The sequence below is a fragment of the Corylus avellana genome, chromosome 6 (assembly GCF_965113065.1).
Source record: "Corylus avellana chromosome 6, dhCorAvel1.hap1.2, whole genome shotgun sequence".
Lineage (NCBI taxonomy): Eukaryota > Viridiplantae > Streptophyta > Magnoliopsida > Fagales > Betulaceae > Corylus > Corylus avellana.
This window is the reverse complement of record NC_142495.1, coordinates 21222362-21289941: the sequence shown is the minus strand read 5'-3', so window position 1 is coordinate 21289941 and position 67580 is coordinate 21222362. Positions and strand designations below refer to the sequence as shown.

Sequence of the window (67580 nt, the reverse complement as noted above, 5' to 3'; positions counted from 1 at the left end):
GGAGAGAGACAGATGATTCTTAAAGCTACGATGAGAGAGAGAGAGAGAGAGAGATCTGACCTAGGCGGCAATGGCGTGGCTGGCGGCGGTTAGTGGGTGGTGGTTGTGCTGGGAGGTTTTTTTTTTTTTTAAGAATGAAAGAAGGGTGAGATCCTGTGTTTTGCTAACATATGTTTTTTTTATTCCAAGTCGATGCGTCGACCTTTCAATGGTAGGCACAAAAGCCTTAGTTTGTGCCAATACCACATTGAAGTTATTCTCATTGTGGATAGTAACAATAACATCCGTAATATGAAGAGAAGCAAGAAAATCGATGTAGATGCTTGCATGATCTATGTAGATGGTTGGGGCTGGATGCTTGCATGGTCTATGTAGAAGGTGAATTAGATCGTTTTCATGATGAACATGTTAAGGAGCGCTAAGGAGTTTAGGGCTATGCATGAAGATCTAACGTATGAGAACTTTTCTAATAATGTTTGAGAACTTGTTTGTTAACAATGGGTTGATGAAATTTTTGTAGGAAAATATATGTATGATCTTTGTATGTAGGAAGTCTCTTGTTGTTTGGTGCCTTGAATTTCATCAAGTCATGTGGGGCTAGTTTTGTCTTATTCCAAATTGGTTTTGGAATTCTCTCACGTTTTGGACTTCTCTCTTTGAGCACCGGGCTTGAGTCCCTTCCAAATCAGATTTGGAAGTCCTTGGTTTACTTGGAACACAATTCGGTTCCTTTTGGTTTAGCACCTCTTGGCCACCAACTTCATAAGAGTATGATTCACAATTTGAGGAGGGGAGAAAAATTTAGAAGCAGCATCTCATTAGGGTTTTCTCACTTTGTTGTGCCTTATGGCACTTAGAGAACAAGAGAGTTTTCTTTGTCAATTTTTTCTCTTTTGTGTGAGAGTAAGATTTGGGTATATTGGGGCTTTGGGTTTTGAGTGATTTTTCCTCCTTTATCTTTATACTCCATCTTTTGTTAGTGAATTTTCTCCAGATCGTCTCCGCTAGTGGATGTAGGTTTGTTAAGCCGAACAATTTAAATTTTGGTGTTGTGTGTGATTGATCTATTTTTCTATTCTGTACTTTTCTTCTTCTTTGGGATCTTGTATTTTTAATTTTGTGCACAACATCTCCCATTAGGGTGGAAATCCTATGTAGGACAAAGTGATAGAAGTCAGAGAATGAAAGAATAGAATGATACTTCAACTCTATTTATAGAGTCATGATTAGCTCTTCACTAAGAGTTATATCTTATCACTTATCATAACCACCATGGAAGGGTATGATTGTCTATGAGGATAACCACACTAGTTATGGTGTGATCATCCCTAAATTATCATCTCTCACTTGATCACACTATAACATTATATATATAATCTAGTTGAACATTATCAATTTGGAACCAATAATAACTTTTATACATGTCAACTCTCATCTGTAGAGATTACAGATCGCCGTTAGATTATGACATTTTATAATGTATATACAATTTTGTCATCTTATCTAACCGCAGCTTTTACCATATACTTTCTCACCAATTGTATATTAGGGTGACTTCATTTCGCTTTTTAGCTAAACGAATGACATCAATTCTCTGTGGTTAGGAATATTAGTTCACACCTATTCTACAATTGACGATTCCAGGCATACACAAAACTATGTGCTGACTTGCACTGATTCTTGATCAAGTGTTTCCTCGATACACCTTATCAATGTCTTTTAAACTTTTAGAACATGAATATTACTTACTTTAATATAATTTCTCTCGATGAACCTTACATCTATGAGAGTTGTAATATCCGTATTTCTTTAGTGTCTTCTATCTATTATCTAATCAATTATTCCCCTTATATAAACATAATTGCATAGAATCGTTCATTCAAGCGTCCCCGAATCCTTTCGTCTTTGCTTTAACATATATATAGCTACCACCTACGTGTTTCTTAATCTAATTGTAGCTACATGCATTTTGAATTTATCTATTGTAACTACATGCTCTTTGGTCATAAGATCGGCCACAATCTTTGTTGAGGGAATGAATTCAACTTTTATTTTCTCTCTTGAATATAATAATAATTTACATCAATATGTTTGCCTTTGGAGCTATGTGCTCCAATTTTGATTAAAGAGATAGTAGACTTGTTGTCGCAAAACATATTGACTTGTTTGCTATTTAAACCTAATTTTAAACTTTCTGCAAAACGTTTAATCCACACTGCATTACTTACTGTTGTGTTGCATGATATATATTCAGCTTCCATAGTGGATTTTGCAGTGCAATTTTGTTTCTTGCTTAACCAAGAAACAGTTGTTCCACCAAACAAGAACACATACCCACTTATTGATTTTCTATCATCAGCATCTCCAACAAAATTTGCATCTGTGAATCATGCAATTTCTAGATCACTTATACTAAAACATAAGCCCGTGTTTTTAGTACTTCGTAAATATCTAAATATACGTTTTTCTGCTTGCCAATGTGTATTCCCTGGATTAGATTGAAATCTGCTTACTAATCCTATTGCATGACAAATATCAGGTCTTGTACTTGTCATTGTATGCATGAGACTGCCCACTGCTTAGGCATAGGGGACAGATTCCATTTCTTGAATCTCTGTCTCATTTTGAGAACACATTGTTTTGCTTAATTGCTAAACTTTTAAAACATGTGTACTTAAAGGTTTACATTTATTCATATTAAACCCCTTAAGTATCTTTTCCATATATTTTTCTTGATCCAAATATAATGACTTTAAATTTTCTATTTCTAGAAATTCTTATTCCCAAAGCATAGGTAGCAACACCCATATCTTTCATTTCAAATTTGGACGACAAGAAGCATTTTGTTTTATTTATCATATCTAGATAATTACCAGTTAGCAATATATCGTCTACATATAATGATAATATTGTTAATTTATCATTCTCATTACATATGTAAACACGGTGATCTAGTGGACTTACCTCGAAACCAATTTCTAGTATTGCTTGGTGAAACTTTAAATACCATTACCTCGAAGATTGTTTAAGCCCATACAGTGACCTTTTTAATTTGTAGACTTCCTCTTCGTGTCCTTTGATCTGGAATCCTTTAGGCTGTAGCATGTAAATCTCTTCTTGTAATTCTCCATTGAGAAAAGTTGTCTTAACATGCAACTGATGTAATTCCAAACTCATTTTAGCTACAATGGACATGATTATTCTCATTGAGGCGAATTTTGCCACAGATGAGTATGTGTCAACAAAGTCTACATTGGGTTGCTGAGTAAATCCTTTAGCCACTAGTCTAGCTTTGTACTTATCAAGACTTCTGCCAGCTTTAAATTTCTTCCTTAGAACCTACTTGCATCCAATTGCTTTCCTTTGACTTGGCAAATCCGTGAGCTCCCGCACATTATTTTTCTTGATCGATTCATAGCTTCAATCCATTTTTCAACATCATGACTAGTTACAGCTTCTTTGAAATTTGCTGGATCTTCTTGCAAATTTACATCATATGTACTTAGTACATAATCATTCTTGAGTGTAATTGATGGTCGCCTTTGTCTTTTACTCCCACTGTTCTAATTATTTATAACCAAATGAGGTGGATCATTGGATTTTCTTCTGCTCCCACTGTTCTGAAGATTTGTGTTATGTTAATTTTCTGTCAAAGTATCTTGTGCTGTTTGACACTTAAGATCTTCACCTTGTAAGAGTCTGATTTCATCCATGCGAGTAATCTAATTGGTATTTTCTAGAAATGCAGCATCCTTGCTTTCTATTAATCCCTTATTTGGATGGTAAAATCTATATCCATTACCATTTTCTATATACCCTATAAATCTGTATTTTCATGTTTTACTTCCCAACTTATCCCTTAAGGGTGTCGGAATAAGTACATGTGCCTTACATCCCCATACTTTGAGGTTGTAAAAATCTAGTTTTAGGCTTGTCCAACATTCATAGGGTGTAAGAGGTTTTGTTTTAGTTTTAATTCTGTTAAGAATATATGCTGCAGTGGATAAAGCCTCTCACCAAAAATGGTTGGGTAACTCAGCATATGCCATCATGGATCTTGTCATATTCATTAAAGTTTTATTTGTTCTTTCCGCAATCCCATTTTGTTGAGGCTTATAAGACATTGTTTATAATTGCCTTATTCCATTTTCTTTGCAGAAGAAATCCATGGCTTCATATTCACCTCTCCTATCATTATTCAAGTTTTTAATGGACCTTCTGATCAGGACGGCCTATCTTATCTTTCAGTCTTTTATTTGATTTAGTTTTCTTTGTTAGTCTTTTATTCTATCTTATCTTTCAGTTTTTTATTTGAATTAGGTTTCTTTGTTAGTATTTTATTTGGTTTAGTTGTCTTTCGTAGACTTTTAAACTGACTTTATTTCATTGTTATCTTAGGACTAGGAGTCTTGGAGACTTGGGGTTATAAATAGATGCTTAGAGCCCTGAGAATGGAGATTTGGTTTATATGTGATTTTGCTTAATAAGAATTACTCAAAGTTGAGTTTCTTCTTTATTTTCCTTCAAAACCTAGAGAGTATCTAGTTTGTCAAGAAGATTTTTTAGATCATTAATAGAATTAAGATCTAGAAGTATCTATCCGCTGCTTATTGATGTTCTTTGCTGCAGCTCACTAAGTCACGCTGCATTGGTTGGTATCAAAGCTCAAGTTACTTTCCATGAATGGGCAGGAGCAACCGTCTGGTAGACATGAACGAAGTGCATGTGCGCACAGAGGCAGCACATAAAGAGCAACTAGTGATTCATTTGCGGCACATGGAGGAGAGGTTTGGTGGTCTAATTGTGCGGAAGGAGCGTGCGCACCCAACATGGGGTCCCTACTGATCACTTGGTCTACATGGATGGTTCGAACTTTCGTCGTCGTCAACCAAGACCACGGCATGCAGTGGTGGGAGACAAATTTATCATTGAGAGTGAACCTGTCAATCCTTATGCGGGGCGTAGAGTACTGAAGGAATTTCCAACGGCACAAGCCCATGCTATATCACGGGACACAGGCGTCAAGCTCGACACCGAAAAAGGAAAGGTAAAAAATTCTGATAAAATGAAGGGGCCTAGAGAGGCAAAATAAAATAGGAGTCAAACGGAGATTCGTTGGTGGCAACATATGGACGATTGAATAGAGATCTTGTGGGAAAAGCTACAGACCCTCACAACTCGATTTGGCAATCCCTATCGACCATATCCACACTTTGTGGATGAATATAACGGGGTTGTCATTCATAGGGCGCAATTGCAACGACGGAGGGCACGGATTGAGGTGGAGATGCCGCCACAGTCCAACTCTACCATCATTCGCGAGCCTCAAACCCATCAACCAAATCCATATTTTGTTGAGGAGGGAAAGGAATCTGTGGATGAAGAGTTTCAAGAATCCGATTTCATTAATGAGGAGTTCATACATGAAAATATTGAAGATCCTTCGTAAGGATCTGTGGATTGGAATTCTCCACCAATCTATGACAGCTATCCCGACAAAGAGGTGAGTTCTATAGATCAAGTGTTCGATGAAATTCCTAAAAGAGAAGTCTTTGATTTGGAAGCTGATTTCCTTGGAGTAGATGCTATCTTATCAAAAACTTTTAATCAAAGTTGTGATGAGATCTACGGGACGGAGGCGACTTTTCTATCAAAGAGAATGGGTTTTTGTGAGTACTTTGGGAATTCTCATAGCATGTGGGAAGGCTAAGGCACGACAAGAGCATGGCAAGCCTACATGGCAAGGGAAGGTGCAGGGTCTTCAATATAATCGTGGTGGTGTGTTGATGAATAAGGCCATCACGTTTATTATGTGGTGTGGCCTTGTTGTAATTTTGAGAAGAGAAGATTGGAATGAGCTGACTGGACACCCGAAGGACCGTTGAAAAGACAGTTTGAATTCTGGGCAAATTCTCTCCAACCTAGGGAGGATGATGTAGATCAAGACGGCCTATCTTATCTTTCAGTCTTTTATTTGATTTAGTTTTCTTTGTTAGTCTTTTATTCTATCTTATTTTTCAGTCTTTTATTTGAATTAAGTTTCTTTGTTAGTCTTTTATTTGGTTTAGTTGTCTTTCGTAGACTTATAAACTAACTTTATTTCATTGTTATCTTAGGATTAGGAGTCTTGTGGCTATAAATAGATGCTTAGAGCCCTGAGAATGATGATTTGGTTTATATATGATTTTGTTTAATAAGAATTACTCAGAGTTGAGTTTCTTTTTTATTTTCCTTCAAAACCTAGAGAATATATAGTTTTGTCAAGAAGATTTTTTAGATCATTGATAAAATCAAGATCTAGAAAAATCTATTCGCTGCTTATTGATGTTCTTCGCTGCAGCCCACTAAGTCACGCTGCATCACCTTTGTAACATCCCCAGCCCGTTAAGGCTGAGTTTGCCACTTTTCTTCTTTTACAACAACAATTTTTGCAAAGATCTATAAGGTCTATCAGAGTACTTGATTTTAAAGGATACGAAAAATGTATAAAACATTATTCAAGAGATTTTATTACAAGCGAAATTAGAAAACATTAAACTTTAGTTGCGGAATATCATATCATTACAATAACTTATATGAAAAGACTTTGAAAATTAATAATTATTCCCACCCCATTCCGGCCTCCTATTCCAGCATCCTTTCTACCTGAAAACAAGAAATAAAACTGAATGAGCCCAAAGGGGGCCCAGCAAGTAAAATCCACAACCATAAATAGTTTTACTCCTTGTTCTCAGTTTTGAAAATCATTTTCGCAAATAAATATAATTCTAGCCATAATAATATCTGTATGTACGGTTGCATCTCCCGTAACATATACATACTATTACATCTAGTAATAGATCATCGTTGTAAATCATCTTTATAAATCATCATCATAATGCATCATTATAAATAATCTCTGTAAATCATCATAGCATATCATCGTTGAAAATATAGTATCATTTTCTCATAATAAGGCCCATGTACACTATTACCCCTGTGCACGAGGGTTGCGGGTCCTGTGACCATGGCACTGAACTGAGGCCTCAGCCATGCCCGACCGTCAATTAACTCTTTCTTGGTGCACTCAACGGTCTAGTTGATGGAATACCACCTTCTGGCATAGCCTCCTTCAGTGGTTTCGCCTCCATCCGAGTATCGGTACCGAACTCTCATCTTATCTTATCTTGGGGCCAAAAAATACTCTCCTCCATACATGTGCCCTCATTTCATAAACATTTATCTCATCTCTTGTACTTTTCTTTGTACTTCTTTTGATGCATCTTAGGGCAACATGTATGAGGGTTTATCATCTTTTTTCTTTCTTATAATCATCATCATTTCTCAACTTTCTTTTCTTAAAATGGAAACTTTTCCAAATATAAACTTGTTGTGCTTAAAAAGCATTTAAAGAAATATAAACTTTCTAAATAATTCTTTTAGAAATCCTTCATGCATGCAACATATCTCCATGACAGGTAAATAAAATAATCATTTACAGTTTGATACAAGAATATATAAATAGCATGACAAGAATATATAAATAGCATGACATGAAGTAATTTTAGAAGGGGTAGTGAATTTACTTACCTCTAGACTGAAGCTAAAAGTGGTATGAAGGAATCTAGTTGCTCCAATATGACTAACACCACTAGTATATCTTTTGAAACTAATTTCTAAAGTCCGCTATCTCTTGTGTTCTTTCTTTCTTGTAGCGCTTGGTCTCGCCCTTTCTCTCTCTGTTCTGAGTAAACACTCTTAGAAAGAAGAAAGACCGAGTAAAAAGCGGAAGAAGGAAGAATATATGCAAGAGATGGGAGAGGAGATGAGTGGTGAAAATTCTGAAGGAGAAGAGCTCTATTTATAGGAGAAAATCAAATACTATTCCACCAACCCTACACTATTCCACCAACCCTTTACTATTTCACCAACCCTATACTATTCCACCAACCCTACACTATTCCACCTTCAATTTACGATTATACCCTCATTCTTTCTTCAATTTACAATTATACCCTCATTTTACTATTTCACCAACCCTATACTATTTCACCAACCCTATACTATTTCACCAACCCTATACTATTCTACCTTCAATTTACGATTATACCCTCATTCTATCTTCAATTTACAATTATACCCTCATTTTACTATTTCACCAACCCTATACTATTTCACCAATTACCATTCTCTAATTACCACTCTCATAAATTTCCCAAGAATTAAAATCCTTAGCTACAATGGATATTAAAATAACATCATTATCAAAATAATCTATTTAAATAGCTTTGAAAATTCTGGGACACTACAACCTTCCCTATTGTTTTTCTAACTCTAATTTATAATTTTTCAATAGCTTCAGATTTATGTTTGATGAGATAGATATGTCCATATCTTGAATAATCATCTGTAAAAGTAATAAAGTATTCCATTTCTCTATGTGTTTTAGTTCTTAAAGGCTCACATATATCAGAATGAATTACTTCCAATAACTATGATGATTTCCAGTGTTTTGAAAAAAATTTACCAATCATTTTTTCCTTAATACATGATTCACATGCATTAAAATCTTCAGAATTAATTTTAGGTAGTAGTTCACTCTTACTCATTCTTATCATTTTATTTTTGTTGATGTGGCCTAATCTTAAATGTCATAAGAAAAAACTATCTTCAGACACATATGAATAATGTGAAATAGAAACTTTATTATCAATTTTGAGTAAGTATATATTATCTATTTTCACACCTTTAACAGATACATTTCATTTTCTAATATAGACCCTCACAGACTTAAACTTAATACCATATCATTTGCCATCTAATACGGGAATAGATATTAGATTTCTCTGGATATTAGGCACATACAGAATGTTATGTAAAACAACGACTGACCCTTTAACATAAATCTTACATTTTCTTTCGCCTAGCACATTATTGTAAGTGTTGTTACCCATGTATACTTTGTGTTCTCTGACTGCTTTGTCCTTAAAATCTACGAAGAATTCTCGGTCACTTGTGATATGCCTGGTTGCTGTTGGGTCGATCCACCAAGAATTTGTAGTCCGTTTTGCCATCATCACTTCAGTAATGATCATAACTATTTCTTTATGTTCCTTGTCATCATTGTTCTTTGGACAATTCACGTTGAAATGTCCAATTTTACTACATTTGAAACACACTCATTTGATTTTGTTTTTACCTTTCGACTTACCCTTCCACTTCTTGAACTTTTTAGGCTTGCCTTTAAATGATGGAGCACGTGAAGTCTGAGCTTTGAGTTGAGCCATCATGAAGTTGCTGGATTACCCTTCTCTCCTTCTTCTTTTCATCAGTTCTTCTTCTAACACGAGCAGCACTGGTAAGGAAATCATGGATATATCTTTTTCATTATGGGTCAACGAGGTTATCACATGTTTCCAAGACAAAGGAAGACCATTTAGTATTGTAGTTACTTGCATTTTGTTGGATATTGGATGACCAGAAGATGCAAGTTCTGTTGCAATAAGATCCATTTGATTCACAAAGTCGCCCACATAGTCTCCCTCACTCATACGTGCACTATTATATTTGTCTAATAATAGTTGTCTGTGAGTGTCCAACCTATGACCATACTTTTTTTCTAGTGCCTCCATCATGTCCTTAGCTGTCTCATGTCCTTCAAAGAGATAGATAATGTTATCTTTCATGCTATGGAGAAGAGTGGCCCTTGCCATTAGATCATCTTCCATCCATTTTTCTTTTTTCTTGATGAAATCATTATCTTTTTGGTCGGGTTTGTGTGTTGTGAGAGTGTACAAAGTTCTCTCATGCATCGGTCCATAAAAGATGTGACGTTTCCACATTCTAAAATTAATTCACTTAAGGCTTCGATCGCTTTTAATAGCCATTTTAAAATGTGGATTCGATAATTTAATATAAATATTTATTTACAATAACTGTAATATATTTGATATTCATTACAAAACACCAACAGAAAAATTAAAAATGTGTTTCTAACTTATTACAAACTAGCAAATAATAATAAATAAATAAGTTTATTATTGTTTTTATATTATGAGATCACTTGTCTCTGAGATAAGTTAATCTTGTCTGATAATTATTCATATAGGCCCTGTAGTACAAGAGGTTTGAATCTAACGGCATAAACTTGTCACCTTTAGGTGGAAGGGTGTATCGATTGTTGCTCATTGGCCATGAGTCCCTTGGATTTTGTACAATTGTCCTTGCAATCCTCAAAGGACGTGGAATCCTCAAGCTTCTATCACTTAAAATTTTTGATTGAGCCAAATCTAGTACAATGAATTCCACTTCCTTATGTTGCCTTGGTGACAACCAACATGGGTGAACAAACCTCCGATTTGTGTGCCTTTGACTTTGATAAGAAGATCGGCCCCTTTCTCAATGTGGTTTATAATATTTTCTTTGAGAATTGTAGTTTGAAAACCCTGCAATACTCTTCCCCCTCAAATTAGCTCTCCAATGGCTTTGAAATGAGTTAAATCGAGTTTGAAATGAGTGAGAAGGGGCAAAAAAATTACCTTGGGGTTGAAAATGGTAGTTCTGGCGGTTCAGTTGAACCGGACTGGTTCGGACTGGACCGGTGTCCGTTGGCTCCATCTGCTGGGTGTGCCACACGCGCCTCAGGTTTGGTGAGTGGAGCGATTTGATTTTGACGTGTGTCAAATACGACACGTGGGTCAGATCTGTACTCCGGGTTGGATTTCAGGTCGACTATCGGGTATGATCTGGGCCCGTGGATAGTTGGCTGGACTTGGGCTTGGGCCTTTTGTGTTTGGGCTTGGGCCCTTAGAACTGATTTTTAGGCCATAAATTTTCACTTTGGGTCGGGTCGGTTTGGATTTTGAATCGGGTTTTGAAAATCTAAAAACGGCGTCATGTTTGGTACTATCCACAACGACATTGTGTCTTTTTTATGTGCTTGTTCGAGTGTACAAGGAGCGGCCCCATTTCAGCGTCGTTCCAAATAGGGCTGAAAACGTCCTCTTGTAAGGCCGAAATAGAGTCGTTCCCGATATGTAGAATGACGTCTTTTGGAGAAGCGGGGTGCGCCCCGTTGGAGACACCGAAACGGCGTTGTTCCGAGGGGAAGCTTTAGGCGCCCCTAGATTAGACGCCAGAATGACGTCGTTCTAAATATCTTATTCAGAGGCACTTTTTGTGCCTTCCTTGTTGGTCAAAATGACATAGGTTTGACAACAAGGGTTTTTTTTCTCCGTTTTCTGACTCTAAACAGTGAAAAAATACAGATCTATTTCCAAAAAATTCAAATTCTTCAACCCTAGAATTATCCCATTCCATTGAAGATCCAAAAACCGTACCTTTGGTTGGGGATGATTCAACAACAATGTCAAAATCCGAAGGTGGAGAATTTTGCCTTTGAAAATCAACTGAAGAAGATGCTTCAAAAGGAGAAGAAAAGAAAATTTTCTAGTATTTTTGCTCCTGCATGTAACACTTCTTCAATAACTGAATATCTCCAATGTATTTTAACCCACCCATAGTAATTTTAAGAAGTTCTTCTTATGGATTTGAAATCAATAGATGTAAATTATAAAAAGCCACATAAGAAGCCAAACCTAAAAGTTGTATGTTGATGGTTTGTAAGATCTTCTGCATGTAATCCCTAGATTCCTCTTCATTTGAACTTTCTTTTTCTTTGTCTTCATCCATGACCTTCCGCTTTGATACCACTGTAGGAAAATATACGTATGATTTTTGTATGTAGGAAGTCTCCTGTTAGGGTGGAAATCATATGGAGGACATGTGATAGAAGTCAGAATAAAAGAATAGAATGATACGTATGTTTTCTGACTTCAACTCTATTTATAGAGTCATGATATAACTCTTCACTAAGAGTTATATCTTATCACTTATCATAACCACGATGGAAGGGTATGATTTTCTATGGGGATGACCACACTAGTTATGGTGTGATCATCCCTAAATTATCAATTTTGTCTATGTGATACTTGTATTTTAACGAAAGTTTGTCTATGGTAATGGTATTCAGAAGATGTTTTGTGAAGATCCTTGTATTTTAATCTCCTCTATTTGTTAGGAAAATGATGTGATAAAGAAGAAGAATTAAAAACAAACACTGAAATTGTTAGAGAAATATTTTGTAAGAAAGAACAAGAATTAGAAAGAAAAAAAAAAAAAAAAAAAGGCTTTGAGGCGCGTAGAATTGCCATCTTTAAGACAATATTTACCCCCAATCAAAAAGAGCTTGCTACCACATAGATCGTCTCTAGAATATAACAAAGCGTATAAATTTTATCGACAATTCTAAAGAATTCCAACAATTTCACTTGTGAACTTTTAAAATTGTGAATACAAATTGAATGAGAAAATTGATGGAGGAATGTCTTATTTATAAATGTTGAAGGGGCATGTGGGAAAAAGGTCATAATTTTTCATTTTGTGTAACTGACAATTGTTATTTTCAAACATAAGTGCACCTATATAGTTAAAAATTTTTAGGGGAAGCTTCACTTAACCCTCTTAAACTTCCAAAGCTTTTAATTACTCCTTAAAGTTTAAAAACTCTCAATTTAGTATATCAAACTTTCAATTTTTTGCAATCTCATGCATAAATCTAAAAATGACATTACCCCCTAAACTTTTACCCCTTCTGCACTTACACATCTAAACTTTAAAAAACGAAATTAGGGCTTCTCATACTACCATCGACACTTTTGTATTTTTATCTCCTAAAATATCCTTAAATTTATTTTAAAATAACCATTTGAAAAAAAAATTAAAATTCTTAAAAAAATAAACATAAAAAAAATTTAAAGCACCAAAAGGGGTGGCCCTTTTCATATAGCCCCATAACATATTTTTTCAGATGGTTATTTTATATACTTTTAATTTTTTATTTATTAATAACTTCAAGGGTATTTTAAGGAGAAAAATACAAAAATGCCTAATTTGACACACGATGATAGTATGTGGGGTCTCGATGTCACTTTTAAAAATTTGGAGGCATAATTGCACATAGGGGTGTACAAGCGGGGTTACAGTTAGCGGTTAATGGCTCTAACCATTTGAAAGAAAAAAATTTTGTTTTATATTTAAAAAAGAGAAAAATGAAAATGAAAAGAGTCCTAGCACAAACAAGAAAAATGAAAATGAAAAGAGCCCTAAACCGCTAACCGCCCACCCTTATCTCTAAAACCGATAACCGCCCCCTAGGCGGTTAGCAATTTTTTATAACCGCTGACCAAAACAGTTATGCGGTTAACGATTATACGGGCAGTCATAACCATCATTTGTAATTTGCAAAATGGGTGATAATTTTGGGGGGTTAAAAATTTATTTTCCCCTTGTTTTTTCATTCAAATTGTGGAGATTTTCACATATCAATATTTATCACTTCATTATTTTGTATATTTTATCACTTCCTATGATAAATTAAGAGATAAACAATGTTGATAAATATGAGAAATAATAAAGTGATAGATGCAGATATGATGCTGAGTTCTGGTTGTCGGTAAATGGATTGAGATAATGGTTTTTGTAAAAAGGGAATGAATAGAATTGAAAATAGTTCTCTACTTCGGACAGGAGTTCCCGCATACATGCTGCTTGACTCAATGGCTCCTTGTAGACTTAATCGACTTCTCCCATAGAAGGATTACATGATCATTATTCTACTGCCTTAGGATTACATGATGATTGAGTCTTTTTAAAATTCACTGTGGAAAATAGTGGCTCATATTCTCTAAAGTAGAGAGTAATATTAGAATACCGTACCGGTGATTGGCAAAGTAAATGGAGTAGAGTAAATGAAGCGAAGAGATGTTCACGGAGCGGGAGTCTACTGGCCCATATGTGTAATTAAGTTTGCGGGGGAACGATTAGGTTGTGGGGGTGTGGGGGAAATGCCCTTGCGGTATGGTACACGGTATTTTGGGGTTTTCCAAAATACGTTTGTACAATTAAGACTTTCCTATATACATATGTTATATTGTAACCCTGAATCATTAATAGTAAAATATAGCCGCACTCTCTATGGGCATAGGCACCTTGCCAAACCACGTAAATCTATGTCTCGACTCTCTCTTACTCTCTCTATTTTTCGATTTCATATTATTCATCATTGTTATGTACAACAAGAACAACCACATTAGTATAATGGCTGATAATTTTTTTTCTTTTCTTAATTTACTCAGTAGAATAACTTAAGAATTCTAAGGGAATAGTTCTTCTTGTGTAATGTTACATACACTCTTACATTTCTTGAAGTGGCTTTTAAAATCACTATTAAATCAAATTTTAAATTTTAAATTTTGATAGTGATTAATTTCAAATCCAATAATGATTTTAAAAGCCACACTAAAAAATGTAGAAGTGGGAGTACGAGAGAGCGCTATGTGTAGCATTACTATTCTCTGAATGAAATATATTCATCAAAGGTAACCATCATAATGAGAAGAGAAATTTTATTTTGAAATCTCATAGCATTCTCTCAACATACTCAGTTAACATATCATGCTTAAGTCACCCTTAGATTAATTTTAATTAAAAAGAAAAAAAAAAAAATCAAGGATAGACTGAGTATACTAGTGTTAAATTGTTAAAATATTGATTTATAAGTTCTCTATATTTGGCTCATATCCTTCTATAGATTCAATGAGTAATACTAGAGACCATCTTTTTATCCTCTTAAAACTGATATGACTTTCAAAATTACCATTGGATTAAAATTCAAGTATGATTCATCTAAAATTTAATGGTAATTTTGAAAGCCACATCAACTTTAGGAGGATAAAAAGATGGTCTCTAGCATTACTAAACTTCGATAGATCAACTCATTAACTATTAGGTTTGTGGAGTCCACCATTGCCTACATAAGTCCACAAATTTAATAATTGATTTTAAGAGAATATGAACCAAATATGAGAAAAATATGGACAAAGTTTTCCTCCAACCTAGTCTATAAAAGTGACACGTGTCCCTTGAACATGTGAGATGCACATATTTTTTTGATAACCGGGGCAAAGTTGAAATAAATTTTATTAAAAACTCATGTGCATCTCACATTTTATTAAAAAGAGGGACACGTGTCTATGGAGGAAAACTTTATCCGAAAAATATTGACCTCTAACATTTCGCTTGATTAAATGATTAAATTTATTTATTCTTATTTACTTAGGGTGCGTTATAGACAAAATGCAATTTTAAATTAAATCGTATAAAATAAATTGTTTGGGAATGCGTTTTTAAATAATTGCGATTTGAAAAAACAGAAAATATTTGTTTTCGAATTGCAGGTAAGAATGTGTTTTATTTTTTTATTTTTTTTAAAACGCCTAATTTGAAAGGTTAAATTGCGATTTTAAAGGTCAAATCGCGATTTTAAAAATCGTAAACCTAAACGAATCCTTAAACTTTTAAGATAAGTAATAATTTAATGTTAGGAGAATGCAAAATAATTATTTCTCTTATGAAAAAAGATGAAACAGGCTTGTTTTACCAAAACCGAACTTATCTAATCAACTATTTGCTGATTTTGATTCCAACTTTAACCGATGGTGCCAGTAATGAGTATATTGTTTGAGCAAATACCATATGACAGTGGACCACTCTTTTATTTTTTTTTGGTAATCATAACATATGCATTCAGTGATATTTAATAATAAATTTTTTTTAATATAATAGCTCAAAAAACAAAATTCCACATTTTACTTAATTAATAGTTTTATATTTCTTTTTTGGAGTGGCTTACACAAAATGATGATCAAATAATTCTCTAGTCCATAAATATCTATTGGCACGTGACAAGACCATATTTTATATGGTATCATTATCAACATGGGTCATTGCTCCACCCCAACACCCTCGCCATGAATAGACATCTCTACAAGTTTGTTGTTTTTTTAATTAATGATATTAGAGTTTTGATTTGACTACAACCAATTTGATAATGATGTTCTGAATTGAATGAATATGTGTAAGTTGGTTTAATTAATGATGTTCTACTTTTCTTTGTGTTTTTAATTTTCTCACCCAATTGCGCTCTAATCATGACTAAAAGAAAATTTTCTAAAAAACAATTTTCTAAGCCGACCCTAGCTTTCCGGCCAAATCTTTCTTTTTCATATTCTATGGTCTTCTAAGATCCAATCAGCCACTTGCTCATTTTCTATTTCTTTGGATCCAACCTGAGATAAAGACTTTTAAAAAAATCAAATACCCCTCAAACTATCACCTTTATAATAATATTTTGAAAATTTAAAAAAAAAAAAAAAAACATATGGTAGCCGTGAAAGACCCATTGCTATTGTCATGGATGATCGGTTTTCTTTATATTTTTTTTTATAAATTTTTTTTTGGTCATTTTTTTTTTTTGCAGGGAGAGTACATTACAATATTTTAGTAGTTTGAGAAAAATATTACTCAAATTAAAAGTTTAGAGAAATATTGTGTATTGCTTGATAGCTTGATGGGTGACTAATGCAATACATCATCTCTTTATTTTATTCATTCTCAAAACTTATATGACGTGTTTTTCCAATAAAAAAAATTTGGCAAAAAATATAAAAAGCACCCTAAATTACTAGTCGTTTGCAATATAGCTCATAATGTTCAAAAGATACTAAAGTAGCCTCCAAACTACCAAAATATATCAACGGCCACTTATTTTTTTATATTCCTATAATACCCCTATTCTTTTAAAAAATAAAATAATTGTAAAAAAAACCAAACAATTTTTTTAAAATACAAAAAAACCATTGGGCGAATAAATACAAAAGAAAAAAAATGTTTTTTTTTGAATAAATAAATAATTAGTCATTATAGTTGGCCTAAATTACAAATTGCTTCATGTTGTATTATCAATGAGTAAATAAAAACAATTTTTTAACAGAGTTTGGTTTTTTTTTTTTTTTAACAATTATTTTATTTGTTAAAAGAATATGGATATTATAGGAATATAAAAAAAAAAGGTGACATTTTTGATACATTTTGATAGTTTGTGTGGCTATTTAAGTACCTTTTGAATATCGATAGCTATATTGTAAATGGTTGATAGTTTATGAGACTTTTTTATATTTTGACCCATGCCATATAAATTTTGGAGGCCTAGAAAAAAAAAATGGAATGATATATATATACATATATATATATATATATATATTTTCTAATTAATGAAATGATATATATGATTTATCTTTTGAAAGCTACATTTCCTCAAAGACTTTGAATACAAGTTTCTCCAACATACACGCCACACCCAAACTATTAAAATCGTAGACAACCCCAAAGAAAGGGTCGAAGGAAAAAATAAAATAATAAAAAAAGAAAAAAGGAAAAAGAAAAGGACCTTCGCGGTTGCTTCTTATCGAAGTTAAGTTCATGAAAGTGTACCTTTATAAGCACCGCTGCTTATCGTTCCCCTTCATTAACTCAATGTTGACTGGGCTTATCAGTCGTCCTTTTCCTAGGAGCCTCACAGTCACTGACATATACGAAAACCAAGCCCATGCGCGTGGAAAACTATGATGTATTGGTACCATCGTGTCTTTTGCATAGGTTGCCATGCTCTGCCTATTTTCTGACAACGTTATGTTTTCTCATCATTTGACGGTATGGCTATTCGATACGCGCTTTCTGGCGCGTAGAATCGTTCTTTTCTTCACGGAAATTAATAGATATGATTATTCTAATGAGAATTATCGCCTGAGATGCCACCCAGAAAAGCTTCACGCTAAGTGTTGATCAGATGACATTAATTATACAACAGATTTTAAAAAACAATATCTACTTAAGATCATGATCCCTAATATTTCTCTTAAGAAAACCATAATTCTATATGCTAGAGATTAAAAAATTTGAATGGAGGGCAGTTCTATTATGCTTCTCAGTGGGATTTTTTTTTGGGCTTTAGTTGCAAACAATTCATTGAGCCATGCCCGCCAACAAAGTAATAGTCTTTGCATGGGTGCAGGATTTGTCCAACAACATCCATGGATACATGAAGTATATATACATACCTTAAAAGGGTTTCATGTCATTAAAAAAAGAGATGTTGAGCTTACAAAGTATTTTAGAAAAATAAATAATTGGTGTAAATAATTTTTTTTTTTATATTTTCTCATTTCATCTTATAAATCAATCATTAGATTTGTTGATTTCTGTGGACTCAACATAAGTCAATGGTAGACCCTATAAATCTAATAGTTAATTTATTAAATTTGTAGGAGAATATAAGAAAAATATGGGCAAATTATTTATACCAATTACTTCGTTTCTCAATCATGTTGTGCCAAGTAATTTGTAAGATTTTTTTTTTTTTAAAAAATTTTTTAATTTTGCAAGGGTAATATTCCTCTAAAAAAATCAACAAATAAAATGATACTTCATTATATATATATATAAAAGAATTTAATCAACTCAATTTGATACGGCCTTGTGTAGAAGGGTTCTATCTGAATACTCTTTGTTGAGATTGTTTAAGATAGGTAATTAATGCAACAAGAACCTCGTAACATAAGTGTGTTTTGCATTGCAATTTCACAAATTAAAAGTACAATTTTATATATAAAAAAAATGTGGGATGTAGGGTGCATTTTGAAAAAAATAGAAAAATATGTATTTTTAAATTGAAGGCAAAAAGTGAGTTTTTTTAAGAACGCAAATTTTAAAAGCCAAACTCCAGTTTTATCAAACATTTAACTGCGTTTTTCAAATCATGCATTCAAATTGTACATTTTAAAATTGGTATTTTTAGATCGTACATTTTAAAATCGGAAATCCCAACCGAAAATTTGGGTTTGTTTGATAAAACATTTTAAATAGTATTTTTTTTTTTTTTGACTTTTTGGCTGTGACGTGACAGCAAAAAATAATTTGTAAGTATTTTCTCAAAAAAAGTATTTTGTATTAAAGTTGTTTATTAATATTTTTAATTTTTAAAAATTGTCTTAATTAGATTGTGATTATCCTTACTTTTACGGATTTGACTTAGGTATGTGCTGTAGTTTTTTATTGTCTAGATTTAATTTTTAAAAAGAAAATTGAATCTCAACTATTTAAAAAACTAAAATACATATCCTGTACTGTAGAGGCTTAAGCCAAACCCTAATTTTACACGACATAACAATTAATTAATTTTTGTTGTTGTTAAAAACAATTAATTAATTTGATCTCTCATAATTAGACTTCTATTATAGTGTAATTTTGTATGAGGGATTAGGCCAAGTATTAAATGGTCGCTCTATCGTGAATAATAGGACGGCGGCACACCGGAGAATCCTCCTTTTCGTAATTCCCTAGAAGTTGAAGGCAGTTATATAAGCGGCAGGCGCGATGGCGTTATAGTAATAATGGCCTTTTCACTTCAATTAATTCCTTTTCCGTAGTGAGAGAGAGAGAAAAAAAAAAAAAAAAAAAAGGAAAGAAAAGAAGAAAAGGACATTATATAAACCCCACCAGTCATTTCGTCGTTGTCCTTCACGTCTACGCTGCTCTCCAAGTCTCGATCCGCTGCCCTCTCTCTCTCTGAGTCAAGTACACGAAGAAACAAAGAGGTCTCTCTCTCTCTCTCTCTCTCTCTATATATATATATATAATATATATGTTGTGTATCTGTGGCTGTGGGTATATGTACGTGTTTGTGTGAGGTTTGGTTGGGTTGAGGGTTGTAATTTTGGGAATTGGGAACTTAATTTGGAGTGGTTTTGCAGGGGGGTTGGGATCGGTTGGTGTTTCTTTCATTTGTGAGGTTTTGGATGCGTTTGGATTGGAGGAAAAATGACTTCGCTGAGCAGAGAACTGGTTTTTCTGATACTTCAGTTTCTTGATGAAGAGAAATTCAAGGAGACAGTTCACAAGTAAGGAGATGCTTTTTTTTTTTTTTTTTTTCTTTTCTTTTGGGGTTTATTTTTTCTTTTCTTTTGGTGGAATTGTTACTTGTCTCTGGTTGGTTGGTTGGTTGCCAAGAAATGTTGATGAAAAAGAAAGAAAATGGAAAAAGATGTTGGATAGTGTTTTCTGTGTTGTTTTGGTGGAAGTGATGAATGTTGTCAAATGTTTCAAGAATTCAGTATTTTTTTTTTCTTTAATTTTTTTTTTAAATTTTTTATTTTATTATAATTTTCTGGGCAACCAAACAGAGGTTAAATTGTTTAATTGATGCTGATTGTGTATTGGTGTGTACGGTTGTGGTTTTGAACGAAGGTTGGAGAAAGAGTCGGGGTTTTTCTTCAATATGAGGCATTTTGAGGATTGTGTCACGAATGGTGAATGGGATGAGGTGGAGAAGTACCTCTCTGGGTTTACTAAGGTTGATGATAATAGATATTCAATGAAGATTTTCTTTGAGATTCGGAAGCAGAAATACCTTGAAGCACTGGACAGGTGACTTTTTTCGATTTTTTTATTTATTTTTTATTTGAATAAATGCTAGTAATACATTTATGTTTGAAATGATCAGTGTGCACTAAAATTTTCAGGGAATAATGGCTTTCTCAATTCTTTAAGTGGGTAATGTTTGTAGGGTTGTTTTCATTTTGCAGGAATGACCATGCTAAAGCTGTTGAGATTCTTGTAAAGGACCTGAAGGTGTTTTCTGCATTCAATGAAGAACTCTTCAAGGAAATCACGCTGCTTCTAACCTTGGGAAACTTTAGGTGCGTTGAATGTTTCTTATTGAAATGGTAGAATAAGTACTTTCAGATCTTCCTTTCCCCATAAGATTAGGTTGGAGGGTGAGGTATTGGGTTCAAGACCCGTACGTGTTAATTTACCACTTTACATCTAACTATCTACCAAGCATTGATAAATTTCATTACATAACATAAGGTCCAATTTTAGACATATGCCTCTAGTTCTCCACTCATTCATAAATCTCTAATACTCCTGTATCTTTTTGCCCTCTTTCTAATCTCAAATTTTGTAGGAGATGGCATACAGTGTTCTCACTTTAAATTTATTTTTTTGATAAGTCAGTGTCCTCACATTTAATTTAAAAGCTACTATCTTCCATTGGCATTCATGCTACATCGAATTTGCTTAAGCTTGCTATGAGATTTAGTATACAAGCCATTGTTATGATTGTTTCCTATTTACACTTTCATTATGTCCATTGCAATCTCTGCTGAACGTAGAAGAAATTTTCAGATAGGTGTCCGGAAAGTGTCCTAGAATTGAATCATACTTTTGGACTTGGGCTCTGATAAAGAAGCGCTGAAACAAAATAAGATGTATTTAATTTACCTCCATGGTGGAATTCTCTAATACCCATAATTTTGAAATGGTGGCATGGGCTCTGAATGTAATGCAAGTGGAAGCTTATTCTAATGTATAAATGCTGGATTCAAAGAGAGGAACTCATAGTTATAGGTGTTGAACTATGCTTGTGTTCGCATAAGCAGTATATCATGTGTGTATTTGTTCTAAATGAAGTTTCACGGAAACATTTTTCTTCGTCAGGGAGAATGAGCAACTGTCCAAGTATGGGGATACTAAGTCTGCGAGAGCTATAATGCTTATTGAGCTTAAAAAGTTGATTGAGGCAAATCCACTTTTCCGGGATAAGCTTCAATTTCCTACCTTAAAGAACTCAAGGCTGAGGACATTAATCAATCAGAGGTAGTTGGAACAGTTATCCATTTATGCTCATGTTTTATTATTTTATTCAAAAGCAATGTCAATTTTTTCTTGTCAACTCTGATTGTCTTATGTTATTCTTGTTAAATTGCAGTTTAAATTGGCAGCATCAGCTTTGCAAGAGTCCAAGGCCAAACCCCGACATAAAAACCCTTTTTGTAGACCACACTTGTGGAACATCGAGTGGTGCCCATGCTCAGTCCCCTGTAACTCATCCTCTAATGGGTTCCATTCCTAAAGTTGGTGGCTTTCCTCCATTAGGTGTTCATGCTGTAAGTCAATAAAATAACATCTCTATCTCGGTCGGGGACAACAATCTTCTATTTTTCCCAAAAATTTGACTTGGCTGTTTATTTCTTATTTATTCATTTCAGACTTTTCAGCCCGCCCAAGCATCTCTTTCAACATCTCTTGCGGGATGGATGGTTAACCCTTCTTCTGTGCCGCACCAAACAGTTCCTGTGGGGCCTATTGGCCTTACTGTTTCTAGTAATGCAGGTACTCCTTGCTTTCTTTGGATTATTTCTTTAAACTACATTCTTTAAATACAAGTTGTCATTAACGGAAAACACCTGGGATTCACTGGTGTTTCTTGTTTTGTTTTGTTTTGTTTTGTTTTGTTTTTTGTTTTTTGTTTTTTTTTTGTTTTTTTGTTTTTTTAATTTTAAGTATGCCTTACCTGTATATGAGAAATTCACAGTTATGATATTATGGCTATTTAAATTGTAATTTAAGTTCCTGTTACAAGTGATCTATAAATCGCTTTGTAATATAGGTTTAAATGCTCCTTTCATAGTTTTGGCTGGTATGGACTGTTTGAAGGACTTAATTTAAGCCCTTAAATTTTTCTTGTATTCTTTGTGGTTTGTTGGCAGTTCAGTAGTTGGGTTGCTTGTAAGTTGTTGCCTTTTTAGTTGTCTTAGTCATGGAGTTACAGTTGCCATGATCATTAGTAGACATTGATAATCTCTATAATATACTTAACTTCCTTGAATGTTTTAATGTATTAATCTGCAATTTTAAGACAAAAAACTTAGTTTCAAGTTCGTTAATGCAGTATCTTGTCAGAACTGTGCAACAGATAGGGAAAGGGGTATTTAAGCCAGCTTCTCCATTGATTTCCTGGGACTTTCTGATACTTATTATGCTGACTTTCAAATTGACAGAGTTGCACCAGTGATTTTGATGGGAATCTTATTAGCATTTGGTGACCATGGAAAGTACGTTGGTTTTAGTTGCCAAGGTTGGTTTTGGATAGAGCATTAGACCATAGGGCCATGGCGATTTTGTCTCTGAAATATTTTCTGATCAAATCACATGTTTAGAGGATCTGTGAACCTTTGATCAGTGTACACAGACATGATGACTCTCTTTAAGATGGAGATAAGTTGTTGTATTCAACAGATTTGCATATGTATTAATCTCATACTTTTCAGTATAGAAATTCTTAATAGGAGTTCTTGTTTGTTTGCTGAAGCTCCCTAAAAGTTAAATGATGAAAAAATGGATGACATCTTACAAATGTATGAATCAATGAAAATGGACTTTCTTTTAAGTTCCAGAGCTCTTATTAGACATGGATGTTGTATTGACAAGTGTCTGATATGTTTATTAGATATGAGGATTGGGTAAGCGTACCATAGCTATGAGCACATCTAATGTGGCTTTCTAGTTGCAACTGATCTATTTTTAAAGAAAAGGACCCACTGACTTATTGTGGTAGATTTCCTTTCACGAGGTATATGATTGAGATTGTTATCTTTTATCTCACCGGAGGAATGGCTTCAAATGCAGTTTAACATCTGTAGTTAGTTCTGCATGATTGATAATATCCAAGTAATAAAGGGATTTATTAATCATATTGATCTATTAGTATATAAATTTGTTCTAAGGTTGATGTCTTTCTAAGGTTTACATCTTCTATTTTCTATTTGGATTCTTTTCCACTCTTCTTCCCATTGATTATTACATATGCCAATGCGTTTAAAGATAGGCTTTTCTATATTATATTCTCTTTTCTCTGCTTTTATTCAGAGAACATGGTCATTTTAATTCTTTAGTAATGCTTTCCTTTTAGAGAAGTGGTTGAGGAGGGTCTGGCTAGTGCCTGCCATGATTGCACTCGTTGGATACATGCCAATCAATCTTCTTTTGGATGAAGGAATGTTCCTTAGAATGCTCATGATACACACCTATGTTTTCTTATTCTATGTTCTCTCATTCCAACTTTACTTTTTCAACTGAGTTTGTCATCCTTCTTGCATATACTTTTTGTGGTAGCTTCTATGCTAAAGCGCCCTAGGAGTCCTACTAACAACCCGGCAATGGATTATCAAACTGCAGATTCTGAACATGTGCTGAATAGATCAAGACCTTTTGGATTATCAGATGCGGTATGAAAATTTTGTTGTAGACTTTGCTTTTTCTAATTACATTGATTATTAGCCACTTTCTGAATAATTTCTTTGACAACTTATTTCTTGAATGGCTTAGATGTTTATTTATTTATTTTTCTCAATGCGGACCCAAAAATTGCTTATAACAATATTTGAAACATCTTGTGGCTTCACATTTCAGATAATGTCTCTTTCATGTTGTTGATGTAGATTTATGGTTAAATGACTGTTCCACTACATGCCTCTCTCCCCTTGCAGGTTAATAATATGCCGGTCAATATCTTGCCAGTGATGTACGCTGGCCAGAGTCATGCCCATACTTTGCACTCTTCTGATGACCTGCCAAAGACTGTTGTCGTGAACTTGATTCAGGGTTCTACTGTCAAGAGCATGGATTTTCATCCAGTGCGACCAATTTTGCTTCTTGGTAAGCTCTTGCTGTTCATATATTTGTTTCTGCTTCTTGAATCTATGAAGTCAAAATGTAGTTGTTTAAGGCTTTCATTAATGTGTTTCCTATTATATATTTTATGTTCTGTCAACTTCAGTTGGAACGAATATTGGCGATATAACAATCTGGGAAGTAGCTGGGAGGGAGAGACTTGTTTATCGAAGCTTTAAGGTTTGGGACATTGGAGCATGTTCAATGGCTTTGCAGGTCTGACAACTTTCTCTATATATCTGTGTTTATATATGTAGATGTATGTAGTAGTAAATATGTACCCACACGAACATGCATACATATATATAAAATTTTAAGCAAACTACTGTAGGAGCAATTATGCAGCTAATCTGTCTTTATGTTATGTGATAGGCGTTGTTGGCCAATGGACATACTGCATGTGTAAATCGAGTGATCTGGAGTCCTGATGGTGACCTTTTTGGTATGTCCAAGGGTATTTATTTGTGTATACATATATTTTCTTTAGCTTTTCTTATCTGTGATTTATAACTCGATATAACAGATATGACTAACACACATCACAGTTTTTAGTTCAAGCATGGGACTTACCTTTTTAACAATCGGACATTTTAGCGCTCAAGGCTGTTTTACTTTTCTAAAAGAGGGCATAAGAGGACTGATGTCTCAAGAAACAATTTGTATCTCTGATGATTTTTTTCCTGCTTTCCATTTCAGGCGTTGCATATTCAAAGCATATGGTGCAGATATATTCCTATCATGGTGGTGATGATTTACGGAACCACCTGGAGGTTTGTCTCTCTCTCTCTCACACACACACACATAGCTTTTGGGGATTATCAAGAAAAAGAAGTCGCTTTTGTTAATAATTGGATATCTATCATGAAATTTTTTCAGATTGAGGCTCATGTTGGTAATGTTAGTGATCTTGCCTTTTCACATCCAAACAAACAACTATACATTGTAACTTGCGGAGAGGACAAGACCATTAAGGTTTGCTTTATTTGGGATTCTTTCAATTAAATGATGATGATGGACTGCATTTATAAACGTCCAATGCCGTGCAGGTATGGGATGCTATCACTGGTAATAAGCTGTACACTTTTGAGGGGCATGAAGCACCAGTTTACTCTGTGTGCCCACATCAAAAGGAAAACATTCAGGTATTCATTTTGTTTTATTTGCATTGTTGCTATAGTTAACAGTCTTCCCTGGTTGAAACTTTTTCTTGAGATACATCCAAGGCTTATTTATTGTGCCTTGCCAGAGTTTTAGGCTTGGGGGATATTATTCATGGTTAACCTTAGCAGCTTTGCATAAAGTTTTTGCTGTAGTTATTACACACCAAGTCCATGCTCCAGGGGGGCCTTATGCATTGATCTGAAAAAAGGTTTAGCAAAAGGATTTGAAGGAAAACATTTTTCTTTCTCCCATTTCTTCTTTGCCTTTAATTTTCCAAATTAACATTTCAGCTTTCTTCATTCCATATGAAATTTCCTTATGTTTGTCAATGATCTATGTGTTTAATTTATAACTTTTTCTTTCATTTTTTTTTTGAAATTCGTTTGTACAAAAAGTGACTATTGGTTGCAGCTTTTTATTCTGAATTGTTTATGAAGAATGGGAAATATGAAGCTTAACTCACACCCTAAGGCTATGGTTGCCATTTTTTTTTTCTTCTTTCTGCTATCTAGATTTGGTTTGCATCATTAAAGGTTTTCTTCCTTCCAACAGTTTATCTTTTCAACGGCTATCGATGGGAGAATTAAGGCTTGGTTATATGATAACATGGGTTCAAGAGTTGACTATGATGCTCCAGGTCAATCTTGCACAACAATGTCCTATAGTGCTGACGGGACAAGGTAGTAGTGAGACCAATCAAAGAGTTTATTTCCTCCATATTTTCAAAATGATTGGGTGATTGCTCAAACTTTATATCATCTTTCTCTTGTTACGTGCATTATAGGCTATTCTCATGTGGGACTAATAAAGGAGGAGAATCACACCTTGTCGAATGGAATGAAAGTGAGGGGGCTATTAAGCGGGTATATAATGGTCTTGGAAAGCAGTCTGTGGGGGTTGTGCAGTTTGACACAACGAAGAGCCGGTTTTTGGCCGCTGGTGATGATTTCCAAATTAAATTTTGGGACATGGACAATGTTAAAATCTTGACAACTACTGATGCAGAGGGTGGATTACCGGTAACTCCCATGGAGGCACTCTTGTTGACGTACTTCTCTGTATACTGAAGAATCTCTTCTTATACTTAAACAATTTTTACCTTGAACATCTTTTAGGCTTCTCCTTGCATTCGATTTAACAAGGAAGGGATATTGCTGGCTGTATCAACAAGTGGGAATGGTGTCAAAATTCTTGCAAATGCGGATGGTGTACGGCTTTTTCGTTCTATAGAAAGTCGTGCAGGTGATTCATCCAGAGTGCCTTCTGCGACTGTTGCAAAGGTGCTCCTTTCCCTTCAACTACTGTAGGAACTTCAACTGTGTACATGCTTGTTAAATGCATTGTTCAATTTTCAGGGACCCAGAGTTGGCATGTTTGCTGGTTCTGGTTCAACTCATGGAACAACCATAGTTGATGCAGATAGGAGTGCTCCGATGACAATGATGGCTGGACTGGTAAGCTTGATTTCTGTCATGTCAATAATTGGGATCTTCCTTTGTTAAAAATTTAATGGTTTTGGTATTTAGGAGCCCTAAGTTCGGTCCAATCAATAATTAATTGTCCCACAATTTTGTGTTTGTTTTTTTGGGACATAAGATTTCATGCATTAAATATTGATTTTGATCTTTAAAATTTATTAGAATGGAGATAGCCGAAGTTTTCCTGATGCAAAACCAAATCATACTGATGAATCGGAGAAATTAAAGGGTTGGAAGCTGACTGAAATCAATGAATCATCTCAACTTCGTTCCCTGCGACTTCCTGACAGCCTGCTGCCAGTAAGGGTAATTATTATTATTAATATATATATATATATATATTTTTTAAGCTCATTTGAAGTTAATATCATGTATCCTTGTCTCTTTTTCTTAGTTAATTGGGTCCTATTAGTTGATTGTGTTATTAATATTTAATTGTAAGTGTCAATAGTATGGATTTTGGTTATTTAATAAGTAGGTCATTGACCTATATTATGTAAGATAAATTAAGAAATGGGTGTTGCCCTAGATTATGTTAGGCAAGTCAATAGATGGGCATTGCCTTAGGGTTTAGTCGTTAGTCTCTTTAGTGTCTTTTGTATTCCAATGGAAGCAGACTTAGATGGAATAAAATGTATGAGAAATTGAGTCACCCACCAACTTCCAAACACCCAAGTCTGCCACCATTGAAAAAATCATAATAAAGGAAAATCCAAAATTCCCAAACACCCCATGCTATCGAGCCACCGCCACCCAGCAACCACTTGTAGCTTCTTTCCCCTACTTTCAGCTTACTCTCTGTGATTTTTCTGATTATTGTTGTCCTACATCAAATTGGTATCAGAGACTAACCCGATTGTTTCCCATAACAATCCTGCGATCCACGCCGTGCTACCCCAACTGAGCCAATGCCATGTCCATCACCATCCCTACACGGCTGCTGTCCGCCATCCCAAGCTTCTCCATTGTCGGCCAAATCAAACCCTAAAACACCCACCAACTTCCAAACACCCAAGTTTGCCAACGTTCACAAAATCATCAATTAAAAAAATAAAAAAATAAAATTCAAAGTCCCCAAAAACACCCAATGCTATCGCGCCGCCGCCACCCAGCAACCCATCGTGATGGACATAATCCTTCGTATGGCCCAGGCACCACCACCAAACCCCCAAGCCAACCGATCAAACACACCACTCCAACACCCAAATATCCACTAAAACCAACCCACAAATCTAACCTGCCATTTAATCCTAAAAAAAAAACAAAAGCATTCAGAGAACCCCATCGCAACATTCTTCCCCATTGGAGCCAACCTTGTGCTGCAACAATTAAGAGATTGGGCTTGCACTCAAAATGTTCTGAGCATACTTTTCACATGTTCACATTTCCAAACTCGAGGTGGAGTTTTCTTTAATCAAGAGAGAATCATGCGATACAAGAAGTTCATTGGGTCCTAACCTGCCATTTAATCCTAAAAAAAAAACAAAAGCATTCAGAGAACCCCATCGCAACATTCTTCCCCATTGGAGCCAACCTTGTGCTGCAACAATTAAGAGATTGGGCTTGCACTCAAAATGTTCTGAGCATACTTTTCACATGTTCACATTTCCAAACTCGAGGTGGAGTTTTCTTTAATCAAGAGAGAATCATGCGATACAAGAAGTTCATTGGGTCCTATTAGTTGATTGAGCTATTAATATTTAATTTTCAGAGTCAATGGTGTTTTTTTGTTAATTCAATAAGTAAGCGATTGCCCTAGATTATGTTAGGTTAATCAATAAATGGGGTTGCCCTAAATTATGTTAGGTAAGTGAGTAAATGAGCGTTGCCCTAGGGTCTAGCCATTAGTTTATTTAAGAGTTTTTTTTTTTTTGACATGTCCGCACAAGAGGGGAGAGGGTGATTCGAACTGATGACCTCTGTTTCATTAGGCGTGATCCTAGCCGATTGAGCTTCCTCTTGGAGACTATTTAAGAGTCTTTTGTACTCCAATGGAAGCTGACTTCGATGGATAAAATTTATGAGAAATTGATTCTCTTCTCCCTTTCTCCATCCTCCTTTCTCTCTCTTTGCCCTAGCTTCCCTCTTTCACTCTTCTTCCCCTTTCTCTTCCCCTGGCGTCTCTCTTTTTAGCTTCTTCTTTCTCTTTCTACTTCTAGCTTCTTTCCCCTACTTTCCTCTTTCCTTCACCGTGTGAATTTTCTGATTATTGTTGTCCTACATCATTTGGTTTTCTAGGTAGTTGGTTCTTTTCTTTTTGATAGTTTTTTTTTTTTTCCCAAGTCAAGGGTTGGCCAACAAATTGCAATTGTACTGTTATGGACCAGAAATTTTTTACAACCAAAGTATTTGATGCAATTATTATCCCCAATGACTTTATATTAAGAATGTGAGAGGTCTTGATCGTTCTCTTTGAAAAAAAAAAAAAATTGGTGCTTATAGTACTACCTATTGTTTCAAGTCCTAGTCCATTTTGTTAGGATCACTTCTGATTAGCTGTGGATGAGCTTAATGTTATAATAAAAGTTCAGTGTGGCTGGATTAGTTATAGACTTGTTGGTAGTACAAGCTGATAGCATGTGGGTAACAAAAGTGGAGGGCATATATATCTATTGCCACATGGTGGCATATAGATTTTGGCTGCCCTTGAACTTATGTTTTGCTTGTCAAGTCAGAGACCAAGTTATTTGATATGATATATCCATGAATCCATGCATTTGGTGATATTTATTTTCATGGTAATTATGCGGTTCCATGGCACTATTGCCATTCATGAACCAATGCAATCTTCGCTGTATCTTTTTGTAGACTGTTACATATATGAGCACTTTTGAGAATTTAATTTGTAAGTTGTCTGACCATGCGGTTCACCAGTGCCGTATATTGTGTTCAAATACCCTTGCAATGGGGTTCATTTTCTCATCATCCTTTCTTTGCACTACAAAGCGTATCAAGCTTTTTTAATTATTAGAATGTCTGGAAACACCATTGCTACTTGGTTATTTTGGATTTAGTCTCTGCTCTACAGTTTTGAATGCATCCAAAATAGCTTTCCTTATTTATAAGGTCCTCCTCTGTTATGAGGGATATAAAGACTAAGCTGGATTGGAAGCATTGGATTAATGGAAGACGTTATACTTTTCAATTGTCTCACTTTTAATGTAAAATCAATGATAGAGATGTAATGATTACCTTTTGCCCGCCTGATGGGATCATCTGGTATTTCAGATTAATCCACAATTAGTCTTTAAGTCTTGGGTGTTGTTGAAGGAGCAGGTCTAGTGACAAAATTGTTTTGTTTTGGGTGTTACCTGGTTCTCTCCATCCATGGTCTTGAGCACTCTAGTATCTGGTGTAATTGGGTTTGATGGGTAAGCCATACGATGATAGTTATTGTGTATGTGTTTGTATTGTGCCTAGGTTTTACAGACAGTGGAATTTTACTTTACTTGTTATCCGATAAAAAGCTATGGTTTCATTTTATGTTTCCAGTATGTGGTTGGATCTCTGGAAGATGAATGGACAATTTTTATGAATTTAGCATGATATGACAGAAATGATCATATATTTAAGGGATAAATGTAAATCAGTCCCTGTAGTTGGCCTAAATTACAAATTACTCCCTGTGATATAAAAAATAATTCAGAAGTCCTCGAGGTAAGCCAATATAACAATTTAGTCCCTATAGTCAAATTCCGTTAAAGCACTTAATGAATTTTGTTAGTGTGCCACATAAATACCAATAGAATGATGACACTGGTCACTCTTAATAAAAATATATATAAATATATAAACTAAAAAGTTGTTAAAAAAAAAAAGAAAAAAAAAAAAAAAGAAAGGATTTTTTGTTTTCTCTATCTGTAATCATCGCTGTCCTCAGACTCTTCCATCTCCAAGAGATTTTTTTTTTTTCTGCTTCGTCTCTCTCTCTGAAGATTATATGGATATATAAGAGATGCAAAAACGGTTCACATGTGATTGCAAAATTTCTGTATATTCTTGTGATTCTGTCCATATCTGAGTTGTTCGATCGATCAACACATTGGGTACCAAAGTTCCTCCCCAAATAACACCCACTGAAAAATAACAAAAAAGATCAACACAAGCTGACAAAGTATCCTATTTCTAATCTACTTGTAATTTTTTCCAGATCCATTTTCTTGAAATTATTTAGATGTATGAAACAGAATTTCCATTGGTGCCAGCTCTTTGGCAACGACAAACATGTCACTGGGAGGGGTAAATCTAGTGGTTGGGTCACCTTTGACCTGAAGCAGTGACATTAACAATTTTTTTTTTATTAACTTTTTAAGTTTTAGTTTTATATATTTAATATATTTATATTACGATTGACATGTGTCATCATTTTATTGGTGCTAATGTGGCATACTAAAGGAATCCGTTAAGTGTTTTGATGAAATTTAATTGTAGGGACTAAATTGTTATTTTGGCTTACTCCGAAGACCTCTAAATTATTTTTTATACCGTAGGAGCAATGTGTAATTTAGGTCAACCACCGGTACTGATTTTCCATTTATCCCTATATTTAAAGGTGATGAAGTAGGTTAATTTGTACCATTTTTAAGGTTCATGGACCTTTCATTTTTATTTTATTATAAGAATGTTGGGTCCTATTTTGGCTTGAACTGGACAAACAGATATTTAAGGACATAGTAATTGCTTAAATCTAATACTTTATTTTTTATTTTTAAATCTGTTTTTAATTTATAGAAAGTTCATTCTTTCACGTTTACAATCCAATGTCTGAATTCCCAAGCAATGCTTTTGCGAATATATGCTACGATAAAACAAAAGTAGGCCAAAGTACGAAATGCTTTAGTTACTATGGTTTTTATCCTAATTTTAATAGTTCTTTCTCTATTTCAGATTATTAGGTTGATATATACAAATTCAGGAGGCGCCATTTTGGCATTGGCATTCAATGCTGTACACAAACTATGGAAATGGCAGATAAATGAGCGGAATCCTTCGGGGAAGGTATGGATGCCTTTGTTTATAAGGCAACATGTCCAACTTTATTGTTAACATATAAAGCTTAGCATTTTACAAATGCTTTACTGTAGGCAAGTTCAAGTGTGCCACCACAGTTGTGGCAACCTTCCAGTGGAATATTAATGACCAACGATATAAGTGAGATAAATCTTGAAGATGCTGTTCCATGCTTTGCTCTTTCAAAGAATGATTCTTACGTTATGTCAGCCTCTGGTGGAAAAATTTCCCTTTTTAATATGATGACATTCAAGGTAATACTATTTCAGGCAGTCTAGTACCTTTCCAGGAGTCTTTTGCAATGTCTATAATAATCTCAAATGCCAACTTTTTCCACTCTTATCTTCTTTATTTGTGCAGACGATGACAACATTCATGGCCCCACCACCTGCAGCAACATTTCTTGCCTTCCATCCACAGGACAATAACATTATTTTCATAGGCATGGATGATTCTTCTATTCAAATCTACAATGTCAGGGTTGATGGGGTATTTGCCTGAACTGAGACCTATATTTATGTTAAAATTTCTTGAAGATGTGCATATGAAATTTTTGAATAATGACATTTGAAAGTTTTGGATGTGGAATTTTGACAGGTCAAAAGCACGCTCAAAGGTCATCAGAAGAGAGTAACTGGCATAGCCTTCTCTAAAGTTCTAAATGTTCTTGTATCGTCAGGAGCTGACTCTCAGGTATATTATTCAAATATGAGAAAGGAATATGTACGTGTGAGCTTCGATTGTGAAATGACACTCTAAAAAGGACAAAATTTTCCTCTAAAGTGGGGTAGAGGAAAATGTCACGTGTCCAAAATGCATGTGATTCTCACATACACATGTGTTGGTTTAATAGATTGGGTTGGAGGAATTCCTCCAACCCTGTTTGGAGGAAAACTTTGTCTCTCTAAAAATATTGTTACTAATATGTATTCAATTTCATTTTTCCTGCTGTCATTCTATTCTTAGTTTTCCCATTTCTTTCTTTTTCTCTAGAGCGCTCTAATTTTTAAGGTTTTGCAGCTCTCTTGGTTATCTTCTTTGTTGCTTTGAATTCCCAAGATCTTTAATGTAATAATGTTGTTCTTTCTTCTTATGTGGTTTCCTGTGTGCATGACAAGAAGTAAATTATGTTTTGGTGCTTCATTTATCGTGGATATTCCAAAGTGGACTTGTCATGGATATTACAACATTATGGACCAAACTATATTTTATACACAACACATAAGATTGTTTATTTCTCATTTGTGTTCTCAAAGTAAAAAGATCAACTTTTCTTGCATATTTATTTTGTGACCCCCATAAGATTTATTCCGAGAACTGCCCCTTGTATGTACATAAGAAGAAAGGGGCCAAAGGTGATGGAATTCAAGTCTGGTAAAATGGAAGAGGTCAATTTTTGAAAAGTTAAGTATGGCCTGTGTCTGTCTTTGTCTTTTATGAATGGAATGTGTCTGTTTTTTATAAATCATATCTAAATAAAATACTCTTTTTGGTGTAATTATTTGTGTCCTTAGTCTCTCCTAGTCTCTCCTAAGATTGGAATATTGTATTATGTAAATTGTAATAATAATTGAAATTTTTATTCTTTGTAGCTTCATAAAATCTTACTTAACAATAAGTATTTATTTTTCAATAGTAGCTTGGTCATCTTATTTGACCAATTCAAACTTCTTGATTTGAATATTTTGTTTTGTTTTAAGTATTTGGAAAAGATATAGAATAATTAAGAATATAAAATTTTATTTTAGTTTTACATATCTTAATTAAACCTTAAGTTTCCAAAACTGAGAACTAGTTGACGTTCACAAAATCATTGAAGCTTTTAAATTCCCAGAGAGTCTTTAAGTAGTATGCGTATATTCAGTTGGCCCATCTGAATCTAGAGGAAATATGCCTGGTTCAATCGAAGTTCTCTGTTAGATCTAAAGATGTGCATTTTATCATACCTATGTTATTACTAATCTTGGCATTTATGGAGCAGCTTCCTTTTTAGATTCTTGTATGTATTATTGTAGCTGGAGTTTGTGCTTCATCAAACTATGGATCCATTTTGAGGTGCATAAGAAACCTGATACTATTAAGATATGCTATTACCATGTATTTAAATTACTGTTAGGGCCATTGTGGATACAAGAAATGAGAAATGTTCTTATTGGGTTGTATGTAATTGATTTTATCGGTGAGTGATGACTTGAAGAAGTACGAAACATTAATTTATTTTTCTCTTTTTTTTGGTACTGATTTCCAGTTGTGTGTATGGAGCATGGATGGATGGGAGAAGCAGGCTAGTAAGTTCTTGCAGCTTCCCTCTGGGCGTGTATCATCTTCTCTTGCACAGACCCGTGTTCAATTTCACCAAGATCAGATGCATGTGTTGGTTGTCCATGAAACTCAAATAGCCATATATGAGGCACCAAAGTTGGAGTGCCTTAAGCAGGTCTGTGAGAAATAATTTTCCTTGTACATTCTTGTCTTATTTGCGTTTACCAAAACTTATAAATGTGAAGATATTTTTTAATGTGCTCATAATAGAGTTATTTGATTGTTGAGTTGCTATCTTTATGAATATTGTTGTGTTTGCAATGAAAATCCATGCAATCTTAGTCTCAAATGCGTGAGAATAGATTTGTGCTTGCTCAAAAGTGCCTGCTTTTGTGGAGGGAAATCAGGTTATTTTTTGCAGTGTTAGTAAATTGTTGTGCTGAAAATAGCTAGGTATAAATTTGTTCATCGAGAAGTTTTATTGATGACAGTGGTTTCCCCGGGAAGCAAGTGGTTCAGTCACGGATGCTACATTTTCATGTGATAGCCAGTCAATTTATGCAAGCATGGAAGATGGAAGTGTGTGTGTTCTTACTGCCACAACACTTCGACTTAGGTGTCGGATTACTGCCTCTTCATATTTACCTTCTAATCCCAGGTATGTCTTCTTGTTAGTTATAACCATTATGGGTACTGGTACCCATATATATTTACATTCTCCACGTTTGCCTTCTTACTGATGCTACTTTTGGACAGCACAAGGGTATTTCCGGTTGTCATTACGGCTCATCCATCTGAACCTAATCAATTTGCACTTGGACTTACTGATGGTGGAGTGCATGTTATGGAGCCGCCAGAATCAGAGCGAAACTGGGGTGCCGCACCTCCACTTGAAAATGGTGCTGGGCCGAGCATCAACTCTGCTGCAGGTTCGGATCAACAGGCAAGGTGAAGATGATTATTCTGGGCCTTTACTAATGGCTGCGTGCATACCCCAGTGTATGGACCCCTTTTAATCCCAGGAGGAACTGCTAATTTTTAGGTTTCTTAGTTTGTAGGATACACGCCATGCCTAGTGGCTGGATGCTTAGACAGTAGACCTTTTGGGAGCCTGTGGGTTTGGACAGGAAGTCTTCTATACATATTAAAGAAAGAAAAGGTTCAGTAGTGTTGATATAATAGAAGAGACATTGGAAGTAGTTATAAGGATTGAAGGAGAGATATTTGCCTCTCGAATGTAATATTGTCCTCCAAAATTTTATCTGATTCTACATCTCATGTATAATTGATCAAGCGTCATGTCTTCCTATTTGCTTTAAAATGTGCATGCTCCATGTATATATTTTCTACTTTCAGGGCCACTCTCCAAATTGAGGAATCAGTCATCAGTCATGTGTTCCAAATGTTGTAGAATGATCCAAGGCATGATTTGTTGAGGAGTTAGATTGAGTTTAAGCATTGAGGAATCAGTCATTCATTAAGGAAAAATCTTTCAATTTCCTTTCCTCAAAGGTTCTAGTGCAAGCTTCTTTGCCTTTTGCAGAAAGCTCTTTTGAGGAGGTGAGAACCAAATATGTTTTTGCCTCCAACTTGTGGTGCCTATGGAATAACTTGTGCCCTTAGGAGATTGTTAATTCAATATTAAGAGTACAATTGGTTAAGGGGTTACAACTACGGAATGGAATAATTATTCCAGAGTTTGGTAAGTTTTTAAATCCCAAGAATCTTCACAGGAATAACTATTCCTTAAAATGAAGAATAGCTATTCCTCTATTAAAAATAACATTTTACAAAAATACTCCAAAATCATTGACGAAATGGATGGATGCAATCTGTCGGCCAATGCTGATCTTAACCATTGCTTTCCTTCCGGAGGGAACGAAATGGAAGGATGTAATCTATCACTACACCTTTCCTAGCACGCTGAGGTGGTCGGAGAGTTAGCAGAACCTAACTTACGCATTCCAGTCGAAAAACCAGCTCTTGAATGACGTCAAGAGCTTGTTTGGTGACTTTGGCAATAGATCTCTGCCCGTGGCCATGCACAAGATATGGCTTCTTCTAGCCCTCGAACATTCCTGTGTGGATGGCGCAATTATGTACCCTACGATCTCTTCTCAAACCAAGAAGGTTAGGTTGGCTCGCAATGATGTCACATGCATTTAGGAGTTGAACGATGCAATCCCAAAATAACATTATAATCGTTGCTTTCTTGCCAGAGAAAGTGCTAGGAGAACTTGGTTCACCATGCATGTGACGTCGTTTGTTATGGGATTAGGATATTGGGTGTTTTAGTTAATTGTAAGTTAGAATTGAGTAATTGGGTATTTTAGTTAATTGTAAGTTAGAATTGAGTAATTGAGTGTTTTAGTATACTTATATATATAATTTATTTTTTTAGGACATCGATAATTTCTTTGATTAAAATGTATGATAAGCGATACTATACACAAACTTCATATTTGCAAATTGAGCATAAGCTCGATCGACACTCCACGCGTCATCTAATATCCTGTTGCACATATGCATTGCTACGTGTCGCTCGCAAGAAACTGTAGCCATGCAATTTTGCAAATATATATTGATTTGGACGCGTGCATGCACTCAACTGAAGCAATCTTTTGAGAATTAAAGACAACATCTCTACTCCGAAAGACACTTCCAATCTCATCCCATAGCAGCAAAAAAAATGCTGCAACAAACGGGGGAGCTCAACACCACCACCATCACCACCAAGCACAGCAGCAGCACTGAAAAGCAACCGCTGAGAGACAAGCATGTGAGGGATTTGATGGTGAACAAGAGGAGACTGGTGGAGGTGCCTTACACGGCGTCGCTGGCTCATATGATGAACACGCTGGTGGCTAACCGGGTTGTGGCCGCACCGGTGTCCGCACCGCCTGGGCACTGGATTGGAGCTGGTGGGTCTATGATCATGGAGTCTGACAAGCAGACGGGGGTTGCACGGAAACATTATATAGGGATGGTTACAATGCTAGATATCCTGGCCCATATTACTGGAGATGATGATAAGATGGACGGCAGTGATGGGTCTGATCTTGATCAGAAGATGGCGGTCCCAGTCTCCTCGATCATAGGGCACTGCCTTGAGGGTCTCAGTCTATGCACTCTAAACCCTAATACCAGGTGATTTTCTGTTACCTATAGCGCATATATATATATATATAAGTTATTCTTGAGAAATTTTTTGTTTATTTTATAAAGTTTGAGTTTTCGGTTTATCATTATGTTATGTGATGTTAACTGCATGCATGTTGGGATATATCATTACAACATCAACACTAATTACAATTAATTCTATAAGGTACTTAATACTTATCCTATAAGAAATATACATATATTATGGAACCATATTTTATATTCTAAAATAATGTTACACGTCACCCTATTATCCCCGATTCCCAAAGCTGATCTGACGTAGTTCCTCTTAGCATTTGGTGCATGAGGATTAGTTTTTTCGTTGGGAGTCCATGCATCATTAGATTTGGGAGGAGATGGAGGGGGGATAATAGGGTGATGAATATATTTATTCTATATTTTAACGTCCCTTCAAACTCAATGCGAAAAATTTTGGAACCTTGAATTTGAAAAGAAGGGCTTTTTTCTTTTCTTGGTGACGACAATTGGAGATGGTGGCAGAAAAATGGTTGGCAGCTGTGACCAAAAAATCGCCGGAGTTGGTGGAGGTTGACCATAGTAACTGGAGGGTGGCAGCCGAATTGAAGATGATGGCCGCTGGAAACGGTGGTAAGAGATGAGCCGTTGACAACAATAGGCCAAAAATAAGACACAATAGGCTGAACAACGTGCCAAAACAGGGTCAACTGTGGGCCAAATATTAAGGCTAACTTTGGCTGATAAATGGGCCAACAATGGGCTGAAAATAGGGCAATATAGACCTTAAATGGGCATGGGTCATTAAACAAATTTGAAATAATTAGGCCACCAAAGCATAAAAAGATGGGCTACATTGGCGAAATATAGGCCTCATAGGCCTTTTTTTTTTTTTCAACCGTTTTTCTTTTCTTTTTAAGGAGCTAAACGATATGTCGTTTAGGTTTATATCTATTGAACCAGAACCACCTAAATGATTTGTCGTTTAGAAAGAGACAAGAATTTTTTTATTGGCACTTGCTAACGGTCTGCTGTTTAGGGGTCGTACCTTGACCTACCTAAATGACATGTTGTTTAGGCCAGAGTGGAAAAAATGTTACCGGTGCGTGGAGGCTCGTCGGACTTGTGGCATGGCTAGTAGAAACTTTGAGAGGTGAGTGTGGGCGCGTGAGACCTCCGTTTGGGCTTATTTTTGTGCCATTGTGTAGATTGTCCAATGATCTTTTGACAATGTTCTAAGGCTTCCATTAGGATTTAATAGAAATGCTTAATGAATGGGTGACATTGCAAATTTTTAAAGTTTGATACACTAACTTAAGAGTTTTTGAACTTTAAAAGAGTAATTGCAAAAGTAATGAAAGCTTATGAGATTAAGTGAATTGTTTTTCCTAAGAAATTTTTATGGGGGGTTTAAGTGTAGGAATTCTCATCATAGAAGGGAAGAAAGGTCATTTTGGAACAGTGATAAGGTGGCATATCAACTTGGTGTGCTTGACTTGGTTTTATTGATTGTCAGTTCTCCCAAAAGTTTAAGATGGGAAAAAATTTATATTATTATCCTCCTTCAATAAGTGATATCTAACACATATCATATTGATGCAGGATGAAAAATAAAGAATCGGATCTTTTAGTTTTATTTGTATTACGAGTATTTTATTTTTATATTTTAACTTATTTTATAATTTAATAATGAGCTTGACTCAAAGTCAATCAAATTAGCGTTAAGGTTTTTTTTTCCTAGTCTATTTAACAATTTAGAAATCAATGAAGAAATATATTTTCAAGGTGAAATACTCTTATTAGAAATGGGATTTCTCTTTTTGAGGTACGACTCCTCTTCCTTTTGGTAGCGAGACTCTGCCAAGCATGGATTTATTTATTTTATATCGTTTTCCTTTTGTGTTGCGTCAATTTGGTATCAGAGGTAGGTCTATCCCAAAATCAGTCAAATTAGGGTTATGGTTTTTGTGATTCTATTTAAATTAACTATTGTAACAACTTAGAAATCAATGAAAAAATATATTTCATGGTTGAAATATGCTTGTTAGAGATGTGACTTCTCTTTTTGAGGTGTGATTCCCCTTTCCTTTGGTGGTGAAATTCTGCCAAACTCCATTGGTAGCTCGGTGAGACTCTGTTCAACATGAATTTATTTTTATTTTATATCATTTTCCTTTCGTGTTGTGTCAATTTGGTATCAGTGCTAGCTAGGTTTGTCCCAAAATCAGTCAAATTAGGGTTATGGATTTTGTCAGTCTATTTAAATTATTGTAACAATTTAGAAATCAATGAAAACATATATTTTATGGTTGAAATATTCTTGTTAGAAATGTGATTTCTCTTTTTGAGGTGCGACTCCTCATTCCTTTCGAGGTGAAACTTTGTAAAACTCCATTTTTAGCTGGTGAAACTTTGTTCAGCATAGATTTATTTTTTATTTTCTGTCGTTTTCCTTTCGTGATGTGTCACGTATTTAATTTAGAGGAATCATTTTTTTTTTTGGATCAATTTAGCATTTGTATTTCATCAAATAATCACTGACAGAGCATATTGCTCCATCAAAATAACATCCCCGATACAATCAAGAGTTTCCTCCAACCAGGCCCTATCTAGGACATGTTGTGTGGCATTCTTTGCCATTTTATGGGCAGCATGATTAGCCTCTCTTCTTACAAAGCAACAAGACCAGCTTCGCAGAGAGCGCAGAACCGATCTAACATCCTCCACTAAATGGCCATTATTCGTCCAAATTTCTCCCAAGAAGACACCGCTTTCACCACTTGCAAAGAGTCTCCTTCCAAAATAATGTCATTAAGCCCAATCTCCCAACAGAAATTTACTGCCACAAAAGCTCCTAACGTTTCTTCAACAAGAGGATCCCGCAGACCCGTTTTTGCGATACTACGAGCAGCAATTATGCAACCTGCATGGTCCCTAACAACGACACCCACTCCTATTCTGGCAGAATTTTTATCCAAAGCTATATCCCAATTAGCTTTATATTTACTCACCGGCGGAGGACTCCACGTGACCATCAGAGCATCACGATCCTCATGTATCCTGAGATTTGCATTGGCCTCAATGAACTCCTCCAGAGATTTCATCGTAATCTAAATAATGGTGTTGGGGTGGGTAAAAGGACCTCCGTGTATTACCTCATTCCGACGAAACCAAATGCTCTTTACAATCCCCACAAATGTGGATAAAACTTCTTGACCCCATTTTTTGTAAAATATGCTCCTCCAACTCCAAGAAATCTGAACCAGTGAAAGCACACTTTTGGATGGGCCGAATACTAGCCCCCCATACGTCTCTTGCCGCAGGGCATTCCCACAAAATATGAAGCACTGTTTCCGCTTCCAAGTTACATAATGGGCAAACCAAATCCGCCACTATCTTCCTCTTCAACAAATTATCCTTCGTTGGTAGCAAATTGTGACATGCATGCCACATGAAGTTTTTTGCAGCATTAGGGATCTTAAAACTCCAAATGACTCCCCAAATGGAACTCGTTTCAACTCGGGAAGAGCATTCCGGTCGTTGTTGTCAGTCTTGTTCCATAGCTAGGTGATATGCACTCTTAACCGAGAAAATCGCCGTAGTTGTCCCCCTCCAGGTTTGCTTGTCTTGCTGGTCCGTGCAGCTAATTGGTGTAGACAAAATGACCTTTATCTCTTTAGGGCTGAATAGAGAATTAATAAGCCCAATGTTCCACCATTTTGAATCAGGATCGATAAGTTCACTTATAGTTGCATTAGCTTCTAAAAGGTGTGGTGGGGTGTGGATAGCATAAGTGTTAGGACTATTCACCCATTTGTCACCCCATATATGCACCTGTTTGCCATCACCAATCCTCCAAATCAAACCATCTTTCACCAAATCACAAGCCCCAAGTATGCTCTACCAAGCAAAAGAAGGTTTGGACCCTAGCTTAGCTTCCAAAATTGTTTTTCTTGCAAAATATTTTGCTTGCATAATTTTTGCTGTCAACGTCTTTGGAGAGATAAACAACCTCCAAACTTGTTTCGCCAATAACGTCTTATTGAACAAGGCCAAATCCCTAAAACCCATTCTTCCTCTCGCCTTTGATTGCCCCCATTGTTTTCAACTTATCCAATGTATTCGGGCCTCATTGGATTGTTGCTCCCACCAGAATTTCTGCATTTAAGAACTAATTTCATTGCATAGGCCTTCGGGGATTTGAAAGACGCTCCTGCTATACGTTGGTATGGCTTGTATAATTGCTTTCAATAAAATCTCCTTTCCTGCTAGGAAAAGAAATTTTGCCTTGTAATCGCTTCCACACTCGATCTTTAATACTCTTGAAGGCTTGTGTACGAGACTTTCCAACAAGGGCTGGTAACCCCAAATATTTATCGTATCTTTGGGTAGCAAGGATCCCTGAAATGTCTAAAATCTTCTTTCTTGCCTTCTTTGAAGTATTACAACTAAAAAAGAGTGAAGTCTTCTCTTTATTTAGCCATTGCCCCGATGCTTTCTCATAAATGCAGAGAATTCTTGACATCCTATTCCAATGTCTAGTATTTGCCTTATAAAAAAGAAGGCTATCATCTGCAAAAAAAAAGAAAAAAAAAAAAAAAAAGAAAAAAAAAAAGATGGTTAATACGGGGACCCCTTCTAGATGTAGGGACACCTGTCAATACACCCTGTCGGTCAGCTCTAGAAGTAGGGCACTGAGGGCTTCCGCACAAATGAGGAATAGGTAGGGCGAAATTGGATCCCCTTATCGTATCCCCCTGGGTTATTGTATCCTCCCTGTTGGGATTCCATTAACCAAAACCGAGTAATTAGCAATACGGACACATATCATAATGAATTGAACCCATTTGTCATCAAACCCCATCCGCTTCAAGGAAATGCCATTACCTGGTCATAAGCTTTGCTCATATCAAGCTTAACAGCCATATACCCCTCTTTCCCCCGCATGTGGGAATTCATCATATGTAGAGTCTCATATGCAGCTAAAATGTTGTCAGTGATCAATCTACCTAAAATAAATGCACTATGATTGAGTAAAATTATCTTTGGTAGCACCACTTTTAGTCGGTTTGCAATAACCTTGGACACAATTTTATACAAAACATTGCATAAGCTAATGGGCCTAAATTCCGAAACATAAGTGGGGTTTTTTGTTTTGCGAATCAGAGCAATATAAGTGGAATTAAGCTCTTTATTTAAAAAACCAGAATTTAGCTCTTTAGAGGAATCCTATGCGTAAAAACAAATTTTACAAAATTTTTTTTACAATATGTTGTGGTACAAAAAGTTTAAACTCAAGACCTCGGCTCTTATATCGTATTAAATCATCCGTTATCTCAAAAATTTAAATGGATAAGAAAGTGTGAATTTGCTCTTCTATTAACAACAAACAAAGAATACTGCACACTCCACACTCGAGCAAAATCTTGCTACATTGCCCGATATGCCAGCAAGGCATCTACAACATCCAACAAATTCAAAACAAACTACAAAAAAACAAAAAGCTATCAAACAAACTATCAACCAATCGAGTGGCAGCTCTACACATGTTCTGCTACTACTAGCCATAAGACTCAGAAAACACTTAAATGACCACAAACAAAACTAAAGACAACTATACAGAGCACAAACCCTATCTCCATTAGCCTCTTCAACCTGCCAATAGCACCTATTTTAACCATGTTTCATATTGTGCGGATTCAAACTGTCAAAAACCTGCTTCTTTGGACACTTGGAGTTGAATTAACTCTGTTGGTTGAATTTTTCACATGTTTGTGTAAACTAAATTCATCGTATTTACTTACCCGAAAATAACGATATGGCAATTAGGCTGTGGTATATTTATTTTATTCAGCCTCTTGGTAATCATTGAATTAAGCAATTGATATTAAAACCACATGCAGCATGATAGATTGTATGGAAGTGTTTAGCAAAGGGATCCATCGTGCTTTGGTGCCGGTAGACAGTCACATGGAAAACATGTCGGGAGTGGAGCTCGTAGACTCCGCGTCGAGCTATCGAATGCTTACACAAATGGACATGGTGAGGTTCTTGAAGGAGCATGCTTCTGAGATTGGAGACATCATATCACGTACAATTAGTGAATCGGGAGCAGTTACCGAGAATGTCTTCGCCATTACTCATCGCACCAAAGTAATTGAAGCAATCAAGTGCATGCGGGCTGCGATGCTTAATGCCGTTCCTATCATTAGAGTTGTCACAGATGCTCCTGAACAAGAATATCACAAGCAGCTTAATTGTAAATGTAAGTCTCTTAAAATTTATGTTTAAACTAAATATTTCTCTTTTTTTTCTCTAGTTTTAAATGTTATAATTTCAGCTCACAGATAATAGATATTGTATCTGGTTCGAAACTGTATGGTAACAACTTCATTTTGGAGACCTTTGATCAGTTTGGCAGACATAATTAGTAGAACAATTTGACATGTATATTAACACTTTTTGCGGACTTCACTTGCACCCTCCGAAATGTAAGCGGTTTTGTAAATATAATTACGAAGTTTAACAACTTTCAATGTTGGTATCTCTTGTTTCAGTCCCTTTTAATATTAGGTCTTTTATGTTAAAATGCCCAAAGTGCCCCTATTTTTTTTTTTCTTTTTAATGAAAAAAAATAAAATAAAAAAATTCTGGCGACCCACTGTGTGGCTGTTTGGTGATCCATTGCCAAGTCGTGGGGTCAGTCCAAGGCATTTTTGATTTTTTTTTTTTTTTAGGGGGGCATTTGGGGTATTTTAACCCAAAAAAGAAAAGAAAAAAAAAAAGGTGAAATTAAAAGGGGCTATCGGCGTTGCAAAGATTTAAAAAAAAAGGGCTTAGAAAACCTGTGATTTCTCTTGTTTTATCAAATTTTTGGAAGCCATAAAGGACTAATTAATGAATTATGTAAATGGGTTTTTAATGATATGCCAATGTGGATTTAAGTTTCCTTAGTTAATTAACTATGCTTGCAACAGTCAGTATTGAAGATTCTATCCTATATATGTTATGTCCCAACTGAAACCAACACATTTGAGAATACAAAATGCAGGGCAGAGGCAGGAAGCTAATAGGTACATTTTCAGCAACAGATTTGAGGGGCTGCCACCTTGCCACACTGCAATCATGGCTGCCTTTGAGTGCACTGGACTTCACTGAGAGTGTCTCAAACAGTCCTTTATATGAAGCATCAGATTCACCGAGGGAGCTTGTGAGTTGCCTTCCTGAATCATCCCTTGCCGAGGTGATAGACAAGGTTGTCACTAAACATGTTCACCGAGTTTGGGTCGTGGACCGACACGGTTTACTTGTCGGGCTGGTTTCTGTCACGGACATAATTAGAGTGCTAAGGCTTTCGCTGCTATCAGAACCCAGGTGATGTGAAAGGCTTGTTTTCAAGTAGTGTGAAAATTAAGCACTTGTAAAATGCAGTTTTGTGTTATAATTAATAAAGCCAATTTGGATTATGAATATTTGAGATTAGTAAAATGCTTCAGCCTTCAAGAAATAGGATTGCTGGAAGCATTTGCGTATGTGTTTATTTTGCATAATTGCCCCCATAAAGTTTTGAGATGTTCTCCAATTTTCTCCAAAGAAATTTCTAGTTTTACCATGTATATATTTAGTTTCACAATGAATTTGGACCTTAAACCTCGATTTATCAATGGAGTTATCAGTACTATTGATGCGTTTTTTGGTCCAAGAATTTGCTACCCAATGATTTTCTTAATGGTTAAGTTGTGAGGAATTTTCTGTACGGCAATGAGCTAGGTTCTTGCAAAACAATGGCAAGGTCAGAGGGTCTACAGTTGTGGCTAAAAACTCTCCGATCCTTAAGTTAACATCTTTAGTTATGATATCAAAAAAGTAATAAGAAATTAGTTTTAATGACTGTGTGTATGAAGAATACTGGAAATATGAGAAAATGTATGCGGAGTCTTTGGGAGAGAGAGACATGAGTGAGGGTCTAAAGAGCAAGAGATGAGTTTCCCTATATGAATTGAATCATCCTCAGAGAGAGAGTCGTAAGGGAGAGGTTTTTGGAGTCCTTGGGAGAAGGACCCTTAGGAGAGGAGAAAGAGCCCCGAGAAAAGGTCCCTCTTTTTCATTTTGTTCCCATGTGCAAAAAATGGTATGCACATGTGTGATAAGGTGAGTGGGTTATGGCATATTGTAAATAAGTGTAAATATGTGAGATCCATGGTGAGATATTTTCTCCCCCAACAAGTACTATAGCTGTCAGTTCTTACATGGTACGTTGCTGCTGCTGCTGCAGTTTCAAATCATGAGGGTTGTATAATACCCTTCCCCTCCTGTTGTTCAAAGAAAAGAAGCTGACATGAACTCAATTTAAAGCAAGAAAGCATAATTAAATTTCCACCTAGTTTACTATATTAATATTTTCCCAAAATATTATCCAATATTGATTCCTGAGTTCCCACATAGTTGATCATAGGAAGCAGGCTTGAAATGGTGTCCTCTTGGCTTTATCTTATGAGTCTCTCTGTCTAAGTATACAGCACAATATTCACTACAACAATTATTACCGTTTACTTTTTTTTTTTTTTTAATTGAATAAGGAAGGAATTATAGGGAAGGATGCTTACCACTCCCGATTCGAAAGGAAGAATGAGAGGACGATCATAAAAAAGGGGTCGTTTACTTGGGATGATAAAAAATATGCATACTTGTTCATGTATCCTACCCTCGGTGATTCATTTGGCAATATTATAGCGGAGGCAGTTTCTAAGAAACATCCATGGTGGATGTAAATGTTGGTGAAGCCTTAGCTGTCAAATTGGCTACTTCTTTTGGCTGCCATTCTTTGATGTTAGAAGGCGAGACTCTTGCCATCGTTTCGACAATTTTTTTTTTAAAAGATCGTTTCGACAATTAATTCTCTAGTAATTTATTCCGATTGGAATTTCTCTTCGATTATTGGAGATATTCTTAAGCAACTTGAATAGTTGAATGTTTTCGTATGTGGACTGAATTGAAAATCTCTTGTAGTGCCTAACTCTATATAGCACATCAGCTCGCTTTTTAGGCGGCTACCAATAGGATCTATGGTAGCATTCTCACTACTTGGTCTTTTTTAACCATTATTTGTATTAATGGTGGGATGGACACGCATATACTATAAACTCTTTTTTTTTTTTTTTTGACATGTCCACACAAGAGAGGGGAGGGGGATTCGAACTAGTGACCTCCGCTTCATAAAGCGTGGTCCCAACCAATTGAACTACCTCTTGGGAACAGAAAACTCACTTATACCCTCAATTGTAAAGCATTTTTTTTAATGTCCCTCACAAAATTCAGAAATTTGTAGTGTCGGATTTCTGATTTTTCAGTCCTGCCCCTTTCGTTAGGATATTTTATTAAATACAAATGGAGAAAAAACTAGCAAAAATACATTATTTAAAAAATTAAAAATTATAAACACAAAAAAAAAAAGAAATGGAAAAAGAACTCACGGCCATGCCATGGGTCATATTTTTACTTGTCTTATAGTAATTAAATTCTAGGATAAACTTTACAAAGCCCCATAAACTTCAACCTCTTAAACTCTCACACGTTTTGACACCATCTTTCAAAGTTTAAAAATTCTCAATTTTACCCCATCGAATTTCTAATTTGATGCAACTGCCAAATATTAAAAATAAATTGAATCAAATTAAAAGTTTAAGAGATGAAATTGAGAGTTTTTAAACTTTAAAAACGTAAAAAATTCAAGAAAGCTTTGTGAAGTTATAGATAAGGTTCTAGTTTTGTCGGGGATTGAATTGTGGCCACCCTTAGGACTTGAGTTGAGCAGTATATATATATATGGTAATAGTGTAATAGAATTGAATGTGATTCCCCAAATACGTGGATGGCATTGTAACAAAAAAAAAAAAAAAAAATCGGAATTGGATCCTGTCCACGACTTGGGGAGCATATATGGTTATGCAATTTAATGTCATTCCCCATGCTGCCATGCATATGTCTGGATCACATTATCGGAATTACCAATGGGTACACTTTGTTGGGATTTTATTAATTTTTCTTTTTAAACTTCTATAAATTTAATGATAAATTTAAGAAAAAGATAAGATATATAAGAGAACGAAAGAATATCTAAATATATAATCATTTTAATTCAAATACTATCTTTTAGTACGTAATTGATAGGTCATGCAAGCAGTAGGTGGATCTTAATTAAACCTACGAGCTTTACTTTGTCAAAGATAAGGATTCATCATTACTCCTTAGGTTGAGTGTCATTCCCTACCCACTGCCTACCTTCTTTTCTCATAATGGCTTGGCCTTGTTGGCAGTACATATATCATCATCACGGATTCATATTTTCACGGGGAGTAATGTTATTTATTATTATTATTATTATTATTTTATCTTTATTTTCTTTCTCAAATTAAGTTGAAGTAGATTTTAAACTTGCCATTAGATCGGAGATAAATCACTATTTGATTTTGATCCAATAATAATATTAAAAGTCACGTCAATTTTGAGGATAAAAAAAAGATAAAATGATGATATATAACATTACTCTATTATCAAATCTTTCTATATGTAAGATGAGAAATGCTATTCTCATCTTTTTCTTTACATTTTTTATTTTAAATAAAAATAAAATTAACCATTGGATCCACTTTTACTTAAGTAAGTCCCACAAATTTAATAGTTTATTTATTTATTTTTTTAATATATATATAATGTCCCACCAAATTACAAAAATACCCTTAAAAAAAAAATATCTGCCCCCAGGAAAGAGTAATATGCACTGCTGGTCCTCACCCTATAGAAGAATCCATCCTTCAATACCCGAAACACATTCAAGACATCAGAACTCCATTTCAACACCTACAAAGTAATAAACAGGCATTAATTATAAACACCACATATATAATTTACATATTTTCAAACCCTAAAATCATATGCACTTTCCTGATTTCTGTACATATATTCAATTTTTCTCCAGCAATTACTATATTTTTAAAAAAATTATGTTTTTTAATTTTTCTTTTTCCGAATTATAGGTTTTTTTTTTTTTTTTTTTTTTTTTTTTTTTTTTTTTCTGTCTTATTAAAAATATTTTACGGATGAAATTCGGATAAAAAAAATGGGACGTGTCATTACGTACTCTTGAGAGTTACATTCCATGAACTCATCACATGAAGACTTTTTTTTTTGTAAAAAAAATCTTCTACCCAAATTTGCTGGCATGATTGATTTACATTAAATTATGAAAAATGATTGGTTAATCACAATTGATGGGCATTAATGATAAGCCAATCCTCTCGATCAATTTCAAATGAACTACAGTTAGTTATAATAGAAGGGTATTTTTTTCTTTTCACTTTTTGAGAAGACAAAAATATTCCTACATTATAACTAACTAGATATTCAGTTCATTATCCTAATTCTATTTTGTGGCAAATGGTCCAATTGGGAAGCGTTAGGGAGGCAAACAAATGAACACAGAAAATTTTTTAAACTAACGTGACAGACTGTGAGTAATAGACAATGAAAAAATAATTATATATATATTTTTAATTTAAAAACCCTTACCAAATTAATTTAAATTTTTTTTTATATTTATTTATTTGCACTTTCCGGATTTCATTTGAACCCGTCACATTAAAAACTTCATCAAAATGACAAAAGAAAAAAAGAGAGTAAGAAATACGTTTTGCTAATACGTAGTCAAAATGTGAACCACAACCACACACTTTGATGTTTCTGTAAAAAACGTGAGAGATTTGAAAACACAGAAACGGAAATTAATGGAAAGCCATGCGGCATGCGCCCACAAAGAGAGAAGGTCTCGTGTCGCGTCCGCTGACTCCCCTCCTTTTTCAAAACGCGTAAACCCACCACAAAACGACCACCCTCCAAGGCCCACGTCAACAAATTTACTGCCAAAAAAAAAAAAGAAAGAAAATTAATAAATCTTTGGTAACTCCGCTCCGAATCCCTCTAACTCCCTCTGCTTTATATCCTCCGGAAACTCTTTCACAATGTCATTCGCCTTTCGCCAATATCTCCGTCACCTCTAACGGCAATGAACGGCGCAGCGTTGGCCCCCCTTCACGCCCCGTCGTGCGGGCTTAAACACAGGCCCGTAACTAACGGCGACAACGTTAACGGCGTCCGTAGCAGGGACACGGGCAAGGAAGAGAAGAAGAGAGCCGCCTCGTTTATGACGTGGACGGCGGAGGATGTGGCGCACGTGGCCAGGTTCCATTGGGTGCCTTGTTTGTTTGGGGTGGCGCTGCTGTTCTTCATGGGCGTGGAGTACACGCTCCGGATGATTCCGCCGTCCTCCGCTCCCTTTGATCTGGGGTTCGTCGTCACGCGCCCACTCCATCGCCTGCTCGTCGCGCGACCCGAGCTCAACACCTTGCTGGCGGCCCTTAATACGGTATGTGTTGGGATCTGAAAATCATTAGATTGAATCCATCCATAGAGAAGGAGAGAGGCTTTCTGCATTCTTCACAGTACTTGCGCTCCATTATTGTGGCACCTTCTATGAGCTCTCTCTCTCTCTCTCTCTCTCACATTCTGTATTAATTGTCGAATTATTTTTCATTATAATAATTTTCTTATTAATACACCAAGATAGAGGTAAAGGTAAAAAAATTTGTTTATTTAATTAATAAAAAAAGGAAGATATTAGCAATCAAATCATTACTTGATTTGGTTGTTTCGATGTGGTAGCACTTCTTTGGGATTTTCTTGAAGGAAAATGAATTTGACATATAAAGTATAAACCCCTGATCTGATATAATTATATTGTAGCTGATCTGCCATTTTTTGTTAATAATAATTAATTATTATTTGGTATATTTATGGTTAGGTGTTTGTGGGAATGCAAACAACATATATTCTGTGGACGTGGTTGATAGAGGGCCGCCCAAGGGCGACAATCTCCGCTCTCTTCATGTTCACTTGCCGGGGAATCCTAGGTTACTCCACGCAGCTTCCATTGCCTCAGGTTCCCTATATCTTATCACATCTAATTAATCAATCTTATGAAAATTATTTATTTATAAAATGAATACTATCAATTTCATTTAATTTGTTTGCTTATGAATTTAATAGGGATTTTTGGGCTCTGGTGTGGACTTCCCGGTAGGGAATGTATCTTTCTTCCTGTTCTACTCGGGTCACGTGGCGGGGTCGGTAATTGCGTCGCTGGACATGCGGCGGACGCAACGGTGGGAATTGGCCTGGTTATTTGACGGGCTGAATGTTCTCCAATCCGTGAGGCTGCTGGGTACGAGGGGTCACTATACAATTGATTTGGCTGTCGGGGTCGGTGCCGGAATTCTCTTTGATTCTCTGGCCGGAAAGTACGAAGAGAGCAAAAGGAAAGCAGCAATTGCTGCCGTCCTACTGTGACCAAAGAGAGGCTTAAGTGTTTCTTTACATGAAAAAATTGAAGAAGAAAGAAAAATCGAGAAAGAGACGTTGGGAATGTGGAAAGCTCGTTTGAAATGTCAAAAAAGACGGTGGGAAATGTGATTTGTGAATAGAGGGGGAGCTGAGTGAGGTCAACTGCTACCATGGCCGCTCTTTTTCCACCACAATACGTCGGCTTTTGTTGAGGTATTTTCCATGTTTAAAAAGTTGCTCACATTTGGATTTTGGGTCTCCAAGGAATTAATACATACAAGTTGAAGGCAAAAAGAGGCCGTGGGAGATAGTGGGGAAGGGTTTTAACCCTATTCTTTTTCTATTTGTATGTTTAGGTGGATATATAGGCTGCAAAATAATAACTATTAGCAATTAGATCTCTTCTCTGCTAATCTCTTTCGATTGTCATAAATGGGATAGACCTTAAATTATTTGAGACCCTTAAATTACTTCTCTTAAAGTTGATGTGACTTTTAAAATCATAATTGAATCATGTTTTTATCACATGAAAATGGCTTGCACATTTGGAGGTGACAATCTTACCGCTTGTCACACCTTTATTTATTTATTTTTTAATTAAATTATTGAAAATTGTTATTTTAATGTGATGTGGCACTAATAGACGGTATAATTTCGGATGAAAAACCAATGGAAGGATATATTTTACATTCTCCAAGAACTTATGCAGTTAAAACTGTAAATAAATAAATAAATAAAATTTGAGGTGTGATCTGTTTTGGTGCATTGACCCATGAATTAATCTAAAAATTCCCTTTAAATATTTTAAGATACAATTTAAAAAATTTAAAACAAGAACCTTCTTTGAATAACTAGAAATGTTTATCCATCCCATCTCAAGGATGAGCAAATCCTCATATTCCAATTTTAATGATTTCCTATGGTTATGGTGGCAACATAAAATGCTGACTTGATGGCAACCATGAAAGAAAGAGTAATGCTAATACAACACCCTTCATTCCTGTAAAGTTTACATAGCGTGATTTCTTAAAACATTTGGTGTATAGAGATTGAGTTTTTGGTTGGAGGAATCACATCACATAAGCTTTGGAAATAGGAAGGAAATTACTCATAAAAGAACTTTAGTGAGTTGGTTTCTGAAAGTTTTTCCTCCTTTCCTTATTTTATATTTACCTTTCTTTCCTCTTTCTTTTTTCTTTTTCTTCTGAAACTATACTTAAATGTTGGAGCCTTCAGTCTTTACAAGAAATTGAAATTCATAGGCTATCAACTCAAATTAAGGAACTACTACCTTTCCAAATCCAAAATTTAATGATTTTTGGGCATAAACAAATCTCACTTATTACTATTTTTTTAAAGACTTAGACTTAGACCATAACGCACGACAATGACAAAACAGCCCGAATAATCGATCATCAAAACCTAGCAAACCAAACCTACGAAGAACTCTTTCCAAACCTTAATCCTAACAAGTGAGAATTGCTAGCACCTATTATATTTGGCTTTGGGGGCCCGGTCAATTGGCACATAGGTCTCCGCAAAGTTGTAACACCATGTATGGGGGTTGGCGTCTGTCCAGTGTTAGAAAGTTAAGAAAATTAGTGACTTGATAATAGGAGAGCTAGCGACTGAAACCCTAGTAAATGGCGACCATAACTATAGCGATTCTAAAGAAATATAATTCCTTGCTCCAACATTCCATAATTAGAAGATCCATGGGGTGAATTTTGAAAAAAAAAAAAATGTAATTTGTGCATTACAGGTCATGATGCCAACCGTCTAAACGATTGGAAGTTGGGGAACCGTTGGTTATGGTTCAACCACTTGTATTGATTTCAAGATACACGTTATCATAAACGTGATCTTCTTGCAAACTTGAATTTTACTTATCAGGGTGTATTTGGGAAAAAGATATAATCATATATGAACTTTAATTAATGGACCGTGGGTTTCAAACTTTGAAAAACACGCTTCAGTTAATAATTGCCCAAAAGAGTTTTTAGGTATGGTTGTCACATAATCGTGGAGGTTAGCCTTAAACGTGTCCTCTTTTCTTTCTTCTTTTTTAATATATTTGGAAAAATTATTTTTATAATTAAATTAAAACACTTCTTAGAACACTTTTTAGTATACCAGACTACTAAATAACATTATTCTACTCTTAAACACAACACCTTCTAATGCATATTTAACAGATTTTGTATCTCAATATCAATGCGGAATTTGAATCCTCTCAAGTTCAAAGAGAAGCCAGTCCTTTATAATACAAGGTCAAACTTGTCAAAAAAAATATGAAATGACAAATTTACCCTTATAGTATAAAGGACTGGCTCCTCTTGAGTTCATGCATTTGCACTGGAGAGGATCCTGGTCCATCAAAGTGGAATTTGAATCCTCTCCAGTTCAAAGAGGAGCCGGTCCTTTATAGCACAAGGGCAAAATTGTCCAAAAAAAATGAAATGACAAATTTAACCCTTATAGTATAAATGAGTGGCTTCTCTTGAGTTCATGCATTTGCACCGAAAAGGATCCTGGTCCTTCGAAGTGGAATTTGAATCCTTTCCAGTTCAAAGAGGAGTCGGTCCTTTATAGCATAAGGGCAAAATTGTCAAAAAAAAAATGAAGTGACAAATTTACCCTTATAGTATAAATGACTGGCTCCTCAAGTTCATTCATTTGCACTGGAGAGGATACTGGTCCATCAAAGTGGAATTTGAATCCTCTTCAGTTCAAAGAGGAGTCGGTCCTTTGTAACACAAGGGCAAAATTGTAAAAAAAAATGAAATGACAAATTTACCCTTATAGTATAAAGGACTCGCTCCTCTTGAGTTCATGCATTTGCACCGGAGAGAATCCTGGTCCATCAAAGTGTACGAGATAATTGGCAAATCACAATCATATATACTAGAAATTGTAAACCCAGTATAAAACAATAGTCTATCCCTTTTCTAGTTAACCCAACAAGATTGCTTTTGTGTTTTTAACCTGTATATATTCTAAACCTTGCTTGTAACAAGCATCCATCATGATATTTACGTGTGATGAGGTGTTGGAGTGGATGATACTATTCCAGATCAGATTCTAAATCAATGGGGCAGGATCCATCATCTACATTAGCAAGTGGGTCATAGAGGGGGGAGCTAGGATCTGTGCATCCTAGTACGAGATCCAGATTGCAACGATCACCCTGCATTAATGTTGTTGTTTCCATCAAACTTAGTTAACAAACTGAAATGGATGGTTCAGATTGAGTTGATCAAGAGGTTATATATAGTTACCCCTTCAACTGTCAAATTTCCAATCATAGCACATCTTGTCACCACAAGATCTGTGTCTGGAAAGATTGCTCTCTCACATGCACCTTCTTTACTTAACTCTTCTGTTAGACCCTGCGATTAGGTATGCAAAGACCTCATTTTCAGTTTATGAAATAAATTGCTGGAGATGATTTTGTTTGAGTAATTCTAAGCAACCCCTTTCCTTTTTCCTTTTCTCTTTTCTGCCTAAAAAGTAAAAACATTAACAAACAACTTTCTCTACAAAACACTCACAAAAAATTTAGAACTTCTTTCACCTTTATGTCACATCAAAACATTTTTCAACCAAAACTCCAAAAAAAAACCCTCAGAACTACTTTGGGTTTGATAACGTTCTTTGGATTTGCTACTAAAAAGCAAAACATAAATTACTTAGAACTACTTTCACTTTTATGACATATTAGAACACGTTTTTAACCAAAAAGCAAAAAAGCACTCTATAAAAAGTTTTTATCAAACCCTATATTTTTGACCTGTCTTGCACTTTTGTTTGATATCACCCAAAGCGTTTGTGACATGACATATTCTTCACATTCATTTCCATTTCATATCTTCCTTTTCAACAAGAATTTGGTAGCTTACAGTAACTGGTTTTAAGCAAGAGGCAGTAAACTCAGGCTGCAAACAGAATGTGTCATATGATACCTCATTAAAGAAGCCATCTGGTTTGTTTCGCCAACCCTTGGGAACTTGAAATTGCAGTTTGTAAGGACCATCCCATTCAACTCCATTTGTGAATGAGAAGATCAAGTACACAGCTGTGGAAAGACAATAAGTTCATAACAAGAAAGAAATATACATTAGTGGAAAGCAAGATATTTCAGTGAACAATTACCAACAACACACACTTGCTCAGAAAAAAAAAAAAAAAAAGGGTACCAACCATGCTTAGGAATGCATATCTGGATGGTATAAAAAGGGGGATCAGCTTTGCCTCTGTTTTTCCTAAGCATTGCCCTTGGCTCACCACACATAATGGGCTGATTAAAGCCTCCTGCAGAGGAAGCGACTCAAGAAGTCAATTGGATTGAACTGTAACTCAATAGTTGCAAAAGCAGAAGCAGAGGCCCATCCAACTGCAGTTTCAATTGGTTTTCATGTTTATAAGATTCAATGTATATATTTTCACTGATAAAATTAAAATGACACATTTCTACTCATTGATAAAGCTTCTGTTTTCTTAATCCCTTTCATATTTGTGCCTGCTTTAAATGGTAATTTATGGACAAGAAAACTGGTTAGGATTTACAAGATAGTATGAGGTCATATAGCTAGTGTATCATAAATTACCGTTAAAAGCAATCCCAAATTCTTCATTTGGAACAACCTTCTTTGCAGCCGGATTGTAGAAAAGCTTTAGCTTTTCCCCCTGTCAAACAATGTCATTAGAACAGGATAACCAAGAAAAGCCCAAACACCACTGAACTTTTAATTCAGCAGCAATGCCAGGCTTACAGAAGTAGGAGGAAGACCATTCATGGTTTTCCAATATATAGGGGCCTTGCCAAGTTCAAACATAGCCCACGTAGGAAGGGTAAACCTGAAACGAAGGAATTTGAAAATAGCACCATAATCACAACTCACTTTCTCAAAATAAGGCAATGAAAAAAAAATTAAAAAATTGGGAGGGGTGGGGGTTGATTAAAAGATATACTTCCAAAGAATCTAAGAAACCATTGTGCCATTTTGTTTAGGAATAAGACTTTCTATGACAGCAACATTCATGAAAGCATACTCTTTGATGTCCTCAGCAGGAGGAGTTGCAACAGCTGCCACAGCTCTCACTTTCCCGCTACTCTTGACAACTCTCTTCTTCTTAGGGAAACACCTTGGCAGGGAAGAACCAATAAAATTGCTAGCTGCATAAAAAACACAAATTATGAAGCTGTTGTGCATTTGAAGTCTAGGATATAAATTTCTGGCTATTTGTTCATTCGACTTTTGGGTAGAACAGTCCTGTTTCCAGCTTGTAGATAGATTATTAAGAGCATGTTTGGGATTGCATTTGAGAAATAGAACTTTTAAGTCAAAAATTACTTTTTGACAAAAGCTTCATTTTTAAGCTTTTGCCAAAAGTGGGTTTTGGTCATTTTAAGCTTTTTCGACCTTTAAAAGCGCATTTAATTCTTTTTATCAAATAGGTACTTCTTTCTTTTTTTTTTTTTTTTTTTTTTTTCAAAGGGGTTTCATGAGTGTTAAACGCACTTTTAAATCTCTCAAACGCACATCCAAACAGGTCCTAATGGAGAGAAAATTAGTAACACATAATGACATCATATATATCCAAATAGTTAGCAAAGGATATGGTTAATTAATTACACATGCTCATGATTGAGCTTCACAAAGCTTGCATTCTTGATGGATCTCAAATTGAGTAGCAACTTAATTTCATGATCCTTGGAGTGTTATGATACAAAGCAGAATGGAAAATAGCTACTAAGAAGCATAACCGTCTACAGAAAACATAGAACCAATTATAAATAAGTGGTATGTTTCAACAAATAAATCAATTCAGTTCATTTTACTTTGAGTATTTGACAGACGATATTTTATGCAAGCAGCTAATCGAAATTACAAACACCTCAATCCAATTTTTCTTATAATCATAAAGACAGCATCTTCTCATTTCAGAACTGTTTTCTCAAACCCTTTTCAGTACAAATTTGTCAGTAAGAAATCTAAGAGAAGAGATTGATGATTAGTAAATGAAAGTTTCTTTGTGATGCCATGAAGTATGAATGTAAATCTCTAAGTGAGGTGAAAAAATTCTATTCCCATAGTTATACATCACAATTTTCAGAAGCAAAAAATAAAAAATATAAAAAAAAAGGTTGTTAAAAAGTACCCTAAAGAATTTGCAGTTGAATAGAAACCAAAGCAAAGAGACTCACCAAGCATGTTTGAAACAGGTCGACTTGTACTACTATTAGAAGCAGACTGCACGCCCAGAAAAGGTTGAGTGGAAGATGTAACCATTGATGAACTCACAGCCGCCATTTCTCACACTTTCAATGCCTTCTCCAACAAACAGAGAGAGACACAGAGAGAGAGAGGGAGAGAGAAAGAGAGAGTTGAAACTCAATCTTTTCTGCGAAGATAATAGCTAAGATATATTAGAGATAGAGAGAACTACAGAAGCAAACGCGCACGACCACAAACGCGCAGTGTTCCTAAATATCTGTCTATACAAGTCAGAACTGGAAAAATATCTATCTATGCAAGTAAGAACAGACAAAAACCAAACATCCCTTATATATTTATATATGGATTTGCTGGAAATGTAGTATAAAATCAAATAATCAGTACATAATTTTGAATTGGGTTATTTTCTTATTTGTGAAAAGACATTTATAGAAAGAGACTTGCTATAGACGTGCAGAGTCCCACTAGATCTATAAGACCCCCTAGATTTTTTTTTAAAAATATGGATGAGAAAAAAAAAAGAAAAGCATTTTACTATTTCTCCGGCTCTCGTTCATTTTTTATTTTAAATTTACTATTGAATTTATAGGACTATAAATTCAATGATAAAATTTGAAATATATATATATATATATATATATATATAAAGATGGATGAGAGATGAGTGAAATTGTAGATGGCAACTTGGGAAAAAGATGTTTGAGATGTGTGTATGTGTGTGTGATTTTTTTTATTAAAACTCATCTTGGTTGTCATCTAGTTTTTTTTTTTTTTTTTTTTGAACATTTTGAACTTTATTCATCTTTAAATGGATAATCTAGAGCGTGGAAACTCTAAACACATCAAGAGCAAACAACTCCTAAGAAACAAGAGCACTTTGCTATAAAATTACAATATCACGGATATCCTCCGGGATTTCGTTGATCCATACCTTATCCATCACTTGTCAAGTAGCTGCTTCGGCGAGTCCATGAGCCGCCTAATTTGCTTCTCTTCGAGTATGCTGAATCTGCCATTGCCATAATTTGTTTAACACCACTTTGATATCTGCAAGCACTTGCCCATATTTGCTCCAATTTTGATCATTTACATTGAGCACATTGACAACCTGTAAGGAATCTCCTTCCAAAATAACACGTTGAAGCCATATGTCTCGACTAAATTCTGCAGCACTCAATGTTGCTTGTGCTTCAGCCACCACTGGGTCCTGTGCTATACAAATTGTTTGCCCCTCTGTAGTAATCACATATCCCTCAAAGTCCCTTGCAATTATTTCAATGCCCATACGGCGAGTTTTGGAATCTATAGCTGCATCCCAATTTAATTTATACATTCCATTAGGAGGAGCTTGCCACTTCTTTGGGACTGAAATTATGGGAGAAAAGTTGTGTGCCACCTCATTGGCATTTTGCAGCCTTGTAGTCTTGTAGAAACATATCCGCCCCTTGAATCAACTGATTTGGATGAGTAAAATTCCCCCCATGCACCACTGTATTTCTTTGAACCATATTTTCTGGGCAATCACGGCATGAAATTCTATCTCCTCCATTGTCCATCAAAATTTCTACAAAATTCTTTCCAGTCCATGGACTCTTTTGTATAGTTCTCCCACATGCTCCCCAAACATCTTTCGTTGAAGGGCAGTCCCCAAGAATGTGTGCTTTGTCGTTTCCTCTTCCACCTGACAAAAAATACTTAGGAATTTTGGACAATACCTAGGGGTGAAATGGTTGGGAGTTATTAACTGCCCCCTAACCGCTAACCGTACTAACTGTTAACCTCTAACCACTAACCGCCTTTAGATATATTATATTTATATATATAAAAATACACGAAACGACATCGTTTTTGTGTTTAAATATATATAAGAATATATAAATAATGTCATATGTAGCAGAGTATTATCATATTACCATAAAAACGATGTTGTTTTGTTTTGATTTTATTTTATTTTTATTTTTTAAATTAACTTTTTTATTTTTTAATTTTTTCTTTAAAAAGCTGTTAGTGGTTAGTAAAGTTATTAACGTATAGGCGGTTAGCGGATTTTACTAATCACCTTTTCACCCCTAAGAATATTGTTACAAGCCCGTCATATGAACATCTTCACCGGATTGGGTACCTTCATGCTCCATATTGTCTTCCAAAAATTACTCATTTTCGAGCATGTGGATCCCTCCCCTCTCTGCCTTTCTGTTCTTTCTTGTTCCATGTGATAAGCACTTCGGACAGAGAATTCACCTGTTGTGGTACCCCTCCAAATCATCACATCTTTATGTCCTTATTTGGTAAGTGGAATTTTGGATATTATCCTGACCTCCTCCACCCAGAAAAAATTCGCTATTAGAGGCACATTCCACCACTTATTTGCTCAGCAACTTTAGCATTTTTTGGAAGTAATCTTCTTGGTGATTGAACTGCATATGTTGATGCTGTAGGTATCCATTTATCCCCCCATATGTTAACATCTTCTCCGTTCTCAGTTCTCCATATCAGTCCCTCTTTTAACAATTCCCTAGCCGAGAAAATACTCCTCAATGCAAAAGATGGCATTTTGTATAGAGAAACATACATCAATGACGCATTTGGAAAATATTTAGCCTTCATTATCCTTGCCACCAAACTGTTGAGGTTTTGCAGAATTCGCCAACACTATTTTGCTAGCAAAGGTTTGTTAAAACATAATAGCTCCCGGAAACCCATACCACCCTTGAGCTTTGAAGAGTCCAATTTTTCCGAACTCATCTAGTGAATCTTATAACCATTTTCTTTATGCCCCAACCAGAGTTGTTGCATCAATCCATTGATCTCCTTGCACAAAACCTTTGGCAGGAGAAATACATTCATCATGTAAGTTGGAATGGCTTGGATAACTGCTTTTAATAAGATCTCATTTTCAACAAAAAAAGAAAAGAAGAGGAAACTTCACTTAACCTGGATAAACTTTCATCATGTTTGCAATTTTCTCACTCCTCCCAAAAGTTCAAAAACTATCAATTTAATGTATTGAATATAATATTTTGCAATGTCACATATCCGGTGTAGAATTCCAAAAATACCTTCATTTAAAAAATTAAAAAAATAAATGAATAAAAAATAAAAATAAAGGTCTAGTGGATCACCAGATCCACCTTCTGACCCACTGTCTTAGGTTAGTAGACACATGATGGGGTGTGGGTATGGTTGTGACCCAATGTGGGTCACGGGGTGACCCATTGTCGTGGGTCACGAAACCCACGGATCAGACCTTGCCGTGTAACCCTCTCGAGAATAACTAATTTGTAGTTAACTCGGCCTGCCTTCCATAGAATCATTTACAACATAAATAAGGAATCACTAACTAGTTAACTTTGTATAAATACCAGCAGAAATATTTGTAACTTAATACAAGATAACATATCTAAATAAGTCCATTAACCATTAAATATCTAGAGCAAATACTAAATCTCTCAAAGTGAAATGACTTAAGAAAAAAAAAACATAGCATCAGAATTCCCAAAATATCCTCAAATCATCAATAAGTAAAGAAACTCCAAACATAATAAAGATCCCAAATAAACATCAAATATCATGGTCAAGTCTTAATAAGCTAACAAAAACTCTATAATCTCCTCATACAAAGAAACTTATTTAAATTATTTTCTAAAATAAGGATAGAAAATATATGAAAAGAGAGCCTCTACTATCTGAACCATCTGTAAAAACCATTTATATATACAGTCTCCAATAAAACTTTGACACGTTAGCTAAAAACAACAAATAAAATAAAGATAAAAGCAGCCAATCCATCAACAAATTGGGGCACTTTTGCCTTTTCCCTTCATGGTATAGCCAGATATGTAGGTCCGGTTTCTCTCTCTCTCTTTGAACTTGAAGACAACAAATTGAGTAGCCATCAACAAATTATTTCATCCTCTTCATCATTCACTTGTTTCACTCCAAAGCTTATGCAAATCCAGATTTGGAAGCTTTAATGGCTTTCAAAGCCGCCTTAGACACAACCAGGAACTCCACCTCCAATCAATGCGACTGGTCTTGCCTCTCCAACCTCACGACTCTCAATCTTCACTTCTTTTTCGGCAACGATTTCGCTGGCTATTAACCACATAGGAGCAAGACACATGGGGATAAGTGAAACTGGATTCCTTTTTTGTTATATAAGCAAACAATCCAATGTTTTCTTGTTTATTTCATATCTATTGCTTTTGGTGTTTTTAGTGTAAGAAATTTCATTTAAAGTATGTCCTTTATGTTACATATATTATTGTAATTATAAAATTACGATGTTCAATAATTTATTCCAATTAAAGCTTATTGTGTAAATCAAATATTCTGAATTAAATTACTGATTTAATTCTTGTGGAACAAGTATTTGATTTCAATCAAATATTCTAAATTAAATCACTGATTTAATTCTTGTGGAACAAGTATTTGATTTCATTAATGATTTTATTTTTGTGGAATCAATTAGCTGTATTGATTTGATTTTTTGTCCTTGATGGGAGGAATAATTAAGGTAACAGCTCTAATTGAGGGTCCCCTGACCTACCTATAAATAAGACATGTGTATTTCATCAATTGGCACTCACTGGTAGGCATAGGTCAGAAAAACCTCTCAATATTTTTAGTTTTTAGTTTGGTCGCTGTGGAGTTGTTCTTCAAGCCGCTTAAGCAAAGCAATGGCCGGAGGTACATATATATTAAACTATTTTCGCTGCTAATGTTATTGTTAATTAACATTTAATATATATTGAATTCTTTCATTTAGATGATGTGTTAACCTCTTATTGAGAGACTGTAAAAGCTCACTTTACAGCCCATCCGGACCAAATGTATTCTCATATGAAAATAGTTTTGAAAAGACCCTAGCCTCTATGTTGTCTTTTGAATCTCCTTGGAATGGTAATGCAAGCCCTTTTATCTTTGCACCTTTTTCGTTCGCCCTATTTTTTTTTTGAAGTACTGAATTCCAATCCGACCCGTTCATAATTTCAAAAAATGATATTGTTACTAATTTTAAAAGCAATTATTTGTACTTTTATGGCCGGGTCAGCTTGAGGGCCGTTTGGTCGAGTGGGTTTTACCTTCACTTACATGCACTTAATGCAAATGACCTCTGAAAGTGTCCTACATCAGTATCAATAACGTGCTTCAATAGCATATGATTAATGTTGACATGGGTGCCTTTCACCCATCAAGTAGATGGGACCCATCGTGTGGCTTTTTGGTTTTACAATTACATGTCGATCATATATTACTTGTATTTTGGCCAACCGACTTTCACACTTTATGAAAGGACATGCGTCCTTCTGTTTAGTACATCATATATCAGAGCCTCACAAAATGGCTAGTTGCTAAAGGTGAGAAAAAGTGGGCTCCTGTGTATGCTAAAAGAGAGAAAAAGTGGGTTGCTATGGTTTTGGAGGAGCCAAAATAAGATAGAAAAAGAAATGGTGCTCCCGTAAAAGAGAGAAAAATAGAGATTAGTTATAGTCTTGTCCCAATAAAAGAAGAGTTTATATTTTTGTCTTTTATATTCTCTTTGGGAGAATAATATCTATTGTGTGATAGTGATATTTTGATGTATTATGGCTTTGGGTTTTGAGTGATTTTCTCTCCTCTACATTTTTGTATTCCATCTTTCATAGTGAATTTTTTCGTAGTCGCCTCCGCCAGTAGATGTACCTCACATTAAGGGAATCGCTTAAATCTTGATGTTCTTTTTGGTATGATTGTTCTTGCCTTATTTACTGTAATTGTGATCGTTTTTTTATAAATGGTATCAGAACCAAGTTCGGGATTCAAATTGATGGTAAATATGGCGAGTACTTTCAAATTGTGAAGAAAGAAAGAGATTGAAGAATGAACTCAAAACTGTTCTCATTAACTTGCCAAAATACAAAGCAATACATGAGTTTATATACTCTGTTTTACAACTCAACTAACAGAGTATAGGCTAACAACATAACTAACATAACTAACTAGCTGATATAACAAACTAAACTAACTTATATACACGTATGTAAGATAAGAAAGAGTAATCTGTTGATGATGAGCTGCTGTTACTCCCCCTCAAGATGAAAAATATTGAGTATGTTCATCTTGGATAGCAAAGCACTAAATTGTGCAAAACCAAGAGGCTTGGTAAATATATCAGCTAAGTTGGCAGCAGAAGAAACATATAAAGTATGTATAACACCTTGTTGAATCTTTTCCCTAACAAGGTGACAGTTGATTTCTATGTGCTTGGTGCGTTCATGGTATACTGGATTGGCTGCAATATGAATTGCAGCCTTGCTGTCACAGAAAAGAGCTGCAGGCTATGGATGAAGGATTTGTAAATCCTTGAGTAAACTGAATAGCCAGGTAACCTCACAGCAAGTGGATGCCATAGCCCTATACTCAGACTCAGCAGATGATCTGGAGACCGTCTGTTGTTTCTTGGACTTCCATGAGACTAAGGCATCACCAATAAAAATACAATAAAAAGTGATGGACCTTCGAGTGTCTAAGCAGCCAACCCAATTAGCATCACAAAAAGCTTTTACCTGAAGATCTGATGAAGAAGGAAAGAATAACCCTTGACTAGGAGAAGCCTTTAAGTACCTTAACACCCTTTGAGCAGCATCTAAATGAGGCTGCCGGGGTTGATCCATGAACTGACTCAGAGTATGAACCACATAAGCTAAATCAAGATGTGTGATTGTGAGGTAAATCAATCTGCCAATGAGACGTCTGTAGCTAGTTGGATCTGCCAATAAGGAACCAGCATCCTTAGAAAGTTTGAGGTTCTGTTCCATAGGGAATTTAGATGGTTTAGAAGCCAATAAACCAGAATCTTGAAGGATCTCCAACGCATGCTTCCTTTGAGATAAAGAGATTCCTTTGTCTGATCTAGCTACCTCTAAGCCAAGAAAAAACTTCAACTTCCCCAAGTCTTTAAGTTTAAATTTCTCATTGAGAGAAGAAGTAAACTGTTTGATGGCTGCAGAGTTGTTACTAGCCAAGACAATATCATCTACATAAACCAAAAGGGCAATAAAAATCGAACCCTCAGTTCTGGTGAAAAGACTATAACCAGCTTTAGACTGAATGAAGCCTTGAGCAACCAGTGTATTGGAGAACTTAGAAAACCACTGGCGAGAAGCCTGCTTCAATCCATATAGAGACTTTGTCAATTTACACACCTGTGACTCCCCCTTGATGGAAAAACCAGGTGGAACAGTCACGTACACCTTTTCATCAAGATCTCCATGAAGAAAGGCATTGTTGACGTCCAATTGGTGAAGGAACCAATTGTTAGCTACTGCAATGGCTAAAAGACATCTAACAGTAGTAAGTTTGGCAACAGGGGAAAATGTTTCATGATAATCTAAACCCTCACTCTAAGTATACCCTTTTTCCACCAACCTAGCCTTGTGTCTCTCTATATTGCCATCAGCCTTGAGCTTTGTTTTATACACCCATTTGCAACCAATAGCTTTCTTATCGGGGGGTAAAAAGGTTAACACCCATGTGTTGTTTGCTTGCAAAGCATCAAGTTCTGCTTGCACAGCTTCACGCCATTCAGGTAACTTAACAGCTTGATGAAAAAATTTTGTTTCTTTGTGGGAAATAAGAGATAAACTGAATGCTTTATGAGAAGGAGAAAAATGGTCATAGTTCAAAACAAAAGAAAGGGAATATGGGATTCCTGCATTAGCATTATCAATTACAGTGTCATCAAAAAATCCAACCATAGAATCAGATGAAGTGGAATTGGAAGAAGCAAGTTGACAATGATAATTCTGCAAGTAACTAGGAGATTGCCTGGTGCGGCTTGATTTCCTAAGGGTTTCGGTTGGGATGATAGATGATTCTGCTATAGAATCTGATTGATGACTAATGTTGGGAGAAGATAAATGATGATCATGAGAAACTATGTCATGAGTGGAGTGATCATCATGCAACTGATCTTCTGCAATAGGAGATGAATGGTGACAAGTATCATCACTGATATAGGGAAGATATTGAACCAAGGAGAATTATTGATTGCATCATTTGAATGGAAAGAAAATTCTTTTGATCCAAAAGGAAAAACATGTTCATGAAAGACCACATTTCTAGATAGAAAAACAAAATTGGTATGAATGTTTAAAAGTTTATATCCTTTCATACCATGAGGATAACCTAGGAAAACACATGCAGTAGCTCTAGGATGGAATTTGTGTCTATCTCGAGATAAAGGTGGAGGTAAAAGCTAGACAACCAAAAACCTTTAGATGAGAATAAGAAGGAAGCTCATAAAACAGCAATTCAAATGGAGATTTATTAGACAACAAAGGAGATGGAATCCTATTGATCAAATGAGTTGCTGTTAAGACACAATCTTCCCGAAAAGAGAGAGGCAAATGAGATTGGAACCTTAAAGCCCTAGCAACCTTGAGTAAATGTTGGTGTTTTCTTTCAACAATGGAATTTTGTTGAGGTGTCTCTGCACATCAAAGTTGATGTAGAGTACCTTGAGAAGAGAAAAAAATTTTCATGTGAAATTCTATACCATTATTAGATTTCAAGATTTTAATCTTTAGATTAAACTGAGTTGCTACAAGTTTAAAGAAAGATTGAATAAAAGACCTAGCTTGAGACTTTTGATGCATGAGATGAACCCAAGTATATCTACTAAAATCATCCACAATAGTAAGAAAATAATGTGATCCATTTGTAGATTGCTGAGAAAAAGGACCCTAATGTCAACATGAATGAGATCAAAAGAAGCCTTTGAAGTTTTATTACAAATAGGAAAAGAAAGCTTTTTTTGTTTTGCCAAAGGGAAAACAGTACAGACTTTATTTGAATCAACAGCAATGAACGGAACTAAATTGTGCAACATATTTATTCTAGAATTAGACAAATGACCTAGCCTAAAATGCCATAGGTCTGTTGAAGGATTTTTGAGAATAGAAGAATTAACACCATGGTTTGCAGAAAGCTTGCCTGCAGGTTCTATCAAATGGAACAAACCTTCTTTTTCCTCACCCACTCCAATCGTTTTCCAAGTGATCAGGTTTTGTATGAAACAATAAGAGTTAATAAAAATGAGGCAACAACCAAGGTGTTTGATGAGCTTTGTTGCAGAAATGAGATTGCATAAAAAAGATGGTACACATAAGACATTGGTTAAAATGAAATGTTCTGAAATTCTAACCGTGCCTATGTGTGTGACAGAAACTAAATCACCATTAGGTAGTTTGACAGATGTAGATATAGTAGATGTAATTGTTGTAAACAACGAAACACAATTAACCATGTGATCAGTAGCTCATGTATCAATGATCCAAGAAGTATCTATTGGATTTGGTTTGAGTTTAGGCAAGTTGAGGTTTGAATGAAAAGCAGAATGCTTAACATTGAGGGCAAGGGCATTACCTGACACCTTAGAGAAGAGGTGATCTTGAGTAGCAGGTAAAGAACCTACTTGATTGGCGAAAGCTCGATGAGGATTGGTCTGCAAGAATTCCAGAAGCCTTTGACACTGTTCTATAGTAATTGGCAGCTGAGGAACTTGTGGAGTTGCAGGAAAATTTTCTCCATGATTCTGAGTAGCATAGTTCACACTTGAACTTGAGGAAAAGAAAGGCCTCTTTGTGAATTTGAATCCAGGAGGAAAGCCATGGAGCTTGTAGCATTTATCAATCGTATGTCAAGAAATACCACAATGAGTACAGACTGGTTTAACCTTTCGAGTCATCTGCCTAGGAAACCTATTCTGCTGTGTAGGGACAGATTTGGTTATCAAGGATGCAGGGTTTGAATTCATAGATCCTATGAAGATTTGTCTTTGACTTTCTTCTTGAACAACTAGTGAAAACACTTTGTTGATTGGAGGGAGTGGATCCATCAAGAGGATTTGGCCTCTAATGTGAGCAAAAGACTCATTGAGCCCCATTAAAAATTGAAAAACGTACTGTTGATCACAAAATGTATGGACAGATTTCAGGCTACCACAAGAACATGCAGGAACACAAGTACATGGAGAAAAGGACTTATAGTTGCTAAATTCATCACAAAGAGATTTGAGACGAGTGAAGTAATAGCTTACAGACATGCTATCATGCGATAAGCTAGAGATAGCTTTCTGAAGCTAGAAAGCTTGTGGTCCATTTTTCTGTGAGAATCTTTCCTTCAGACTCAACCACATATCCTAGCAATTGTTGATGTAGATTATACTGGTAGCAATGTCCTTCGATACTGTGTTAACAATCCATGAAGATATTGCATCATTGCACCTTTTCCAGGCTTTGAACTCAGATTCATTCAGAGTGGATGAGTGAGGAAGAGTTCCATCAATGAACTGCAACTTGTTCTTCGCAGAGAGAGCCATGGTCATGGATCGACTCCAAGTCTTATAGTTCTCATCAGTTAATGGTTAAGGAACCAACAATAGCCCTAGATTATCACCATTATGCAA

The 67580-nt window shown here is 35.4% G+C and overlaps 4 protein-coding genes across 4 annotated transcripts; 3 read left to right on the top strand and 1 right to left on the bottom strand.

Moving 5' to 3' along the window:
- The first annotated feature begins 19438 nt into the window (after nucleotides 1-19438).
- On the top strand, nucleotides 19439-35654 carry WSIP2 (WUS-interacting protein 2). The gene is made up of 26 exons (XM_059603162.2): nucleotides 19439-19532; nucleotides 19689-19835; nucleotides 20182-20361; nucleotides 20520-20633; nucleotides 21436-21594; nucleotides 21707-21884; nucleotides 21987-22110; nucleotides 23893-24005; nucleotides 24267-24435; nucleotides 24557-24666; nucleotides 24823-24892; nucleotides 25147-25220; nucleotides 25327-25422; nucleotides 25497-25592; nucleotides 26164-26291; nucleotides 26396-26630; nucleotides 26727-26891; nucleotides 26967-27065; nucleotides 27252-27395; nucleotides 31977-32087; nucleotides 32174-32353; nucleotides 32460-32588; nucleotides 32697-32792; nucleotides 34348-34536; nucleotides 34853-35019; nucleotides 35118-35654. The coding sequence occupies exons 2-26, from the start codon at nucleotides 19756-19758 to the stop codon at nucleotides 35311-35313; spliced, it is 3402 nt and encodes a 1133-aa protein (XP_059459145.2). The 5' UTR covers nucleotides 19439-19532; nucleotides 19689-19755; the 3' UTR covers nucleotides 35314-35654.
- Nucleotides 35655-36985: 1331 nt separating this feature from the next.
- LOC148585011 (SNF1-related protein kinase regulatory subunit gamma-like PV42a) lies at nucleotides 36986-44714 on the top strand. The gene is made up of 3 exons (XM_088517875.1): nucleotides 36986-37508; nucleotides 43400-43761; nucleotides 44548-44714. Exons 1-3 carry the CDS (start codon nucleotides 37051-37053, stop codon nucleotides 44652-44654), a joined length of 927 nt encoding a protein of 308 aa, XP_088374001.1. The 5' UTR covers nucleotides 36986-37050; the 3' UTR covers nucleotides 44655-44714.
- Nucleotides 44715-49438: 4724 nt separating this feature from the next.
- Nucleotides 49439-51355, top strand: LOC132187133 (phosphatidylcholine:diacylglycerol cholinephosphotransferase 1). Its single transcript, XM_059601326.2, has 3 exons — nucleotides 49439-49917; nucleotides 50353-50490; nucleotides 50598-51355. The coding sequence occupies exons 1-3, from the start codon at nucleotides 49558-49560 to the stop codon at nucleotides 50895-50897; spliced, it is 798 nt and encodes a 265-aa protein (XP_059457309.1). The 5' UTR covers nucleotides 49439-49557; the 3' UTR covers nucleotides 50898-51355.
- A 2414-nt stretch (nucleotides 51356-53769) lies between these two features.
- On the bottom strand, nucleotides 53770-57367 carry PIFI (post-illumination chlorophyll fluorescence increase). Its single transcript, XM_059601325.2, has 8 exons — nucleotides 57100-57367; nucleotides 55944-56067; nucleotides 55664-55748; nucleotides 55499-55577; nucleotides 55092-55202; nucleotides 54854-54966; nucleotides 54170-54280; nucleotides 53770-54078 (listed from the first exon to the last, which is right to left on the bottom strand). Exons 1-8 carry the CDS (start codon nucleotides 57203-57205, stop codon nucleotides 53956-53958), a joined length of 852 nt encoding a protein of 283 aa, XP_059457308.1. The 5' UTR covers nucleotides 57206-57367; the 3' UTR covers nucleotides 53770-53955.
- Nucleotides 57368-67580: the final 10213 nt, after the last annotated feature.

What these genes read in the sequence shown, in the direction of transcription:
- WSIP2 (XM_059603162.2), top strand. Translation starts at nt 19,756, where the DNA reads ATGACTTCGCTGAGCAGAGAACTGGTTTTTCTGATACTTCAGTTTCTT. An exon ending in CTAACCTTGGGAAACTTTAG is followed by an intron (nt 20,634 to 21,435) that starts GTGCGTTGAATG and finishes TTTCTTCGTCAG; the next exon opens with GGAGAATGAGCAACTGTCCA. An exon ending in CTTCTGCGACTGTTGCAAAG is followed by an intron (nt 26,892 to 26,966) that starts GTGCTCCTTTCC and finishes TTCAATTTTCAG; the next exon opens with GGACCCAGAGTTGGCATGTT.
- LOC148585011 (XM_088517875.1), top strand. Translation starts at nt 37,051, where the DNA reads ATGCTGCAACAAACGGGGGAGCTCAACACCACCACCATCACCACCAAG. An exon ending in ACTCTAAACCCTAATACCAG is followed by an intron (nt 37,509 to 43,399) that starts GTGATTTTCTGT and finishes AACCACATGCAG; the next exon opens with CATGATAGATTGTATGGAAG. An exon ending in CAAGCAGCTTAATTGTAAAT is followed by an intron (nt 43,762 to 44,547) that starts GTAAGTCTCTTA and finishes TACAAAATGCAG; the next exon opens with GGCAGAGGCAGGAAGCTAAT.
- LOC132187133 (XM_059601326.2), top strand. Translation starts at nt 49,558, where the DNA reads ATGAACGGCGCAGCGTTGGCCCCCCTTCACGCCCCGTCGTGCGGGCTT. An exon ending in TGCTGGCGGCCCTTAATACG is followed by an intron (nt 49,918 to 50,352) that starts GTATGTGTTGGG and finishes ATTTATGGTTAG; the next exon opens with GTGTTTGTGGGAATGCAAAC. An exon ending in CGCAGCTTCCATTGCCTCAG is followed by an intron (nt 50,491 to 50,597) that starts GTTCCCTATATC and finishes TGAATTTAATAG; the next exon opens with GGATTTTTGGGCTCTGGTGT.
- PIFI (XM_059601325.2), bottom strand. Translation starts at nt 57,205, where the DNA reads ATGGCGGCTGTGAGTTCATCAATGGTTACATCTTCCACTCAACCTTTT. An exon ending in ACCTGTTTCAAACATGCTTG is followed by an intron (nt 56,068 to 57,099) that starts GTGAGTCTCTTT and finishes TTTTTTATGCAG; the next exon opens with CTAGCAATTTTATTGGTTCT. An exon ending in ATTTGGGATTGCTTTTAACG is followed by an intron (nt 55,203 to 55,498) that starts GTAATTTATGAT and finishes CTTCCTCTGCAG; the next exon opens with GAGGCTTTAATCAGCCCATT.